Source organism: Lepisma saccharinum, chromosome 28 (genome assembly GCF_977018435.1).
Source record: "Lepisma saccharinum chromosome 28, izLepSacc3.1, whole genome shotgun sequence".
Taxonomy (NCBI): domain Eukaryota; kingdom Metazoa; phylum Arthropoda; class Insecta; order Zygentoma; family Lepismatidae; genus Lepisma; species Lepisma saccharinum.
The window spans coordinates 12661811-12733899 of NC_139256.1; positions in this window are offsets into that span (position 1 = coordinate 12661811).

Below are 72089 nucleotides of genomic sequence, written 5' to 3' on the forward strand. Positions count from 1 at the left end.
TGCGATATTTCACATATAATAGCTATGAAGTATACTTATGCCTCACATGTGATGTAGAAAGTACAACGTCTTAACACGAATCCCATAAGCTTATTTACAAAACATGATTATCAAGTGATCATTGTCAAAAGGGCCTGAAGTTGCACTCATCTGCTTACTGTATTTGTGTAATAATGTCTTTCTTTTTTCGGAATTTTTCAAGAAGCAATGAACCCATGAGGATAATTGTGCAAGTTATCCAGATCTTCCGTAGTTTTTGCACGAAACGGGTTTATGAAACAACCGTTTATCAACCTCATTTGCATTTTTTGCAGCATTTATCTTCTCTGTTTTGCCCGCTGTGGAGTATTCTAATCAGGGTTTCGGAGCGGAGTGCGGAGCGTACTAAAGGAGCGCTCCGGAGCGACTTCGAAGCGTCATTTCTACTCCGCTCCTCGCTCCGGAGCGGAGCGTGGTACGACAGCACTCCGATCCGGAGCGGAGTGGTTCGATTTCTTGAGAGACACGCTCCGCTCCGGAGCGGAGTGGTTCGACTTTTTGAGTCGCACGCTCCGATCCGGAGCGGAGCGTGATATAACAGCACTCCGCTCCGGAGCGGAGTGGTTCAGCTTTTTGAGACGTACGCTCCGATCCGGAGCGGAGCGTGATACAACAGCACTCCGCTCCGGAGCGGAGTGGTTCGGCTCTCTGGGACACACGCTCCGATCCGGAGGGGAGCGTGATACAGCAGTACTCCGCTCCGGAGCGGAGTGGTTCAGATTTTTTAGACGCACGCTCCGATCCGGAGCGGAGCGTGAGACAACAGCACTCCGCTCCGGAGCGTGGTGGTTTTGACAGCACGCTCCGATCCGGTTAGAAGTTGTTTTTTTTACACGAATGCTGTAATGCAACTATGAATAATGGAATGTGCGCATTAAAGCCGACTTCCGTGACGGAGTGGTTATAGTGGAACCACATGGAAAAGAGCCTGCAGTCCTGTTTCCACGTACTCTAGTTGTTGGTCTGCATGATCGCCCCCGCTTGGAGGGGAGGGACAGAGTGGATCATGCTTCCTTATGGCCCTAGTCGAACGGGTGAAGGGGGAGGTGCGCGGGGACTTTTGGCCGAAGCATTTTTGTTTGTGTTCGCTCTACAGCACAGCACCCTATGACGTCAGGGATCCGTGGGGTGGTTCAAAACCCGGCATGGGCTTTTACAGGGTCAACGAAGTTAGTAATAAGTTTGTTTTATACACTTGTATGTTGAATTGTATCTTCTACAAATATGCTGTATAAAGAAACAAACTGCCAGAGTACTAAGTGAGGCGAGTGTACAATCTTTGTGTGTATCGTTAATCAATTTAATCATAACATCAATCATCTCCATCTTCGCGATTAGCCAAAAGTGACAAAGAAGAGAAGTAAAATGAACTAAATCAATCAATCAATCATGCACATTAAACATTGGTAAAACAATACAAGAATGTTGTTTTGGATCAAGAGAGAGAGAGAGAGAGAGAGAGAGAGAGAGCTATAGTACGTAAATTGTTCATTTGATATAAGTTGAAATATGAATTACGTAAATAGTATTTCTGTATTGAGATGAACTATTTTGTATTGTGACTCTTAGATATAAGAGTTTGAATGTTATGTGTTGAATGGGTTACGAATAATTTCAAGCAATCAGTTTTTCTGCTTTGTCCGACCCACCTCCCCCATACAACAGACAGCTTCGTTTTGTACCGTATTCCGTGTTCCTTGCAGGTGACTCAGTGCAATCGGCTAGCGCTTTGGTCTTGTGCCCGTTTCAAGAGGGGAGGAGGTTTGGTTTGGTTTGAGTTGGTGTTTTAAGTCCACTTTATGCACAGTAAGGCTAATCGGGACTGGACCTACAGTTTAAAGTGGGATCCGAACCACTTGTGCCTCCACCGGGGATCGAACCCGGGACCCCTTGATTACAAGGCAATGACGCTACCACTGCGCCATGGGGGAGGCCCAAGAGGGGAGGAGGGTGTTTGTGTGTGCTTTCGGGGTTGAGAACTTCGTTCGCTGCGCTCTACGTTGCGTTCGACTTATCCTTACATGGTAGAGACATCGCCTTTGCCAGACAGCTCCAGTGTTGCCAGTTGTATTAGAATTATGCTACACCAATTCTGGCTAGATTGTTTTCTTTTAAAAGTATTACTTGCGCGTGTTGTTCTTCTCTTCACTTTCACAAAAAGAAGTGGATACATTATTAGGACTTTGCCAGATTTCAGAAAACACACACACATACGTAAAATATATGAATAAAAGGTTGTTCATTTGGAAATGAATTTCCAAGTTGTATTTTTATGCTCTTGTGAATAGATGTAAAGGAAAGTGAAGTCTCTTATTGTTAAACAGAATTACAAATGTATATTTGCTTAAGGATTCATTTATCACAATATACACTGCAATTATACATTCAACATACGTTGAAACAATGCCTTTGTTATGGACTTTTGGTGGATTTAAGACTCAACAATACGCTATCGAGAATAGACCTACAGTTTAAATCCTACCTAAAGTGGGATTCGAGCCACTATGTCCCTCCACCGGGTATCGATCCCAGTGCCCCTTCATTACAAGGCGACGTTCTTACAACTATGTTATCGGGGTACAGCGCGCTACTTTTTTTTTCAGTACACATTCATCAATTCTCTCATTATCATCGTCGCGATTAGCCAAAATTCAAAGCTAAGTAATAAATATCAAATCAAATGACATCAGTGAGGAAAGCACGTATTGCTCGCAGCCCTGTTTTTCAAAATGAAACCATAAAATTCAGGACATGCCCCTATCCAAGTAGATAATATTACATTTTGTGTTTATCACGGTTATTAAGGTTTATACATCTTGTTTCGACTTATCTGCTGACTACACATTGTTCATTACTGAAAACTTCCTTTCGGTTTGCTGTGTACAACGTACTTAATACAAAAAAATATTAATCTTATACGTATACGTTTTCTGGCTTTCTAGACTCAGAAAGTTAAATATAGCAACATTCCATTCGTCGTCTTTCCAAAAAATTTTCAATTTTCTTATAACCACCATGCCTATTTCCAGGTTACTGCTTAGAAACTTGAAATGTTAGATATGGCAACCAGACATTTTGTAATTTTTGCAGTAGTATACGTATGTAACCATTAAATACCTATTTCAACTTCCAGCCATTAAAATTGGGAAAAAGAATCGATATGACAACCCTGTATTTCATACTATTTAAATTCCCCGGTTCGGCTGTATAAAAACAGCATTCCGATTTTCGATTTTATACCTTCATAAAAGTAAACCAAATGTGGCAACTTACATTTTTGGTTAAGCCGGTTTTCAACTTTCTAGTGTCAGGATTTTTAAAAAGTTAGATATGAAAACTCTGTAGCTATTTCAAATTAAAACGTTTCCTTATTGGCTGACGGTAACATTAATAAGCATGATTCCGATTTTCAACTTCATACATTCAAAAATCGAAAAGTTAAAATTAGCAAACTGAATTTCCAATTACTTTAAACTTTTCCCTTTCCCTACATTCAAAGTATCATACATAACCAGCGTAAAAGAAAGTAAGATATGGCAATCATGCACCAGCGAGTGTTTTGCATGAACACCTGCAGTGTCCTGACTGTACGTATGCGGTTGAATGTGCCTTCCCTGGTGTATTGTGTAAGGATTATTCCTTGCTTATTGGCAACACTGTAGGTGAGTGACGTAATATTTTCTGGACTGTTTCCGTGGCGTTAGCTTTAGTAATAATCAGTTTTATAACAACAATAACGGGCGATTTTCAAATGCCGTACAAATTCCACAAACAAAATTACTAATGTACTCGGAACCTTTGATCGTTAGTTTTCTGTATACACTCGTATTATCCAACCTCGGAGCGCTCCGGAGTCGCTCCGGAGCGGAGTGGGCAAGTTCTTAGAATATCGCTCCTCGCTCCGGAGCGGAGCGTCACAAGGCATCGCTCCGCTCCGGAGCGGAGTGAACCGTTTCCTAAAATTTCGCTCCTCGCTCCGGAGCGGAGCGAGAAACTTTCCAACTTCCTCTGCTCCGATCCGGAGCGGAGCGTGTCAAGGTAGCGCTCCGCTCCGGAGCGGAGTGAACCACTTTCTAAATCTTCGCTCCTCGCTCCGGAGCGGAGCGAGAAATTTTCCGATTCCCGCTGCTCCGCTCCAGAGCGGAGCGGGCTAAGACATCGCTCCGCTCCGGAGCGGAGCGAACCATTTCTTAGAATCTCGCTCCTCGCTCCGGAGCGTGGGCAACAGTCGGAGCGTTGATCCGCTCCGCTCCGAAACCCTGATTCTAATGAGTATCAAGAAATTTCTTGTCTTATTGGTGATACATTCACTTCCTTCCTTCCTGCCCCCCGTTTAAGCATAGACCTGCTAAGCACATTCATCATGCTCTACTGTTCTAAATGCCTCCATCTCCATGGACGTCATTCTTTGTATCATGAGTCAAATGAAAGCCTTAAAAGTCCAATATAAATTGCAGGGCAGATTCTACAGCTCAAATTTACATGATTACTGTTATTTCAAAAACGACCTCAAGGCTGCAATACTAATAAAGTGAGCCTCAAAACGCAATGTCTGTCATTTTAAAAATGGCGCCTCCTCTACACACTTACACCAGTGAAGAGATGGTTTCTTGCCCTTGTCAGCCTAAAACTTACAACAAATTCTCGGCAAATGAGAATTCAATATCTCTGTGCATGCTTACCACACCAGCCAGTTTACTAATGGAGGAGAAAGTTCGATAATGGCCTCAGTTCGCAGGCAGATGGGTGGAAAAGCCTTCGCAGTGACTCATAAGTGACTGCACGTGGACCCCAAAGACTTATTCTTTTTGAGGTATACAGGCACTAACTCTAAGTTAAAAATATTTGTAGAGCAGCAATAGGTCTGTGCTAACTTGCAGCAAACTTGTGCAACCCTACTTACAGAAATTACTAGATAAGAAGCAAAAACAAATGAAGGTTTTTTCATTTCACTTTCCCTTGGTTCCCTGTTCTACTCAGTTGTCCTTTCACCTTATAATTTCATCATTCTTCGGTTGTTATGGGCCGCTTCTTATCTATATGCTGAGCAGAGGGATCTATGTTGTACTTGTCTCTGCTCATGCTGTCTGCTCATATACGAGGGTCACTATTTATATTTTGAGCCTTGGCAACACTGATTGAAGTTAGGCGCGATTTGACGTTTGCACGGAATCGTCTGGCATTATTGACCATAACGTACTTCAAATGTTTTGTCAATAGTTTCATTTGTGTTGTTTATGTTGCCTTGGAGATTGCGCGACAACAATAAAATGGAATTAACTCGTGAACATTTTCGTGCGATGATTTTTTACGATTTTCGACGTGCATTATCAAGACAAGAGTGCATCGATCAACTTACTTCCACATTTGGCGATGAATCCCCATCCTTTGCCACTGTGAAACGCTGGTATAACGAATTTAATCGTGGCCGCCATTCGCTCACCGACGAGATTCGCGAAGGTCGTCCAAAATCAGTTGTTGTTCAAGAAAACATTGATGCTGTGCAAAACCTAATACTGCAAGATCGTCATGTGACATACTGTGAGATTGAGGCAACCGTAGGCATTAGTTCCACCAGCATATATAAAATATTACATGATCATTTAGCTGTGAGAAAGGTATGTTCTAGTTGGATCCCACACAATTTGACAAAAACTCAAAAAGACGCTCGCGTCAATTGGTGCAAACAAATGCTCAATAAATACAATCGTGGTGCTTCAAAAGACGTATATAAGATTGTAACAGGTGACGAATCATGGATATATGCATATGAGCCGGAACGTAAACAGCAGTCGACTGTATGGGTGTTTCAAGATGAACCCAATCCAACAAAAGTTGTTCGCGCTCGAAGCACATCGAAACAAATGGTCGCCTGTTTTTTCGGGAAAACTGGTCATGTGGCAACTGTGCCTTTAGAGGAACGTAGAACGGTGAACTCTGAATGGTACACAACAATTTGTTTGCCAGAGGTCTTCGGTCAAATACGGAAAACAAACAAACGCCGTCGGATCATTCTTCATCAAGACAATGCCAGCTGTCACACATCTCGTCTAACAACCGACTTTATGAACAGTCAAAAAATCGAATTGATGGGTCATCCGCCGTACAGTCCTGATTTGGCACCCAATGACTTCTTCTTGTTCCCGAATGTCAAGAATAAATTGCGTGGACAACGATTTTCGTCGGCGGAAGACGCCGTTGATGCGTTCAAAAACCATATTATGGAGGTGTCTCAAGAAGATTGGAAAAACTGCTTTGACAAATGGTTCGAACGAATGCAAAAGTGTATTGACCATAAAGGAGAATACTTCGAAAAACAATAAAGCAGTTTTCAATACCAAATTCCTGTTTTTTCATTGTTAGGCTCAAAATATAAATAGTGACCCTCGTATTACCTCCCTCTTCCTGGCTATATCTTCCATCTGCCTCAATACCTGACAGAAACTTCCTATTCGTGTCATTCCTTGCAGACTGTATCTATTCCTTTGCATCTTCATTTCCTTCTATACTACATATTCATTTTATCTGATTGTTTACATAGCTTCAATTCATTTTCCATAATTATTCTAACCTAGCCAACTCTAACCATGTACTCCCAACATCCTTATGATGAACGAAGTCTACCAGACTGGATTCTTATGGGTGACTTCAGTGTCACCACATCGACTCCTAACTTTGGTTCCAGGCCCGTAGCCAGGCAGGGGTAAAAGGGGCTGAGCCCCGCCCTGAAACTACTGTCAGCCCCCCCTGGCACTGAGGTCAGTCCGTTGACATTAGGAAAAACTTTATTGTGTAATTTGTTTGCAGTGAAAAGTGAAAATGTAGACAGCAGATATTATTTTGCTCACAACTTTGGTGATGGATAAATTCAGGCAGCATTACATTCGTTCATCTTATTTATAAGAAGTGTAAGTAGCGGCAAGTATTTAGGAGATTCTCTTCTCTAGACTTTAGAATGCTTCTTCACAGGGGAGCTTCTTTATCTGTACCTTCGTTGCCCCTGTTGCGACCTCTCATTTATACAAAAATCTGTGACTTCGATGTGATTATGCAAATTCCCTCCGCATCTGCGTCAAAGGTTAACAGCTCCCAAGTTTTGGGAACGAAGGGGAGTTTTATTGTTTCTGCCGGGGAGCGGGATGTACGCTAGGCACTATGATTGAATATTAGCTCCGTCTAGTTGGCTACACTTTTTGACACTCGGTGCAGTGCAGGTGTATCCAGTAGTGTCAAGAGTGGTGCAAGGAAATTACGTTCAACCAACTAGACGGAAAGCGATGTTCAAGTTCAGAATATTCAACAAATGCATGTCTGCTGCTGGAGATCAATTCTGGCTACGGACCTGTGGTTCTCTTTTATTTCAAATTATTCTTAAACGTGAAAGAATTGTGTACTAATATACTACTTCTGCCACATTTTCTTCCCCGTGAAATTATTTATCTAACTGTAATTACCTTTCCAATCAAGAATTATGGCTGTATACATAGTTTTGTTTGTTTCTTTGATCCTTATTTGCATGCCTCTCTGAAGTTCTGTTTCTTTTTCAACATAGTAATGGCTTAGTGTACTTTACTTATTTCACATTCCTAAAATATTGTACTACACACATGAGCTTAATTTTTTTAACATATATTTTACATGTCGGATGAACTGTTTATCATTAGCAATTTGCATATTTCTTATTCTTCATCTCACTCATCACGGAATTCCAACTTTTTCTGCTTTCCTGACAACTGTCTCCTTGAGGGAATTGAATTATACCCGACCTTCGTGGCGGGGAGGTTAGCACGAAAATCCCGGATTCGAATCCCTGCCTGGGTATACTGTATGTGTTCTTTCATCAATTTCATCATATGATCATCCTCGAGATTAGTCAAATGTTGCAGGAAAAGCCAAGCAAAATAAACCGAATCAAAATTTGAAAATCTTCAATTATAGTCGCCGCACCTTTATCAGTTGAAGGTCTCCTCAACATGTCCTGGACTATTTAAGATTGCTTGGAAATTTACTTCACGTTTCAGTAGCCCTGCTTCCTACAAGATGTCCACCTCAAGGAGGGTCAATGAACACCTAACTCCATCCTGATTGACATCTCGTTCTTCGTACCATTCCTCGAACAAGTAGTTAAACAGTCGTGATTATTCCCGATATCCACCTCACTTGCGGACACTTCTCGATGCTCACTTATCGTTTCTTCATCTTCGGAACTGGCTTACCCCAATCTCTCTGCTCGCCCGCATACAGACCAGAATGCTTAGAGAGCTACACACCCTTTCCATTGTCTTCCCTTGTTGGTATTCATCTCGGAGCAATCCGTTTAGTATCGTCTGGCTTAGTTTTTTGACCAAGAGAATAACTCATTGAGACTCAAGCGTTGATGTCAAACATGAACTACAAAAGCAGCAGTCATGTCTCCACGTCTCTACTAGCAATTGCTCCTAACGTGAGCAAGAGACTCGGATAATCTCAAGTCGTGGTAAACGAAATTCTGGATTTTACCGTCATAAAAGGTTTATTCCTCCTATATTCACTTACAACATTGTTAGAAGCTTAAGGTTAAACTGTTCCCATCGATATGCGATATTTTTAGACTTCTGATACCTTGTTTATTTTTAAAGTTGACATCTAAATGTTTATTTATTTACTTATCATCTACAGATAAAGAAATACAAAACCATTAATACAAATAATATGAATACAAGTGAAATTAAATGGCATGCATACATATAAATAGCTATAACATAAATGTACAATGTAACGAACATGATTGTTACAGAATATAGTCTGAAATCATATATTTAATGCTTACATGTGTAGATTAGATTGGCCTAGGTTAAATATAACCATAATCGAATATAAACAGTAATAAAGAAATTTCACACACATATAAATGACCTCTTACCTATAAGCTCATCCATATACATACATTTACATTGTCGTTCTGATACTAGTTGTCTGTGACACACTAAACCATTGCAAAATAAAAAAAAATCAATGAACTGAAAATTTCAGAGACACGCATTGTACAAGTGTAATATAATGTCCAGTACATTACAGTGTGAAAGAAATCTTTGAAAAATCGAAGTCAAGGAGCTTTATAGTATAATAATATTTTTCAGTATTTCCCATTAACATATTACTGTTATTTCGTTTATACTTTTTAATTATTCCTATCTTGTTGACAAATATAATTGAACCTAAAATTTAACACATTTTCAATGGAACATTTGAATTTGTATAATTGTTTGTTACTCCAATATTTAAACGTCTTACTATTGATTAAAATGTCTTTGTTTTGAACATAATAACAACAACGTGATTATTAAATGCCTTTTTAATTCTTTGACTTTATTTTACTTCCCTTTCTGCCACTTCTAGCTAATCACGAAAAGGAACGGTGATGAAATGAAGTGGATGAAATGTTTTACCAATGTTAAGTGATATGAAAGAAGAGTTCCATACATCAACTGCTTACGACGCGCAAATCACTTGCTGTGATTTCTTGAGAGAGAGAACATTTAGTCTGTCTCCATTGTAGAAGAACATTGCTTTAGGTCCGCTTTAGACGAAAGCATTTACCTTAACATTTTTCCTAACATTTATGCCGTGTAAAGTGAGAAATCTTATGGCATTTCAGATGCCATGGCATATTTCATGGCATCTGTCAAGGATAGACTCGGTCCAATTTCCGTAGCATTTTTCGTAGCACAACCAATCAGAAGCGAGCTCTAGGTCACGAGTGAATATGTAATGGCGGCCGAGTGAGATGTAAACAATGTATCACTTCACATGTTTATGAGCCTGTAACTATTCAACCGAGAGGAATAACGTTTCCTGTACAAGGGTATTAGGTACAAATCAATGGCACTACTTAAAAACATACTTTATAACTTATACAGCACACGCAATAAAGAATAAATTAGTTGTTTCAATTGTAAACACCGTGCACTCACAATAGATGATGTAACTCGACGCGCCTTTCGTGCTGTATATATGATACATTGTAATCGCAAAAGCTAGCCGAAATGTTACACGAAATGCTTCGTGTGGAGTACTATTTGCTATAAGATTTTTGGAAGCATTTATACATATGCTAATAAAAATGTTAAAAAAAAATGGTTCCGTCTAAAGCGGGCCTTAGTATTGCAAACCAGACTTTTTTAAAAAATATTATTTAGTGCAATTTGCGATCTACAATGCAACCTCGGCAAACCGTCTAAGAGTCACCTGCTATATTTTAAAAAGAAAGTCTGAAATAAAGGATGTGCCCCCTCCCACTTTATTTTTTAGCACCCGAACCAGTTCTTGAAGAATAATGCACATTTGATTAACGGTTCCGAGGAAGACGATGCTCTGTGAGGATTATAATGAAGCTCGTCATCGATTATACTTCTTCCTCCTCGATTATAGTTATTACATTGCAGCTACTGCGAAAATTAAAACTTAATGAGGCCGCTGGTATCAAAGTCAGTGTAATTATAACGCAATATGTGCTTCAAAGAAAACATGCAAGAAACACTCCATATTAAAAAGTCATTGTTTGTCTTGTCCATACACTCATGTGTAATAACCTTCCTGTTGACGTAAATGATGACCATTTATTCTCAGATAGGCTAATCGGGACTGGACCTACAGTTTAAAGTGGGAATTAAAACACTGAACCCGGGACCGATGGGTACTTCCAGAACGCCCGTGTGTAAGATGTGCGTGGTATTCACTGAATCGATCTCCGTGGTAAGGTTAACACAGCGCGCTACGACGCGAGTAGTCCCGGGTTCGAATCCCGGTCTGGGCATGATTGTTCCTTGTGACTGCCTCATTCTCATCTTCAGGATTAGCCAAAAGTGGCAGAAAAACGAAGTAAAATAAGGAAATCTATCAATCAAACTTATTCACTGAGTTACTATTGGCAAAGATAGTGCACTAAACTCCATATAATAAATTTAGTACACTGAGCGTTTCTCTGACTATAATCAGGTTTTTTCTCGACAAAATTCAACAGATAAGTATTACTGATATAATATTTGCAATAGCTCCTTCAATGTTTACGAGATATATAGTTCTTGCCATGGTTAGACAACCCTGTCTGCTTTCCTACAAAGATACCCCTACCCACGTGAACAGTGGAAGGTGTCCATCCCATCACACACTCCTCCTGTCCTTTAGTGAAGGCAAAAAGGCTTGACAATTAAGAAACAGGCCTTCTTTGTCGGTGGTTCAGAAACACAAAGATGTATGCTTTCTGCTGAAATAGTGGAGGCCAAGTCCATCATACCCTCCCAGAGAGAATGATGTATACAGTTCCCCATAATTCCAAGTCATTCACCCATTTTTATTTCTAATTGTGATGCTACTCCCTTCGTTTCCTTTCACTACAGTCGTCAAAAATTAATTTCGCAGTTGAACAGACATTGAAGGACAACGCGGTTTTCATTGGGTGGCACATGGTCCGACTACCAAATCCCATCGCCGATGTTTTCTAGTTTTTTAGACGAGAGTCAGTTTCTCTGATTTCAAGAAGCTTCCAATTGTCAAGATGCTGGAATTGGGACTTCCACTGGGACATAGGCCCACCCAAAAATTTCTAAGGCGGGGTTCAGCTGCTCGAAAAGTATTGCGAAAGGCATTATGGGAACAAAAATGTAGCTCGGTGATTACATTGACCTACTTTCTTCAGCAGATGTAGGTCCATTCCAAAGCCAGGAGTGTTCTAATCACACATAATGCCTCCCTTTGGTACTCCCACGTCTGCAGTGCTTCATTTTTGCAGACCAGTAGGTCGTAGCCTTAGACCAAACCGAACCAATTCTATTAGCTACACAAATCAGCGTTTAACCTGTTCCTTGTCTGTTGCTTTGTTGCATCTTATCGTTGCGGTAACTCTCTGCCTATTGGGTTAATTACAACGATGGGATAATTGGATGGAAAGGATAGTGACACATGCCTTGTCCTAGGGATTTTAACGGGATGAGATTTGAAACCATCTTAGTCATTCTAATATCTGATTTAGATACCATATCTACCTTGATCGTGACTTGAGTCTAGAACCAGGGTTGTTTTAAATGTTCAGGAACCTATAACTTCTAATAAGTTCTATTGGGTTCCGAAACAGGACCGGAATTTTTTTTAGCACACTTTAAATTCGGTCCAAGTTCCGTATTGTTTAATTTCAACACGGAATACATCCGGAAAAGAAGTTCATTGATCGAAAGAAAGGTCCCTGGACCGTATTTAAATTGATCGGGAAAAAAGGTCCCTGGACCGTATTTAAATTGATCGGGAAAAAAGGTCCCTGGACCGTATTTAAATTGATCGGGGAAAAAGGTCCCTGGACCGTATTTAAATTGATCGGGAAAAAGGTCCCTGGACCGTATTTAAATTGATCGGGAAAAAAGGTCCCTGGACCGTATTTAAATTGATCGGGAAAAAAGGTCCCTGGACCGTACTTAAATTGATCGGGAAAAAAGGTCCCTGGACCGTATTTAAATTGATCGGGGAAAAAGGTCCCTGGACCGTATTTAAATTGATCGGGGAAAAAGGTCCCTGGACCGTATTTAAATTGATCGGGGAAAGGTCCCTGGACCGTATTTAAATTGATCGGGGAAAAAGGTCCCTGGACCGTATTAAATTGATCGGGAAAAGGTCCCTGGACCGTATTTAAATTGATCGGGAAAAAAGGTCCCTGGACCGTATTTAAATTGATCGGGAAAAAAGGTCCCTGGACCGTACTTAAATTGATCGGGAAAAAAGGTCCCTGGACCGTATTTAAATTGATCGGGGAAAAAGGTCCCTGGACCGTATTTAAATTGATCGGGAAAAAAGGTCCCTGGACCGTATTTAAATTGATCGGGGAAAAAGGTCCCTGGACCGTATTTAAATTGATCGAGGAAAAAGGTCCCTGGACCGTATTTAAATTGATCGGGAAAAAAGGTCCCTGGACCGTATTTAAATTGATCGGGGAAAAAGGTCCCTGGACCGTATTTAAATTGATCGGGAAAAAAGGTCCCTGGACCGTATTTAAATTGATCGGGAAAAAAGGTCCCTGGACCGTATTTAAATTGATCGGGGAAAAAGGTCCCTGGACCGTATTTAAATTGATCGGGAAAAAGGTCCCTGGACCGTATTTAAATTGATCGGGAAAAAAGGTCCCTGGACCGTATTTAAATTGATCGGGAAAAAAGGTCCCTGGACCGTACTTAAATTGATCGGGAAAAAAGGTCCCTGGACCGTATTTAAATTGATCTGGAAAAAAGGTCCCTGGACCGTATTTAAATTGATCGGGAAAAAAGGTCCCTGGACCGTATTTAAATTGATCGGGAAAAAGGTCCCTGGACCGTATTTAAATTGATCGGGAAAAAAGGTCCCTGGACCGTATTTAAATTGATCGAAAAAGGTCCCTGGACCGTATTTAAATTGATCCGGAAAAAGGTTCCTGGACAGAATTGAAATGCTTTACAGAAAAATAGATTCTTTACGGTCCAGAACCCATTTTCGCTTCCTGGTTTTCTCCCCTGGACCGGAATTCAATTAGTTTAAAATTCCTGGCTTTAATAACCCTACCTAGAACCTTCGCAAGAAAGATTGTTAGTCAATGAATCAACGCTCTCGGCCACGGGAGTTGGGCATTGTTTTCCAGCTCGTACTTTCAACCGGAGGAAAATGATTCCTTGGTCTCAACATGACGAGATGTTTCTTGAAATCAACATCTACAATGATATTTTTGTTGGCTTCCGAGAAATAAACTGCTGTTGCAACTTTCCTCGTGCGATGATGAGCCCCGCTGCACACATATTCTATCTGCCTGTAATTGTCAAGTCCAACACTTGCGGTGTTGACACAAGCCTGAAGCCTTCCCTCAACAGTGGACGCACACTTGTCCCAGCCACAGCAAACACTTGCCTATTGACGCCATCTCACAACAGGTGGAATTGCTGCTGGGCGCCAGACTCTCACAATGCTCTCCTGACGGAAGACCGAGTTATATGGAAACAGGCATGGAATAATGGCCACAAGTGTTGCTGCCTCTGTACCGCCACCTGTGTTCATGTGTGACGACTGTTCTCCACGTTGCAGCAGTTGACACCTCAGAGCAACGACACGTGCTGACCCCTTGCGGGTGGGTGTGGCGGGAGGGCATTGTTGTCGGGGAAAGATGGAGGTTTGGACTGTGAACTGGGATATTTACACCTTTCAATTACGCAGCATATCCTCTGGTTCCTTTGTGGTGCGGACAGAAGTGTCAAAAGTACATATCGCATCCTTTTCGATAGCGCAGTAGGTTACACGGTATCGTCTTGTGATCAGGAGGACCCAGGTTTGATTTTCATGAGAACAGGAGTCGGATTCCTCTTTACTTGTATTTTTATCGGAAGCTTTTCTGCCACAGTGACCATGATATTGTCATCAAGGCTATCACATCGCGCTGCGACTCCAAGGGTCCTAGGTTTGCGAGTGTCCATTCATCATATCATCACTCATCCCCATGTTCGCAAAGTAGCCAAAAGTGATACAAAAAGCGAAGTAAAATAAAGGAAATCAGTCAGTCAATCATATAGTCATGAAATGGGTTTGTTGAAGAAATTCACCGTACCCGAGATTCGAACCTGGAACCTCTCAAAGCGAGATCGTGACTCGATCACTCATCACGTTCAGCCACTGGTGGACATTATACTGTACGCCCAGTGCTGGTAAGCATATCTGGACACAAAGTGAACTAACCAATCTTCGACAAAATATACCAATGAAGGAATATAAGCTAAAATATTTGATAGTTGGTTGATTTGTTTTAACTTCGCATTTCTGCCTTTTGGCTAATCGAGAAGATCAGAACAAATTATGATAAGATGATATATATCATGCAAGGGACAATCAAAACCGCATATGGGGGTGAGGGGCGACCCTTTCCAAAGACACCCAAATGTCAACCTCCATAACACGTAGCGCACCTTGGGCTGCATTTTGCAGTCTAACGAGACTCTGGCGATTCGATTCGTATGCTCTGTTAGGCGCATATTGTGTCGTCCTTATATGTTTGTTACTGTGCCTTCATCCATTTAATCTTATCACTACTTATCTTAGTCTTCGCGATTAGTCAAAAGTAGGAGAAAGGAGAACTAAAATATATTAAATCAATCAATCAAACACACATGGACAGATCACAGCACATATGTTTATACTGGCTGTAGACCCAGACGCCAGAGCCTTGTCAATCTGCAGCCCAGGTGTACTACGTAGAAGAGAGCAGTGGCGTACACTGTGAAAGTCGTCGCCCCCCTATCCCTCGTTTCTATCCGGCCCTCTGGATTACTTCCTACTTTCATCCCTCAATCTCTCCTTTCACCTCACCCTGGGTGCAAAGCGAGCAGATTATATTTGCGCCGGAATTACAAAAGGGGGGTTTCACATAACAATTTATATTTTTATGTCCCTGGTTCGTTTACACATATACAGCAAGTGAATATACCTCTGGTTAAATGGACAGTACCGTAGTTCTTGAAATCATAACATTTTCGTAGGATATATTGGTTTATTATACGTAGTTATATATATACATATTTTACAGAGCGTTTCCATGAGTGTCTTGCATAGACCAAATTACCAAATCTCTAAATGAATATATTTTGCGTACCTATGGCATAACCATCGGCACTTCCCTTACCACCGAGTTAGCAAAACTATCTCGGTGGGCCTATCCTCAGCTTAAATGATATTCCGTTACAATTTGCGTTTCCTTACGCCTTCACTCTTTCTTTTGGGCATCAATTAATCAAATTCGGAAATATCCATATAATCAAAGCTTTTTCTAAAAGGGGACTTGGGACAGCAACAGGGGCTGGCATAACCAGATGCTACAGTATTTTATCCAGTCTAGCCACCAAAAGTGGACTAAACTTGAGGAGACGTTCCTCTTTCGTCGATCAATGGGGAAACACTGTTTTTTTGCTAAAGCCCACTGGCTCTTTTTATAGCCGGGGTAAACGTCCGTGGACGTGGACCCCGTAGCGTTGGAAAATTCCACTGCCAACGGTCCTTTGTAAGACAGCTTGCTCCCCCAACCGGGGAGGTAAAAACAGGGGAATCTAACATCCAGCAAAGCACAATCCAATAATATACACTTACAAGCAATAATAACATAAAAGTACACTCATGGAAGCATATTACTTAACCCTACACCTTGTAGCTGGCCAGCAATCAATTATTACAATATACCAAAACCAGTAATGGTCAATCCGACCGTTACAACACTGAGACCAAGATCTGGGCTATCGCACTATGTCACGTGGTCCTAGGCTATGAATAGAAATAAGTTTACCAACTCGTAAGAAATCAGGTTGCCATCGCATACGAAATCAGGTTGCTAACTCATAAGAAATCAGGTTGCCAACTCATAAGAAATCAGGTTACCAACTCATAAGAAATCAGTTTGACAACTCCTAAGAAATCAGGTTGCCAACTCATAGGAAATCAGGTTGCCATCTCATACGAAATCAGGTTGCCATCGCATACGAAATCAGGTTGCTAACTCATAAGAAATCAGGTTGCCAACTCATAAGAAATCAGGTTACCAACTCATAGGAAATCAGGTTGCCAACTCATAGGAAATCAGGTTGCCATCTCATACGAAATCAGGTTGCCATCGCATACGAAATCAGGTTGCTAACTCATAAGAAATCAAGTTGCCAACTCATAAGAAATCAGGTTACCAACTCATATGAAATCAGGTTACCAACTCATAGGAAATCAGGTTGCCATCTCATACGAAATCAGGTTGCCATCGCATACGAAATCAGGTTGCTAACTCATAAGAAATCAGGTTGCCAATTCATAAGAAATCAGGTTGCCAACTCATAGGAAATCAGGTTGCCATCTCATACGAAATCAGGTTGCCATCTCATATGAAATCAGGTTACCAACTCATAGGAAATCAAGTTGCCATCTCATACGAAATCAGGTTGCCAACTCATAGGAAATCAGGTTGCCAACTCATAGGAAATCAGGTTGCCATCGCATATGAAATCAGGTTACCAACTCATAGGAAATCAGGTTGCCAACTCATAGGAAATCAGTTTGCCATCTTATAGGAAATCAGGTTGCCAACTCACAAGAAATCAGGTTGCCAACTCCAGAATCTGCATCATAAATTCTCTGGGCTATCTCACTATGTCACGTGGTCCTAGGCTATGAATAGAAATAAGTTTACCAACTCGTAAGAAATCAGGTTGCCATCGCATACGAAATCAGGTTGCTAACTCATAAGAAATCAGGTTGCCAACTCATAAGAAATCAGGTTGCTAACTCATAAGAAATCAGGTTGCCAACTCATAAGAAATCAGGTTACCAACTCATAGGAAATCAGGTTGCCAACTCATAGGAAATCAGGTTGCCATCTCATACGAAATCAGGTTGCCATCGCATACGAAATCAGGTTGCTAACTCATAAGAAATCAAGTTGCCAACTCATAAGAAATCAGGTTACCAACTCATATGAAATCAGGTTACCAACTCATAGGAAATCAGGTTGCCATCTCATACGAAATCAGGTTGCCATCGCATACGAAATCAGGTTGCTAACTCATAAGAAATCAGGTTGCCAACTCATAGGAAATCAGGTTGCCAACTCATAGGAAATCAGGTTGCCATCTCATACGAAATCAGGTTGCCATCGCATATGAAATCAGGTTACCAACTCATAGGAAATCAGGTTGCCAACTCATAGGAAATCAGTTTGCCATCTTATAGGAAATCAGGTTGCCAACTCATAAGAAATCAGGTTGCCAACTCATAAGAAATCAGGTTACCAACTCATAAGAAATCAGTTTGACAACTCCTAAGAAATCAGGTTGCCAACTCATAGGAAATCAGGTTGCCATCTCATACGAAATCAGGTTGCCATCGCATACGAAATCAGGTTGCTAACTCATAAGAAATCAGGTTGCCAACTCATAAGAAATCAGGTTACCAACTCATAGGAAATCAGGTTGCCAACTCATAGGAAATCAGGTTGCCATCTCATACGAATTTTCATATGATTTCATATGAATAATCTTATTTACAATTTCTTATCGATTTTTCCTCCTGTATTTTATTCTCTAGACTTCAGGCTTCGCAGATAGCGTAGCTAGCCTAGAATATACGCTCCTGGAAGAGAGATTGACATTTGGGTGTCGTCTCTAAGGGTTGCCACGATAAGAGATCTGGAAATATGTAATCTGAGGAGAGCAGTGTTACCAGGTACCTGGAAATACCTGGAAAAGTCAGGGAATTTACTTGATGGTAGGCATATTGATTAATAACTGTGTACAAATTATATTTTGCAACCAGTGTTGTAACAGATTTCCTTCCTGACTGTACCTTGCAGATTTGCTCTTTCAGACCCAGGCAAGCTGTGTGTGTGTGTATGAAAGAGCACCCACCCACCCACCGCCATCCCGGCCCCATCAAAAACGGGAGCACTTGACAAGAGAAAGTCGAAGGATTGTGTGAAATCCATGTAGTACGACCCACCTCGTGGGACACTTACAAGGTAACCGAGGCCATCTCGCTCTCGAACCTTGTCGACTGCCGAATGGAGGGAAGGGTCAGAAGCCAAGGAGACTTCGTGTCGTGCTCTGGAATCACGGGAGAAGGCAACTTCTTCCTTTCCCTGGGCTGGATGACCCAACGGAGCCACCGGTTGCTCACGACGTCCCTCGAGACGGTAAGGTTCATCTGAATCGTGGAGGAGACCCGTTCGGTTGTTCCTGGGTATCTTTCCTGCACTAATGACCACCTTGGCATTTCTTTCGGTGCACGAACTGCATCTGGTTTCGGTTTCACGCCGGCGCCCGACAGTCAAATCTAACCTTCTTCCTCAACCAACCATATACATGGATAATGGATATCAAAAGTGAAATTTACTCATGTTGAATTCAATAGATCAGACAAATCGCTGACACAATCTCCAATTGCAAATTCGTATCTCATTCTCGCTCTTGTCTCGAGTTGAAAATTCTCGTCTCGTTCTGTCTCTCGTCTCTAGCTGCAAATTCTTGTCTAGTTCTATGTCTTGTGTCGAGTTGTAATTCTTGTCTCATTCCTTCCTCGTCTCTAGTTGCAAATTCTTGTCTCGTCTCGAGTTGCACATTCCTGTCTCGTTCTGTGTGCCGTGTCGAGTTGCAAATTCTTGTCTCGTTCCCTGTCTCGTCTCTAGTTGCAAATTCTTGTCTCGTTCCGTGTCTCGTGTCGAGTTGCAAATTCTTGTCTCGTTCCCTGTCTCGTCTCTAGTTGCAAATTCTAGTCTCGTTCTGTGTGTCGTATTGAGTTGCAAATTCTTGTCTCGTTCCGTGTCTCGTGTCGAGTTGCAAATTCTTGTCTCGTTCCCTGTCTCGTCTCTAGTTGCAAATTCTAGTCTCGTTCTGTGTGTCGTATTGAGTTGCAAATTCTTGTCTCGTCTCTAGTTGCAAATTCTTGTCTCGTTCCGTGTCTCGTCTCGAGTTGCAAATTCTTGTCTTGTTCTGTGTGTCGTATTGAGTTGTAAATTCATGTCTCGTCTCTAGCTGCAAATTCTTGTCTCGTTCCCTGTCTCGTCTCTAGTTGAAAATTCTTGTCTCGTTCTGTGTGTCGTATTGAGTTGCAAATTCTTGTCTTGTCTCTAGTTGCAAATTCTTGTCTCGTTCCGTGTCTCGTGTCGAGTTGCACATTCTTGTCTCGTTCTCTGTCGCATATCTAGTTGCAAATTCTTGCCTCGTTCCGTGTCTCGTGTCGAGTTGCAACTTCTTGTCTTGTTCCCTGTCTCGTCTCTAGTTGCAAATTCTTGTCTCGTTCCCTGTCTCGTCTCGAGTTGAAAATTCTTGTCTCGAGTTGAAAATTCTTGTCTCGTTCTGTGTGTCGTATTGAGTTGCAAATCCTTGTCTCGTCTCTAGTTGCAAATTCTTGTCTCGTTCCCTGTCTCGTCTCGACTTGCAAATTCTTGTCTCGTTCCGTGTCTCGTGTCGAGTTGCAAATTCTTGTCTCGTTCTGTGTGTCGTATTGAGTTGCAAATCCTTGTCTCGTTTCTAGTTGCAAATTCTTGTCTCGTTCCCTGTCTCGTCTCGACTTGCAAATTATTGCCTCGTTCCGTGTCTCGTGTCGAGTTGCAACTTCTTGTCTTGTTCCCTGTCTCGTCTCTAGTTGCAAATTCTTGTCTCGTTCCGTGTCTCGTCTCGAGTTGCAAATTCTTGTCTCGTTCTGTGTGTCGTATTGAGTTGCAAATCCTTGTCTCGTCTCTAGTTGCAAATTCTTGTCTCGTTCCCTGTCTCGTCTCGACTTGCAAATTCTTGTCTCGTTCCGTGTCTCGTGTCGAGTTGCAAATTCTTTTCTCGTTCCCTGTCTCGTCTCTATTTGCAAATTCTTCTCTCGTTCTGTGTCTCGTGTTGAGTTGCATATTCTTGTCCCGTTCTCGGTCTCGTTTTGAGTTACAAAACCTGCCTTATTCTCGGTCTTGACCCAATTTGCAAATGCTCTGTCTTGGTCTCTTTGTCCCCACTTGAAAGGAAGATGAGATGACATGATATGATGTAATTGCCAGAGAGACTTGCGAAATCCGAGATCAATACATCAGAATTGAATTTGCAACACTGCATTACGTTAGCGGGCAGAAACCCAGGCGTGTATGTAAGTTTTGCCGACAGGGGAATTCGGGATTTTGTTTTTTGACACGATCTCAGAGTCCAGCCGTGACTTATGGAAGTTGTTCGTGCACTTGGATTCTTTATTATGTATCTGATGCGTTTGCTTCCAGGTTTTACGTGAATTCCGTGCACTATCATCGACAATGATAATGCACACGATAAAAATGGAAAATGCGGCGAGAAGCTTGTAATGAACAGAAGGTAATAGTACTTTTTGTCATGCCCGCTGGAGGCTCCAGAATTCCATTTGCTGGACATTATTAGTGCGGGGCAGTTCATTGCCTCAGTTGCATTATGGGAAGTTTAGCTTCATACAGCACCAAGGAAGAGTTCCCCAACCTCCGATGCGAGTGGTACTGGGTTCGATCCCCGCTGAGGACTCCCAAACTGTCGGTGTTGAACGAGCATCATGAGTATAATTAGAGAGATGGTTGACAAGATGAAGTAGCAGAGTTTGGTCTCGAAATACAGGGAACAACGGTGACTGGAATCAATTTGTTGATCCTTGGGTCAGACCCAGAGTATATTGTTTTTGTGGGCTCAGACGAAATAATTTCTGGTAGGTTCTTCTTCGATGGTTGTGGCTACAAGGAATCTTGTTTCTTCTTAAACTCGATTCCTGTTTTTTCTTCTCTCACTATTTCTCTTCTCTTTTCTTGGTTTCTACCTTCCTCTTCATATTTATTTATATCTCTATCTCTCTCTCCTAAATTTTGATTATGTTACTTCCTTTTCTTTCCCCGCTTTCTTCTATGTTTCTTTCTTCCATTCTGTTTCCCTTTCTTCTCGCTTTCCCCTTTTCTGTCTTTGTTTTCCTTTATTTACACCCTCTGTTTCTCTTTCTTCCCTCTTACTGTATCGCTTTTCTTCATTTCTGTCTCTTTCTTTCATTCTATTTTTTTACCATTTCTCCCCTTTTTTTCTTTCTCTTCTCTCTTTTTCATCCCCTGTTTCTCTAAAAAATATATTTATTTATTTCTGTACCACTTTTTCTCTACTTCCAGCTCTTTCCCTCATTCTATCTTTTCTTTCCTATTTTTCCCTTTTTTTCTGTTTTCATCCTTCCCTGTTTGTCTATCTTTCTTCCCCTGTTACTTGATCACTTTTCTCCATTTCTGGCTGTTTCCCCCTTTATCTCCTTCCTTCTCTTTATAATCTTTCTTCCTCTGTATCTGTACATCTTTATTTTCATTTCCAGCTTGTTCTCTCATCGTTTCCTCTATTATCTCTTTTTCATCGTTTGATTCTTACTCTAGGTGTGCAGGAGGGTGCGCTTCATCATTTCCCGATGGGCCAGAGCCCACATTTCTCCACATGTAGCGAAGCCGCTGCGTTGCACAGAAAACAAGCTTGTGAAAAATCAGACTCCAGCATGTTACGTGACTAACTTCAAACAGTGTTGCCACATGAAGGGAAATTTTTCTTTTGCAGGGAAATTCGGACTGAAGTTTTAGCCAAAAAGGGGAAAAGGGAATTTCGATGAAAAAAAGCACAATTTCAGGGAAATTTTAAGACTTCTGACTCTATATTATTACAGTTTATGTCAAATTCTAGTTTCATATTCACATTTTAATTTTTTTCTGATCCTTCTTATTTCTGCTCCCTTGAATATAAACCTGTATATATTTATATTTATTTCTCTTAAGTTTATTGTACGTCGCTTTTCTGTATCTTCGGATAATTGTAACGATTGAAATTAACGATTTAATGGATTCCTGGGACACTGCTAATAATAATAATAATAATTATTATTATTATTATATTTGTTTAGGTGAAGGGAAATGGTGCCCTCAGATTGTGGCAACACTGACTTCAAAAGGATCCTTGACATTCGACACTGAACCATGCGCCCTCCAACTCCCAGTGACCAATTCTCAGGAGGCACCCTTCCTTCCTCTGACCACTGCCCGGCGTCCGAGCCCGCAAGGACTGACATTTCCAACCCCAAAATATCAACACATGGCATTTCGTAGTTTTGCGTCAGCCCGGCATGATTATTGCTTAAGCGGAAAGGGAGAAAGTTCAAAGAATTTGCTGGGAAGAGAGGGACTAGTATCCTTTCACTATGAATCGAAACGCAGGGCGGGCCTCTTCTGTACTTACTGCTGTATTTCTGTCTATGATGCAGTAACGTCGGCAAGACTAGAAGAAAATACCATGTCAGCTTATTGGTAAGATGCGTTAAAGATAGGCTATTTTATGTGATATTTTCCATACCAAATTTATGGGCATAGGCCTATATCTAGGAATATGTTTCAGGGTGCACCTCCCAGGCTAACCGCACAGACACACGCGCCCGCTCACGCGCTTGTGTGTGTGTGTGCTAGCACTATTCATTGCAACATACCATGAAGGCATAAGGGGGAGGGTGGATGTAAGGCTCCACACATTCACAATCTCGGCCATTTGTGGATGTGATGGGATCAGCATCAGGAGCGTATTTTCCAGGCTAGCTAGGCTATCTGCGAAGCCTGAAGTCTTGAAAGTAAAATACTGTAGAAATATAATATCTATTAGAAACTGTGAATTAACCTGATTTCAAAATGAAGATAATGGCGATTCTGAAGTTGGCAATCTGAATTCTTTGGAGTTGGTAACCTGAATTCTTAGGAGTTGGCAACGTGAATTCTTAGGAGTTGGCAATCTGAATTCTTTGGAGTTGACAACCTGAATTCTTTGCAGTTGGCAAACTGAATTCTTTGGATTTGGCAACGTGAATTCTTAGGAGTTGGCAACCTGAATTCTTAGGAGTTGGCAATCGGAATTCTTAGGAGTTGGCAAACTGAATTCTTTGGAGTTGGCAACCTGAATTCTTACGAGTTGGCAACCTGAATTTCTAAGAGTTGGCAACCTGAATTCTTAGGAGTTGGCAATCTGAATTCTTTGGAGTTGGCAACCTGAATTCTTAGGAGTTGGCAATCTGAATGCTTAGGAGTTGGCAACGTGAATTCTTAGGATTTGGTAATCTGAATTCTTTGGAGTGGCAACCTGAATTCTTTGGAGTTGGCAAACGTGAATTCTTAGGAGTTGGCAATCTGAATTCTTAGGAGTTGGCAATCTGAATTCTTTGGAGTTGGCAACGTGAATTGTTAGGAGTTGGCAACCTGAATTCTTAGGAGTTGGCAACGTGAATTTTTAGGATTTGACAATCTGAATTCTTAGGAGTTGGCAATCTGAATTCTTTGGAGTTGGCAACCTGGATTCTTAGGAGTTGGCAATCGGAATTCTTAGTATTTGGCACCCTGAATTTTTATAAGTTTTCAACCTGACTACCGTTGGGATGGCAACGTGACTTCCTTAAAGACGTCAAGAATGAGCCTAGTCTTCTCCTTTCCTCCAGAGCTAGTCCAGGTCTTAGACTCAGCATACGCCACTGATCAACATCACGGTCCGGCCACTTTTATCCCTCAAGAAACCATTTCTTAGGGGTTTGGTGAACCCCAGAGCCGTTCTATGAAGGGATATTAATGTGAAAATTTCAAATCACCAACACTGAGTATCGAACCCGGGTCTCCAGCAATGTAGTCACACACATAGTATCGATTGGACCACTGTAATCAGGCTCTCAGTTTCGATACCCGGCTGAGGCACATTGCACAATAGTTCGAATCCAACTTTAAGCTGTAGGTCTAGTCCCGATTAGGCTGTCTGTGCTTAAAGTTGACTTAACACAAAAACTCAAAACTCATCCCTTGTTTTTCTATATATGTTTCTACCCCTATTTCTGCGCGCGCGCGCGCACATACACACACACATGGAGGGAGAGAGAGCTCATATAGGCTAATAGGGACTGGACCTACAGTTTAAAGTGGGATTCGAACCATTGAGCAATCTGCCTCCACCGGGTATCGAACCCGAGACCACTTGCTTACAAAGCGACAACGATTTATAATAGGTTCTATGTGTAAACATAATAGAAACATGATACAGAAAAATGCAAGATTTTTTTATATAATAAGAAGAGGATTATATTTCATCTGGCGAATCACCACTCCCAATATAAAACTCATACATCCCAGCAATCGTACCTTCAGTGCGAGGAACTTCGTAAAGATTACAAGTATTTTGACCATGTTGCGTTTCCTCAATGTCCAGGGCAGTTTTTTTTAACGTATCCTACATCTGGACAGGCCCGTAGCTAGAATTGATCTCCAGGGGGGGCTCACGAGTTATCAGGGGGTGCTTTGTAAACCAAGTCCATTTTTAAAAAAATTAACAGTATTAAATCAAGGTAAATGATGTGTGTGGGCGGGGCTCATTAAGTTATATAAAATTTATACATATCATATAACTACACAAATACTACATCTTTCTACATCTTTTAAAACAGGGGTTCTCAACCTGGGGGCGCGCCCCCCCCCCTGGAGAGGCGTTGGAGACTTTCAGGGGAGGCGTGGTGAGCTATGAAAAATATATACATGAATTACCCCCCCCCTAAAAAAAGATGTGGCAAACCCAAACCCCTTTTGTAGGTCTCAGAAAAGAAACTTCTGCAAATAGTTATCTTTGTCACTCATTAATTGTGTTCCTAACAAATAAAACCAAATGATGTAGCTTGAAATTTTAACTGCAGTGAGGGCAGAATGCTTCGCAATGTAGGCCTATTAAGCACTTTTATTAATTAAAGAAAATGCTCTATCAACAAAACAAGTATTAGTATTTTTTAATATCTGTAATAATAAAAGCATTGTAAAATATTCTTTGAGTTAGATTTATTAACCCTAACAGCACAGTTTTGTACATCAATAATTAATTACGCCTGGAGGGAGGGGGCGTGGGCTAATTTGAGGACGCAAAGGGGGGCGTGGACTAATTTGAGGACGCAAAGGGGGGGGGGCGCAGGCCCAAAAAGGTTGAGAACCCCTGTTTTAAAACATCTTGAAGTGTTAATTGACTGATACTGAAATCATCCCTTACACACTCTATTCTACTTTAGAAGATAGATATTTATATCACACACAAAAAATGCACTCTATTCAATCACAGTGCCTACATCAAAGTCACAGATTTCTGTCTAAACGGGAGGTTGCAACAGGGGCAGCGAAGGTACAGATAAAGAAGCTCCCCTATGAAATAACTTTCTGAAGTCTAGAAAATATTCTAAATACTTACAGCTACTTCTGCTCATAAACAAAATGAGCGAATAATAGATGCTGTTCATATTCTGTGAATTTATCTTTAAAGTTGTGAGCTGTCTACATTTTCACTCTTCACTGCGAACAAATTATGCTAACGGCAGTTTCAGGTGAGGGGGCTTAGTCCCTCCTGGCCCCTGCCTGGCTACGGGCCTGCAACTGGATGGTGTCACATCTCAATTGCGTTCTCAATGCCTCGGTGCGGCACCAAAGTAAGATATGACCCGCAAGCACCCATTCCCTAGGTAGGAAGAAGCCTTTGTTGCAAGCCGCCCACGAGCACAGCACCAGAACAAAGGCGCTTGGCAGTTAGCGTTCCTCCTGAGCTAAAATTACAGAGGCCCGGCATCGGTCAAGACGCTCATGCTCCCTTTTTTATGTTCTTCGTGAGAGCAAGAGACCGAATTGAATCCAGGGATCATCTTGGGGCACAGATGAGGTGTAATTAGCAACCCAGATAGGCACGCCGAAGTCGTGGACCATTGCAACCATAACAATACCTTTCGTACGTTAGTTCTTGCACTTGACACTGTGCGCAGCTCCTGCCATACAAATGAGCACTACCACGCCCTCTAGGACATAAATCTCACCGTGGGTTTTGCCGATCTGGCGACCCTTGAAAGTTCTGCGCGCTTGACCCAGGAAAGAATTGATGGACGTCGGTCCCTGAAGGTCAGAGCCTAAGAAATGCCCTGGGCGGCCGTTGTACTCTTAACGTACCAACACCTGGTCATACAGAGCCTCGTACACTGTGAAATTCACACTTTGAACTGTAATTAACGCCCGTTTTATGCACGCCGACTTCCTTGTCCATAAAAGCCAATGTTTCTGCGAACCTCCAAACACCCATGTCCCGATTTCCCTATCCTTCCCTTGGGTTTCTCTGAGATTGATGCCTCGCGTTTATTGCTGGGGTTCCTTCACTTGTTGTTCTCTCCTGTGATTGGTAGATTACAGAGACACCTTTGCGTGACCTCAGCATTTCTCTATTGCCGTTACCTCCGCATCTCCTTTGACATTATTGGGCATTTACTTTGAAGTAATGGTGACAAGTAGTTACGCATTCGTGTGTTATTATGTTGTGCATCAAGACTTACTGCGAAACCAGTCAGTTTTGCCACTACCATGGAGGAACAAAGTTTCACTGACCTACAATCCTTATGCTGGGTTTGGTTCTTGGAGTAAGTAAGCTTTGGGGTCGTTAACATGGTCTATTGATTAAAGTTGTGCCCTAATAATCAAAGGATGACTGAATGGAAGCGTAGAGAATTTGAAAGACGGAGGCAAGTACAATCTGTCTTGGGAATCTAAGGAGCAATGCCACGCATAACGGTAGAGAAGGGAGAAAGCGAGTGGCCGGAACAAAGCAAAGCGCGCTTTTGCAAAATGCTGGTACCCGCAGCCACGTTTTCCCCTCCATGCACTCACTTCCCTCTCACGCGTTCAATGGTCGAGCAGACGACTTGTTTTCTATTCGATCACTGGATAGGAAAAAAAATATTCAAAAAGAAGTGTATGAAAATGAGCTGAAGACTATATGATCCTGCACGGAATGGTCACCAGATGCTGCTGCTGATGATGAAAAACTAATTGGTCCTCCAGTGCAGGATAACCTATTGAGATGGGACTCCTTTATCTCTGAAAATCCTGAGATCCATTACTATCATAGGCGCACTGAAGGGACTCATAAGCCAAGGAGCGTATATTCTAGGCTATCTGCGAAGCCTGAAGTCTTGAGAATAAAATACAGGAGGAAAAATCGATCAGAAACTGTAAATAATTATTCATATCAGTGAGATGATGATGCTGATTCTGGAGTTGGTAACCTGATTTCTTATGAGTTGGCAACCTGATTTCTTATGAGTTGGCAACCTGATTTGTTATGAGTTGGCAACCTGATTTCTTATGAGTTGGCAACCTGATTTCTTGTGAGTTGGCAACCTGATTTCCTATGAGTTGGCAACCTGATTTCTTATGAGTTGGTAAATTTATTTCTATTCATAGCCTAGAACCACGTGACATAGTGAAATAGCCCAGATCTTGGGCTCAGTATACGCCACTGGCATAAGGGTCAGAACCCCCTCTGTGGACTTGTCTTTAAAAATATAGGTTAATATAATTATTTACTCGAAAAATGTTAACTGGAGAAATTTCAGCTGTATGATACTGTAATTTATAATCATTATATATATTTATATTCGTGTTAAAATATTCAAATTTAAATTTAAAAGAAATTGTTGTGTACCGGTTTTGTATGTCAAGGACACTTCTAGGTATTTAACAATTAAAGAAAAAGTAAAGTTCTCCCCTGTGCTTTGCCATGTGATGAAGGTGTATAAGAGGTGTGGAGTTAGGACCCCACACTTTCTTGATCAAGGCAGAAAGTACCCGCCTTATACAACACTGGGTGGCGCTGGAGCCGCTTGAACAGGTGGAAAAAATCCCGGTTCTCCCCCGCGAACCCGGGTCTCTCGCATGGTAGTCAGACGCCCTAACAACTTGTTTTTAAACAACTGAGCTACTGCGGCTATTTTTAACGATTACATTAACTTAAAACCATAAGTGTCCGTGTCTGTTAAGTTTTAAAGATATAGTATTTTACAGTTTAAGGTAACTTGTAACTGCTCTATTTTCCTGCTTACCATCGTAACAAGCTATAAAATCATTGAAAATGTTAAGTACAATTAATTCCAAACTCCAGACATTTATCCATCAGGTTTTCAGACAGGAAATATCTAGAAACATCCAAGGAATGCTTTGTCAAACATTGCCGAGCTTCCTTGATCGCCATCGTTGTAAAGTGGCGTCACTTGCGGTTCGCATACGAGTGTTCACAATAATGTTTTTGTACTGAATGCAGATTTGCTCCTCTCCCTTGTAACTTCATATTCAATTGAAATAACAGTTCAATTTATTTTTAACAATTTCCCCCAAAATCAAGCTATATTTGTAGTAATACGAGAAGGACCTAGGGGAAATTGTCCCTCCCCCTAAAAATCCTCCAGGTTTAGAGAATTCTCGCTAAAGTTTGCAACTATGTAGCACAGACCTTCTCGAGTCCCCCTAGACATGCCTTGTATATGCTGCACTCTGGTGCCGAATGTAAGAAGTATTGTTGCTTGCATCAGTGTTCGCACAGCGAAGCGAACATCTTCGGGGTATAGTGGGCAACAGCCCCTTAGCTGTCAGCTCTATGCAACACGCACAGCAATTGAGTTCATCGCCCTCCGTAGAACAGCGTAGGAGTCAGTATTACCAACTATCTAAAAAGTTATCAGACTTGAAAGAAGTCGTGTCAGAGTAAATTTTGTGTATATACTCGTACATCAAACATGGTATTTTTTCGAATAAATATACGTATGTGTGTGTGTGTGCATCTAATATGTACGTAATTTAAGACATATACATGAATGTTCTCGTGCTCATGCGAACATTATCAGGCGACGCACCTGGTTGTAAACAGGTCTAAACAATTGCAATCAAGGAAGAGGATAAAGGTAACTGACTCTGCATTTGCTTAGTAAAATCGATCAGAATAAATATCTGGGAGGACAGATGTTTTGGTCAGTCATTAGAGCGAGCATTGAGAGTGGCAGTCAGTTACGAGGATTGCTGACAGAGGGAGACAGTACTACAGTTTTGGCAAGGACGTGTTGGTCCGAGTCGCAAGTCAGACTCTTTGAACAACCACGACGTGACGACTCTTCGCAGAACTTCAGCTTCTATACAGAGACAGGTATACCTTTACCATTAGCCATGCTGATCCAGTCTTTGGGGGGTTTAAAACTCAAGCGTTGTGTTTTGCCATTCATATGTGTGTAATTATCACCTCTCGCACCTTATCATCAAGCTTACCATGAACAGCGAGTTGCTCCATAATCAAGGATGAATAAGCTACACCCACTAGTTTCGATCCCACATATACCGAAGGGTATGTTACGCCATGACATTCAGAATGTTTTTTTCACCAGTCGAACCTTGTCCTTGGATGCGCTTATGAGTACTATATCTTCTGGAGACAGAGAGGGTCTGCTTGACTCGTAACATAGGATAGCTTTGTTGCACTTTGGCCTGGAAAGAAACAAGATTTTCAAAACGTCTTTATTTTTTCAAGGAACTACACTGATATTAAAACATCTGAAAAGTTTTTATAATTCCTCGTCTTTCATGTGAGCTTAATTCACTGTCTTCATATGTTGTAGGTTTTTCCACACTGATTTTGGAACATAGTTTTATTTCCCACGAGTGTTGGAGATTGCCAATTGATCACAAACACTCATGGCACAAAACAGGCAAACATATGCCACATATCCTCACGCTGGAAGCTTTTTTGTTCCCCCAGGACCCAATAGGGACTTAGCACTGTGGTATTTCCATCGCAGGTGCGGCCATATTTGTAGCCGTTTGAGGTCGGGTTGGGTCACCTAACCTTCTGCGTGGAAGGAGGGAAGAAAGTCTCATCCCACAAACACCTATGTTCCCTTTGTTTCTTCCAACGGTACATGCATGGCGGCAACGTCAATGGAACATCACCTTCGGGGGCCATTTCGGGGCCACATGTACACGCTGCTTCCATTATGCGGATAAAAATATCTGCCAGGCCATTAGCCACGGTTATTCCCCCCCTGTTACATGCCACTCACTCTCGTCGATTGTAATTGCATTGGAAACAATAACGCCAATGACCTACTGAGGTTGTTCTGGTCAAATCTTACGACGGTCTCGTCCCGACAAGAAGGAACCAACCAACCTTTGTGTCCCAGTAGGTGATGTGTCTTCTTCATGGAATTTAGTAGTCGTGAGTACGTTCCCTGTGCATATACAATAGGAAAATGTACTGAAATGTGTACATTACCTTAAAAAGCTATTCTTATAGGGCAAAAGGCTTAAGGCCTGTTTTAGAGGAAAGCATTTTCCTTAACATTTACGCTATGACCAAAATGCTAACAAAAAATGCAATTTTGAACATTCTGCACGTAACTACACCCCAATGATGAAATATGCACGAGTTTTATCCGCGAAGTAATGCGAAATGTGTGCTTTTCCACGAAATGAACGCTTTTTCGCGAAATAACCGTGAAATATAATCAAATTAAGTAGAAAACACCCAAAAACAGCCAATCGAGGTTGTGCGCGCAAACTGTCGATTTGTAACGAAACGTTTGCAGCTGAAGAACGATTTATCTTCGATCACATCAGGAAGACGCTGCAAATTGGGATTTCCCATGCACATAATCTCAGTTCGAAAACTTCGCTCCCTGTCAAGCTGCATTCGTTTCTTCCCCCGAATGTCTACTCAACTTCCAGTTTCATTGAACTTACTGGCTTTCTTTGCCCCTGCACTATGGGCTCTAAATACCAAAGTAAGTATATATATAGTTGAGAAAGTAGCGCAGTCTTCCCTCCCGAAGCTGAAAAAAGAGGGTCGTGGGCGGTCCCAACCCTGACGTCACTCACAGGACAGGGGTGACTGTCACTGACCTTTCCGCTTGTTATAGGATCTGCATTTGTGCGAGAGAGTGTGAAAGTGCCTTGTTTTTCCTTTTTCTGTAGCTTGTGTAATAGTGGAGAATTTTTTTTTTGCAACAACAATAACATTTAAGGAAGATGCCGTGCAATTGTGCTGTTGCTTTGTGCCCGAACAACGCAAGAAATACTGTAGGTGTAAGCTACTTTTCGTTCCCAAAGGATCCGATTACGTGCAAGATATGGGTTTCAAAGTGTAAGAGGTTAGATCCTGTTAACGCCAAAACAGCGACAGTGTGCTCATCGCATTTTCTGGATGCTGATTACGAACGGAACTTAAAAGCAGAACTGCTGAGCATTGCCTGTAGACCGCAACTTAATAAAAACGCTGTACCAAGTTTAAATTTGCCTGGTTGTGTGGTGAATTGTAGTAGTGTGCAACAGCCAAATGACATAATTGATCGAAGTGGACGTGCCAATAAACGTCAGATTAGAAAGCGAGCATTGGAAAAACTTGAAGAGTTGTCTCCTCCCAAAAGAATTTGCATGGCACATAATTCAGAGACTTTGAGTACTGGAAATATATCCAATCTGCAACAAGATAGTGAGTTCGAAACGCTGACAAAGAAATTAAAATGTGCTGAAGAACAAATAAAGAAACTGCAGACACTACATGATGAAAGTGCTAAGAAAGTAAACAAAGTAAAGAAACAATGCAATCGTTTATTACATAAAGTGAAGAATTTACAAATTAGCAATAAAAGTTTGAGGCAACAGTTAGTAAAACTTCACAAATCAAAGCAATCTGCTTTCAATGTGTCTAAGAAAGTAAGGGAAATTCTTCGACCAGTGTTTTCCTCCAACCAAATCGAATGTCTTCTTAGCCACAAAAGCAGACCGAAACTGTGGTCGAGAAGTGATATTGTAAGTGCATTAGCACTTAGGCATGTGTCAAGAAAAGCTTACACCTACATGAGGAAAAATATGAAAATCCCTCTTCCAAGCATTTCCACTTTGCGTCACTGGACAAAAAGTTTCAAGTGTAGACCAGGCCTTCTGAAAAGTGTTATTGATGTTATGAAGAGTTATGGAGAATGACTTCAACCACACCAAAAGTGCTGCGTATTATGCTTCGACGAAATGAATATATACTCCAAAGTTGCGGACGATGCTGAGAGTGACACTGTCATGGGACCGTTCAAGAATGCACAGGTAAATAATTTATTACTTTACTTACAAGTAAAATTAACAAGTTATTTATATAATGTTAGAACGTAACATAAGTCAAATTCTAGCATAACGAATGAGCAAGTAACCATTTTCATTCATTCATCATTGAGGGCCTCCCCCATGGCGCAGTGGTAGCGTCATTGCCTTGTAATCAAGGGGTTCCGGGTTCGATACCCGGTGGAGGCACAAGTGGTTCGGATCCCACTTTAAACTGTAGGTCCAGTCCCGATTAGCCTTACTGTGCATAAAGTGGACTTAAAACACCAACTCAAACCAAACTCATTCATCATTGAGAGCCTTTCCGATGGCGCAGTTCTGGAGTCGTCACCTTTCAATCAAGTGGTCCCTGGTTTGATTCCCGGTGGAGGCACATAGTGGTTAGGATCCCACTTTAAACTGTAGGTCCAGTCCCGATTAGCCTTACTGTGCATAAAGTGGACTTAAAACACCAAATCAATCCAAATCATTCATCATTGACTGCGGAGTTTTTCCGCTGCAACCTTCATCTTTTTCTATCTTGCGTTAGCGTGTGCGCGCGTGTGTATTCTTACTGTGTTGGAAATGTGAAAAGATATAAGGTAAAATATGAATAAAATTGCTAGGGTGTGTTCACCAAAACTCAGCGTTAATTTTTTGACTGAAGTTTTTCTAATAGAAGTAAACTAGTTTAAAGTCCTTAAAAAAGTGTTACATAGCATAATTAAGAATGAAAAATACATATTAAAATTTGGAAAGACACATCTCGATAGACTGTGTTATCAGGATGAAGTACTAAATTTATTAGTAGTTCATAATGAGATTATTATCAAGTATTAATACCGTAATTATTGCTCGAAACTCAACATTTTAATGACAAGATTTTAGAAAGTTTTTTTTTTTTTTTTACAGGTCATTCTGGTTCGCGGGTTGTACGCCCCATGGAAACAAACTGTATACTACAACTTCGACACACAAATGACTAAGGAGATCTTATATTTAGTAATATCAGCAGTGCAAAGTGCGGGCTATGAAGTTGTTGCGTGTGTTTCCGACTTGGGAGGTGGAAATATAAGGGTTTGGCGAGAATTAGGTGTCGCTTCGAGTCATCCTTCGTTTGTGAATCCGAATGATAAGGGACGGAACATTTGGGTATTTGCAGATACTCCACACATGCTTAAATTGCTAAGAAACCATTTTATTGATAAAGGTTTAGTCTTGCCATCGCAGAATGTCGTAACAAAAAAAGTCATACAGTCAGTGTTAGATAAAAATGAAAGTGAACTTCATTTGCCTTATCGATAACGGATGCACACATTTGCGTATCAGGTCGCGAGAGACAAAGAGTATTCTATGCCGCTCAGTTATTTTCTAGAAGGACAAGCAGTGCTATATGTTATTTATTCCCAAATGAAGTTGAAAGTGCAGAATTTTTCGCATTAATTAACAACTGGTTTGACATAATGAATTCATATGTTAAAGAGAATTTTGATGTTAAATTAAAAAGTGCTTTTGGAGTGCATCTTGGACATCAAACCAAGGTGTTAAATGCAATGAAGCAGGTCATCGAAAGTGTTCGCGTGAAAGGACATGGAAAATTGTTGCCTTTTCATCAAGGAATGATACAATCTATCAACGCATTATTTGGGCTCTATCAGGATATGAAACGGAAACACAATATGAATTTTTTACTGACTGCAAGGTTGAATCAGGATGTAATTGAAAATCTTTTCTCGCGTCTTCGTGGCATGGGAGGTTTCTACGATCACCCTCTCCCTACAGAATTTAAAAACCGACTTAGGCTGCTGTTGTTAGGAGTGAATATAGGACAACTTCCCCTAAAAATGCCAACCAGGGATCAGTGCGAGAATGATGAATTACACAGTAGGACATACAATAGTGTTTTTAGTACGATGGTGTCTGACCTTTTACTTGACAAAGAGGAAGGCGAATCAAAGACGAAGGATAACACCGATGGCAGCGAACTCCAGTTTCCAACAGAGTGCAGTGACAACGAAGCGTGTTCCAAGGAAGGTTTATATTATATCGCAGGTTTCATTGCGCAAAAGTGTCGGCATTTAGATAAAGATTTGGGTTCTCGTACGGACAGTCTTCCTCCCGTTCGTCAAAAAGAGAAAAAATGGGTTGACATAGTGTCGCGTGGTGGACTGTATAAACCTACTGAAGAATTTTTCCAAATCATTGAACAAATGGAAAATGCATTTTGTTTATACAATCCTCCTGGTGATTTAAGCAGGGAATGTGGAGTAATGAAAGCAATGAGGAAATTATTACTTTTCAGGTTTGCTATGATAAAGAAGGAAATTATAGATTTATTTGTCAAAACTCGGACATACATTCGTATCAGGCATTTAAATTCGAAAATTAAACACAATCGAAGTCTGCTCAAGAAAGGTAAAAAATGGTTGTTATCTAATTAATGCCAACCTGTAGTCAGGCATGACTAACTTTGGAGCGGGAACTTGTGATCTAATTTACATTAATGTATATTTGACTTTGAGAACAAATGAGAAACAAGTACTCAATATTTTGTGTGTGTTGACGCTTCACGGGATATAAAAAGCCATCTATCCAGACTCTGAAATGAAGCGTGAACAGAGTGTGAAGTGAAATAACAATAGTGTTTGGATTATTTATGTTTGCTACATGTGCGCAGTGCAGTATGTGTGCTTTTTGTGTATTTCCTGGCGTTTTGTTAATGCTTCTTTCCTGGACGTGGTAAGTCACATTTATCAATTAATTTTAACTTGTGCATGGTAGTATATTTTCTTTCATTTGTATTTACATTTTGGTATTTTGATATTGTAATGTCTCGGCCCCAGTGATTTATTCACTAACTTCGCCCTAACACTCCACACAGTTTTTAAAAAAGGACAACTTTGTGGTTATTTTGGCTCTAAGTATACCTTTTCACCCCCATAAACACGAACTTACACCCCTAAAAGAGAAAATTCTGAATAGACCTCTGCTCCACCCCCGAGCCGGGTTTCCCGCTTTTCATTAATGTTAATTATATTGATAGTTAACCTTCGGCGACACAGTTTACTAGATATAGTCTGCTCTATACATATACATTTACTTACACACACACGCTAGAACATTCAATCGATTTTTAAGACAAATTTATTTCCAAAAACACGGAAGAAGTATATATGTATTCCTATGCCGTTGCTTGAGCTCGTCTTTGACATGTCCTGTGTCTGACGTCATCCGTGGAGGTTTACGAATGGTTCCGAACTTTTCCGAACGCCAGACTGCACCTCCCTGCTAAATACTAAGCCTTGTCTAGCAAGAAAAGTAAACTATCCTCGCCCCAATCGACGCTACTGGCAATTACAGTTGAAATCTAAGTACTTGTGTATGTGTACAGTATATAAAAATGAAGTAGTTTATCAATTTATAGCTCTTTTGTATGTTGTTTCCTCTCATAATGAAAAAGTGTGTGCCAATTTTTTTTTTCCACCGCTGATCTAACATCTTATTTACCACTCTCCTCAGTTTTTATTTACCATAAATTTGTCTCCCTAGCTACCGTGTAATCTTATGGCATGTCAGATGCCATGGCATTTCTAAAGGATATGATCGATCCTATTTCCGAAACATTCTTCGTAGCATAACCAATCAGAAACGACCTCTAGGTCAGGAGTGCAGATGGAATGGCGGCCGCGTGAGATGTAAACAATGTATAACTTCACATTTTCAAAACACGATAACTATTCAACCAATCCTATTAAATGGTTTTAAGTACAAATCAATGGCGCTTCTTAAATACAAGAATATTTTAGTTGTTTCAATTGTAAACAAAGTGAACTCGCCATAGATCGTGTAACTCGAATATATGAAGCATTTTAATCGCAAAAGCTTACCGAAATGTTTTCCGTTTAAAGTACTATCTCCATAACATTTTTGGAAGCATTTACGTAGAATTATGCTAGCAAGAATATTAGAGGAAATGCTTTCGTCTAAAGCGAGCCTAACTGAACCCAGTGTTGCTATAATCTGAGAGCAAAATTTCCCTTTTCATGTACAAAATTTTCCCCTTTCCATACAATTTTCCCCGTCAAATTACAAGAATGGATTTTATGGACACAAAAGTTCAATATTATTACTAATATAATTAGCTAACCCATAGAAAGCATCAACCTACAAAAACACCAGGGTAGAATGATAGAAAATAACAGAAAATAAAGATTTTTGAAATAAAATTATACACTTTGCAAAAAAATATACAAAATATGGACATTTTTATTCAGAACAGTTATATCCTTTATATTAGTTGTTTTTTACAATATATTTTAAACCCAAATACTGGGAAGGTATTCATTTTACACGACGAATATATTCGAAGAAACTTAATGTAATATGTGAGCCAGACATCTTCAAATTTCCGTCCAGTTTTGAGACTTTTCATAACATTCCTATTTTCCCTTCTCACCTAAAATTTTATCTAAATGAGTAGAAAACTATGGTTTTGTATACATTTTATTTGAAAACAAAATGGAAGTATAACAATTTGTGTGTGTGTGTGTGTGTGTGTGTAGATATGAGTGTATATGGAATTAACTGTTCGTGAGATGAAGATGAAATTTTAATATGTGTGCGTGTGCGTGTGTGTGTGAGAGAGAATGGCAGCTTATGCACTTTCATGTGTCACAGGAGTTAAAAATATATACAGGGTGAGGCAGTAAAACGGGAAGATTTAAAAATTCACAAATAATAGAGAGATCAAATATTATGTATTTTTTGAACATGAATGTACTGTACATGAGTGGAAATTACTAGTGTACCTGAAAAATGTTCATTTTTTGAATATTGTGTCAGTAAGATGGCGTCCTTGGTTTTGCACACATTGTCGGAGTCTCAGAGTAAATCCGCCCATGACGTTGCGTAGCATCCACAACGGAATGTTGTGGATTCCATTCAGAAAAAGTAACAGTGAGGTGTGCATTATCATCTCGTGGAATCATCGGCCACTACTTTTTCGAAATAAACACGGTAACACGGTAACGGTAAACCCTAGACGTTATGCTGACATGTTGATAACCTTTTTCCTGCCTGCCTGCCCTTGATGACTATGACCCAGATGAAGAAACACTCTTCCAGCCATACTGCCAGAGTGTCTATGGATGTGCTTAGACTCGCATTTCCTGGTGGTCCCATCAGCAGATTCGGCGATATTCCGTGGCCTGCCAGTTCACCCGATTTGCTGGCTCCTGACTTTTTTCCTTGGGGTTACCTCAAACCCAAAGTATTCAAGGACAACCCTCCAAGAACCAGAGATGATTTGAAGAAGCAAATTCGGCAATATCCACAACATTCCGTTGGAGATGGTACGAAGCGTCATGGGCAGATTTATTCTGAGACTCCGACAATGTGTGCAAAACCAAGGACGCCATCTTACTGACACCATATTAAAAAATGAACATTTTTCAGGTACACTAGTAATTTCCACTCATGTACAGTACATTCATTTAAAAAAATACATAATATTTACTCTCTCTATTTTTCATGAATTTTTTAAATCTTCCCGTTTGACTGCATCACCCTGTACATATTTATGCCAATTGTCACATTTTGGATTCTCTACGTACAGGTAGAAAGTCAGAATGTGCCACGACGGGAACAGAACCCGCTATCCCTTGATTACAAGCCGGCAGCTATTGAGAACACCCATGTGCTTTTCAAGAACACCCAACACAAAACTATATCATAATTCTGCATCACCAGTCCTCATCAGAAAGCAAGACCAGTTTCCTGATAATTTATTCCATGTGGTCTTTTTCTGCTTTGTCACACAAGACAAATTAACAAGTCTTACAACTCTGCAAAAAAACTCGAACGGGTGAATTAATAAAGGAAATAAGGACAAAAAAGTTGATCTACGTAGTCAATTATGTTGGAGCAACAGACATTACTCACACCAGCAAAAATGTAATTGTAGGTGACGTGTCAGAGCGGATATTTATGCATTGGTAAGGCTTCAATTAGTTGTTTATAAGAAGCCTTTTGTTGTATTGTTAAATATTTACTAAAGAGAAGATAAATAGTATGGTTATAAATGTGCAAGAAATGTATTCTCCTATAGTGCGGACATGTTCTTGATAACATGATGTGGCCAGGCAGGGGGACTCAAGCCCTTCACGACATTTTGAAAATTGCTCTACAAAAGCACACAGATGACCCAAAATGTTTCAATAGACACAAATATGTCAACTCCATACAGAAAATTAAATGCATCAAATATATTTGATGCAGTAATGTGCAGTTTTTGGCCTTTGCCAAGAATAAAGTTTAGAATTTGATCATTTTGATTCATTTTTGTATATCGTATGTAACGTTTGGCAACGCCAAAAGGTGAGTATATCTTCTATGTCGAACTGAACTTTAACGGATCAATTGATGCATATTTAATGCATCATTACATGTTTCTGGTGCATCAAATACATTACATGCATTTAGTTTTCTGTATGTACGACTAATATTTGTTAAACACATCAAAAAATTGCTGAAGTAAATAATAATGTTACCATTGAAGCTTCTTTCTTAAATTTCAGTGGCCAAAATACTCCATACAAAACAGAACAACACTGCTTGAGAATCCCGCACATCTGGATGTTCAGAATAAGTTATATTGGAACCGAAACTCTACAGGTTAGTCAATAACCACTTTGTGAAGAAACGAAATTGCGTCATTTACTACTATTGCCGTTCTAATGTTAGTATTTTAAATGTCCATCTTTTTTATGCTTAGGCGTAACTACACATCACTAAAAGGCGGAAGGAGTGATTGCTTTCCCGATATATCTAAAACTAACAAATCGTTAATGAAGGAATGAGGAACCAGCGATTGCTCCCTGATGTCTAAAATGAAGCGATCACTCGCGAATGCGTGTAAAACTAACAATAAACCTTAAATGAATGCTAATAAATATAGGTGCATCCACCCTCACGACCTAAGGTTGATAATCTGCCACGCCATTAAATTGTAAATGGATCAACTCTTAATTGAACGTGTATTGAGACCACGATTGGTACCAGCAAAGGAGTGGAGGAACGCTGTTTGCGTCCTATCTGTTCACATGGCCGCAATCTCTCGACAGGTCATTGCAGACGCGGGAGGGGCGAGGAAAAGAGAGTCTTAAGTTGTTTCTCGCAGTTGCGCCCGCACGTGCACTGCGAATTACAATTCGTCATGGCGCTCCTTCGCTTGTTGTGGCTAGGAGCTTTCCACTACAGCTCCGCATTGTTTGCCTCGGTTTTTCCTTCAACAACAACAGTATGCAGTGCGGACGGAATTGGTATGGTGAGTTCCCACCGCTTTTCTCCAAGTCCCGTGGTTTGTATGTGAATGCTGCGCTGGTACATTTTATGAAGGTCACACACATTGGTTGGCGGTCAAGGGTTCGATCCAAGTTTCCAAGGGTGGGCCCTTTCCTCCTTTGGGCCCTGCCTCATTATTATTGTTATTATCAATAACTGTTTATTTACCATTGTACTTCACTTCCACTAATTGCATGCTCTGTATTTATAACACTTGTAAACTTTAAAATTTAGACAAATCTGATTAAAACTTATTCAGTAAATTTTGTTTTGGTTTATAAGCGCCACTGCACTATGCACTTCGTCACAATACACTCATACCGCACACGCACCAAAGGAATAGAAACGAACACTACATTACGGTTGCCACACTGGCCGCGAACCGAGAAACAGGGATGTTGATTTCAACCGTCAACATCCCTCCACTTGACTGTCAATTGTTGGCATTCAAAAATGTTTACATTCCTTTCTTCGAGGAACAATCGTTTATATTCGACCACCGTTGCACTAACTTCTGAAAATAGGGTTATGAGAGTAGAGACGGCCCACTATCTCTATGTTTTTTCGCATAGAAACACCCGATGCATACCGGGACTCAATCCAGATACCAAGAGTGGCGAGATCATGAGTTGTCCACTCAACTCTCATTCCACTACTTAGACGACACTGACCACTTGTCACCAATATGAAAGCAGTTATGCCAACAAGTTCCTGCACTGGAACAAAATTGCATTGAAGGTCCTAAAACTAAATTTTTTACATTATTTTATAGCGAAGGTAAAGGATGGAAATCACAATACTTAGTGGATATTATACACCCTTCCTCCTCTCAGTCTACTTCCACATTCACACTGCTTGGGAGTTCACAAACACCGTCTTGCATTTCCATTTTTTAACTACACTTGCACTGTTACCTGAGTAATTCCTAAATTTTCTCAGATTTATTTATTTATTTATTTATTTTGTAGCCCCCCCTTTCATACATTTCGCTATCCCCACTGAGCTTCTTTGCTCTCTTTACCCAGGCGTAGTGTAGGAAAGTTCCCAGATTCCTTATTTGCGCCCCCCCCCCTCTCGGTCCCTCCCTGCTAATAACGCTTGTCATTATATTCTCAATGTTAGCTTCATTTATTTCCCTGCTATTTTTGTCTTGCCTCCCCTGTTTCTTTGCACTGGAGGAGAACGTGAAATTTCGTCTCGTCTTCACCGCATAGAGGGAATTCTACGCTCCCGACCTCCCGTTTGAGTTTAACTTGTGTCAATCCCCTAGTCTGAACCAGGCCAATCCTGACCTTTCTTTTGCCCCACACAAATCCATGTAGTTCCTCCTTCCCCATTCTCGACCCTTAACTGGTCTCCCCGATGGCTCAATGGTAGCGTCGTTGTCTTGTAATCATGGGGTCCCGGGTTCGATACCCGGTGGAGGCACGTAGTTGTTCTGATCCCACTTTAAACTGTAGGTCCAGTCCCGATTAGCCTTACTATGCATAAAATTGACTTAAAACCAATCCAATCAATCAAATCAATCAATCGATCCTTAACTCTAGAGCTGTTGTGGTCTAGTCGGTAAGGTGTTTGACTGCCACGCGGGAGACCCGGGTTAGATTCTCGCGGTGGGTTATCTAAGATCGGAAAGCAGCTCTGGGGCTCACCCAGCCCGACCGTGGTGATGATCACATCACCTCCAAAATGACCGTGTTCGAGAATGTGTGTGGCCTTACCTTCACCTCCCCTAAAAGTTCCTTCATGGCACGGTGCTGGGGAACTTTGCCTTTTTACCCTTAACATGTAATCTAAAAAGCCTTATTTAGTGGGGGCCGGGGGGAGTGCCCCATCCAAGTCTATGATCGTGATCATGAGAATAATTGGCGATTAGATGAAATTAGGACACACAGAACAGCTCATGGCGGGACTCAAACCAGGAACCGACAACCGAGGTGGTGCAGGATATACCGCTGCTGTTGAAAGTAGGGAACGGTAGTAAACGTTTCACCATATTTTATTGATACATGAAGCTGTGACTGTGCATAACCGGGAGCGGGAGGTGAAGGTGGTGGCAAGTAGGTTCAACCTTGGCACCTGGATCTGTATGATAATGAACCAAGAGTCCTGGAAAAAAACCGTTAGCCAACACCTTGAACTGCTGGAACCAATTTCACGGTTCGATCTGAAGATTCTCCATGCAGAAGTGGAGGAAGGTGGTTTCCACACCGCCTACGGAGATGACCTCGATGCGTCCCGTGTACATCCAGGAGCAACAGCCAGTGTCCACCGGCACAGGCAGGTACCCGTATGCATTGGCAGATAACGCTGGTTTGTTTGTTACCCTTTCGTCAACATGTTTTTTCCTCCCTTTTAAAAGATATGACCGCTTCTACTGAACTTAATATTGTAAAAGTGAACTTACGCTTGACACATTTATGAGAGCTCAACTATTCATCTTCTATAGCTTTCAAAAAGATGATCCGCTGTGGGTGACGTCACGCTAGAGCCGTGGGTTCGATTCCCAGGTTGGGTGATTTCAGCTGAGTGGCTCTGGTATTCACCCAGCCTCTCTAACAAATGCATACTTGAGGTAACCCTCTACAAGTGGCCAATGTTGTGAACATGTGGAACTAAATATAGGGTGTTCCATATAGGACGCCGAATTAGAAAATTAAATAAAAATATTGAAAATACAGTAGAGCGTCGATTATCCGAACGTCGGTCAACCGAACGACCGCTTAACCGAACTGTGTACTCGCTCACTTTCAGATATCTGTAATGAAAAAAGTACGTGACTTAGCTGCTCGTAAGCGTGTAGGCTTGCTTAGCAGACCAAAATAAAGGATTTTTTTAAACGTTAATTTTGTGTACTGTGTGTATTGTTCATGCAAAATGCGTATGTAATATGTACATATTTTTGTTTAATAAACTGTACCACATACTATATATTCCTACTAAAGTTGCCTTTGTACGTTACTTTGTAATACATACTTAAAGAGATGCCTGTTTTTATGAATAAATTTACTGTACAGTACTTCTTTTTGGCAAATAAACATGTACAGTTCGATTATCCGAACAAACCAGTTTTCCGAACATCCATGTCCCCCAATTACTTCGGATAATCGACGCTCTACTGTATCATGAAAATAGTTACATTTCACATTAAGCAGTAACATGTTCCATTTACGTATGAAAGACAATGTCAGGCATATGTCCACCCTTACTGAGTCTGCATGCATTTATACGTCCATAAAATTATTGATAACCCTCTCGCAGATGTCTGTCCCGATGCCTCCAATCACCCGTATGATTTCCGCCTTCAGTTCCATAAGTCACCGTGCAAAGAGATCACTCGTTGCGGGAATTTTTCATGGAGTTCCATATCGTAACCACAACAAACGAGTCAAAACAATTGAGGCTACATTAATCGGCATGACAACAAATACCAACATTGGTAACAACAGGTCTGCCAACCTCGAAACAAAACAATAGCACTCGATTCAAATTCGGCGTCCTATACGGAACACCCTTTATCATGAGTATAAATTAGAATGAGGTATATTCATACAGGCAAAACGATTGTTCCGTTCTTCGCCGGATTGACATCACTTCTACGCTCTATCCCGGTTATCTCTGGAGCAAGACCGCTCATAGCTGCAGAGAAGGGGGAAAGAGTAAAGAGAGCGAATACTGATAACAGCAGTCGCTTTCCCCCTCCACGCAATCCCGTTCCCTCTCACGTGTTCATTGGTGAAGCCGTCTCGCGTCACTACTTGCGCAGAGACTTCTTTTCAATCACCTGCTCCAGAGATAACCACGACAGAGAATAAGGCGATATCCTCTTGGTCGCATAAACCACTAGTTCACAATATCTTATAGGAGTATCAGCAGTAGCTCAACATTCAACACGAATCTATACACTGGCTCAATACCTTACCATAAGCTCAACATCTTGCCGAAATATCACCACAAGCTCAACATCGTGCCGAAATCTTACCATAAGCTCAACATGTTACAGAAATCTTACCAGTTGGCCACGGGACGAGACGGGACAGGCTTTTAAAACTTCGAGACGAGACGAGATTGACCATGTGTCATAAGACAAACTAATATTTTCGAGACGAGACAGCATTTCCACGAGACTCCACGAGACGAGACAGGCCAAAGTCTCGTCTCGTGCGCAACACTACTTACCACAAGCTCAACATCTTGCCGAAATCTTACCACAAGCTCAACATCTTACAGAAATCTTACCACAAGCTCAACATCGTGCCCGAAATCTTACCACAAGCTCAACATCGTGCCGAAATATTACCATAAGCTCAAACATCGTGCCGAAATCTTACCATAAGCTCAACATCTTACAGAAATCTTACCACAAGCTTAACATCTTGCCGAAATCTTACCACAAGCTCAACATCGTGCCGAAATATTACCACAAGCTCAACATCGTGCCGAAATCTTACCATAAGCTCAACATCTTACAGAAATCTTACCACAAGCTCAACATCGTGCCCGAAAACTTACCACAAGCTCAACATCGTGCCGAAATATTACCATAAGCTCAAACATCGTGCCGAAATCTTACCATAAGCTCAACATCTTACAGAAATCTTACCACAAGCTCAACATCTTGCCGAAATCTTACCACAAGCTCAACATCTTGGCGTAATCTTACCACAAGCTCAATCTTGCTGTAGTCTTACCACCAGCACTATTGGCAGTAATCTTACCTTCAGCTATATTCTATGGAATCTAACCACTTTCTTAGCATTTTATACTAATTCTAACCACTAGCTCAGCATCTTTTGAAGAATTTAGTCAATTGCTTTGCTCGTCACATTGCAGGAATCGAATCTTTGGCTTGTCATCAACCAATGGTTCAGTCTCTTATATGGAATCTAACCACTATCTCAATATTTCACTGAAATGAGAAAACAGTACGTAACCATACAACACGGAGTATATAATTCAAACCTTTTACAAGCTACAATCTTCAAAGGTGTACAAGCTGCTCTCATAGCGTAATAACTGACTGCTGATTTTTAATAGCGAATCTAGGGCAGTGTTGCCAATGAGGGAAATTTCCTTTTATGAAGGGAAATTCGAAACAAATTTTAAACGAAATGGGATGAAAAATTCAAAAATTCCATGGGAATTTTAAGACACCAAACTCAAAAATAGTACAGATTAGTACAGATTATGTACTATTTATTACTATTATTTTAAAAGGTTTTTAGTGAAGGGAAAACTGAGTGCAAAGAGGGGAACTTTGCCCCTTGGGAAGGGAAATTATGCCCTCAGACTGTGGCAACACTGTTGGTTATTTACGTACTATATGAACAACTGTTCAGGGACAGTTTGTGACAATGTGGAGTTCGCCAGTATGCAGCTGTGTGACACTATAATGCAATGATGCAGTTCAAAGAAACGGAACTTTTGCTCATTTATTTGTTTCTAAGTTCCAACGCATGGTCTTCGGGCATGCAGGCGTTGTATATAATTTCAGAGTAAAGCAATCAAAGCGACAATATAAATCAGAAACGATATTAATGTCTAAACGAGCTGTTTACGACAACATGTTGTTTACTGTAGAAGTTGCTCCGTACTCGTATTTCTTCTTCGTTTGTGCTTGTAGTTTTTCTAGAAAAGCCTGAAGGAAGGAAACGCCTAATTGAAATACAAAGATGCTTTCTTCTTTAAGCGATACAATAGCAACAGTATTAATTTTGCGGTTGTCTGTTTTATTTGCAGAAATCTTGTTTTCCAGCTCTGGTCTGTTGATGTGTTCATTAATTTGGGTGTTGTGCACTGCACTCCTGCCACGTGTCGTAATGTTTTTTTTCCTTGCCTTGGGTTGTTTTCCAAGCACTTAAGGAAACCGGCGACAGCATCTATTCATTTCATTGCTTTAGGTGAGTTTAGTGATGGGAGCCCCCACCCCCCCCACGCTTGCTAGAGCTCCAGAAATAGGACGACGGTGTCCACTGCTTCTGGCGTGTGACATAACACGCCAAGAGTCCAAGGCTCGTTTCCCAGCAAGACCATGGCTTTGTGCGTGTTCCTCTATCAATTTCATCATATCATCACTCACACTCACCGTCGCGGTTATCCAAGAGAGGCAGAAATGCGACTGTAAAGAACAAAAAAATAAATCAAATCCAAAGAAAAATGTTCCCGTGCGACAAAACTGAGATTTCTGTGAGAGCTCAAACCTGATTAAAATTTTCCCTGAACGTCCAAAGATATTTCTTTAACGGTTACTGGACCTACAGTTTAAACAGGGATCCGATGTGCCCTCACCGGGTATTGAACCCGAAACCCCTTGATTACAAGGCAACGACATTATCACTATGCCATCGGAAAAGTCCCCTAGAATAATTATATATTTAATTATAAAAACACTTGTGCCTGATATTCACTCATCCGGTGTATAGAGTAGGTGATTTTCCAAGGATATTCCACCATTACTACAACAATGCAATTAGTATCTTGTTATTACACTTATACTAATTGTTATATTATTTTATTATTATAATTTTTACTGTTCAGTTCTTATATTAACGAATTGACCTATTTATTTTTTTCAATGCCCAGCACTGAATGCACGTAAAGAGCCTTTTCTAAGTTTCTTCAAAGCCAGAATAGAATAAATTTAAGACGAGTTCAAATTAATTACCGCAGTCTCTGAATCCCGATGCATTTCTCCGCCGCTCCGCTGTTAAGCCTCACGAGAAGCAACAAGTGGTCTTTCACCCTGTGAGCAAATGAAGTCATGATTCCCCTTCCAATAAAAATACCGCTGCAATTTTTAAAGCAGACGTCTCCATGAAAAGGCATATTCCTCCAGTTAGCGTTGTGCACTAGCCCATAGGGGTAATATATGGTTCAGTACGATGCAATTTCATTGCGGTAAGTTTTATCTTTGTGGTTATATAAGTTTCTGAGATATTTGTACGAAACTGGAGACTTTTCTGACAGTACGTCTGCGTAATAGAAAAACTGATAAAGGGTAGGCAAACGTGTAATTTTAAGTGTATATAAGATGACCAGGAAAGTGTGTGGCTTGAGTGCTTGCAGAGAATCAGGAGATTCTATGTACGGTAACACATACGAGGAGAAGCAGTGATTTAAGGATGTGTTACTGTTATATCCATAAATTCTCTTCTATATGGAAAGAGATGTGATGTAAGATACATGCAGAGATAAAGGTTCCGCCAGATAAAATAAATTCTCTATATTGGAAAGGGCTGTAGATCCGTAAAGACTCACACCCACAAGAAAGTAATAGGCTCTGTTCTATCTTAGAAAGGGCTATAGTACATACAGATTCGTTTCAGAATATCTGTTCTAGAAAGGGCTTTAGATCCGTAAAGACTCATACCAGAAGAAAATAACATATATGTTATATCTTAGAAAGGGCTGTAGATGTGTAAAGACTTGTGCCAGAAGAAAACAATATATCTGTTCTAACTTAGAAAGGGCTGTAAATGTGTAAAGACTTGTGCCAGAAGAAAACAATATATCTGTTCTAACGTAGAAAGGGCTGTAGATCCGTAAAAACTCGTACCATAAGAAAACAATATATCTGTTCTAACTTAGAAAGGGCTGTAGATGTGTAAAGACTTGTGCCAGAAGAAAACAATATATCTGTTCTAACGTAGAAAGGGCTGTAGATGTGTAAAGACTTGTGCCAGAAGAAAACAATATATCTGTTCTAACTTAGAAAGGGCTGTAAATGTGTAAAGACTTGTGCCAGAAGAAAACAATATATCTGTTCTAACTTAGAAAGGGCTGTAGATGTGTAAAGACTTGTGCCAGAAGAAAACAATATATCTGTTCTAACGTAGAAAGGGCTGTAGATCCGTAAAAACTCGTACCATAAGAAAACAATATATCTGTTCTAACTTAGAAAGGGCTGTAGATGTGTAAAGACTTGTGCCAGAAGGAAAATAATATATCTGTTGTATCTTAAATATAAACCGTAAAATCTCGTGCTGGCAAAAAATAAAATTTATTCTTTATTTGGAAGAGGGGCTGTCTCATCTTGTTCCGGTACATTTCTAGGCTTGGAGCTGTAGCATCAAACTTTGGGCGTTTCGAAGAACGATTTAGCCATGATTCTGAAAAGGAAAAAAAAAATCTTTCCTCTTTTGTGCTGCGACCACCTCGTCTGGAAGCCAACCATTCAGGGTCCAAAAGTGGTCAAGGTATGAATTTAATTGGCTCCCCAGTATGCGACCGTCCCGACATCCAAAAGAGGAAGGCCAAAAGCAGTTGGCACGCAATCAAGGGATGCGTCGTGGCACACAGGAAGTATTTGTGCGTGCAGATAAAACATCTGCCCCCGCTTTTTTTATATACCTTCCTCCCCCTCCCCTCCGCATCACGTCGTGTATTTCGACCACTGAAAGCTGTTGTTCACGACAATCATCTTCCCCTCCCCCTGCGTCTCCTCCGCAGGGGCTGTGTGGGCCATTACCTGATTATTTTTTGTGGTCCATGGAAGCTATTAATAATGACAAAAAAGCTGTGCCGTAAAAGCCGAAAACGGCACGTGCCTTTGGGGGATATTGCTTAAGGCTTCCTCTTGTCTAGATAACCACTCCTTATCCTGCTATCCAAGTCCCCCCTTGTAGTTCCTGGCTGCCTTTTTTCACAAAATAATAATAACTTCTTGCACAAGGAAGTTACTGTGCTGATGAGAAAAAGCTTTTTAAATAAGCCTACGAACCACGGGTCCTGTGTTCGAATCCAGGTCCGTTCTTTGTAAGTGTCCCCTCATCACTTTCATGGTATCACCACCCACCCTTAAAAGTGGGGGAGACCCGGGTTTGATTTCCGGGGTGGACAATCTCCGGTGAAAATATTTTCCGTTAGGTAGCTTAGCTGTGGGCATTGGCGTCGCGAGAATGTTTTACAGGGAGCAGGGGGAACTGACCATTGATAAAAGTTGAATAGTGGAATTTGAATGTTTTGGTGCGTCAACACTTGAAGGCTATTTTCCATCCGTCACGTTATACGGGGTCCAGCCCCTTACCGTAACTAAATTAACTGAAACGTCGTTAACTAAAATATTTAAACATTCTGACTTCGGTTAAAAGCTGAGGCTGTAAAGAGGCACTCAACACTCATGACTCGTTAATCTGCAAATTGCAGTCCAGGGTGTACTACGTGGAAGTGAGGTTGACAATTGGGTGGCCTATGTGGAAGTGAGGTTGACAATTGGGTGGCTTGCGTGGAAGTGAGGTTGGCAAATGAGTGTACTACGTGGAAGTGAAGTTGACAATTGACAATTAGGTGTACTACGTGGATGTGAGGTTGACAAATGGGTGGCCTACGTGGAAGTGAGGTTGACAATTGGGTGGCCTATGTGGAAGTGAGGTTGACAATTGGGTGGCCTACGTGGAAGTGAGGTTGACAATTGGGTGGCCTATGTGGAAGTGAGGTTGACAAATGGGTGGCCTACGTGGGAGTGAGGTTGACAATTGGGTGGCCTACGTGGAAGTGAGGTTGACAATTGGGTGGCTTGCGTGGAAGTGAGGTTGGCAAATGAGTGTACTACGTGGAAGTGAAGTTGACAATTGACAATTAGGTGTACTACGTGGATGTGAGGTTGACAAATGGGTGGCCTACGTGGAAGTGAGGTTGACAATTGGGTGGCCTATGTGGAAGTGAGGTTGACAATTGGGTGGCTTGCGTGGAAGTGAGGTTGGCAAATGAGTGTACTACGTGGAAGTGAAGTTGACAATTGACAATTAGGTGTACTACGTGGATGTGAGGTTGACAAATGGGTGGCCTACGTGGAAGTGAGGTTGACAATTGGGTGGCCTATGTGGAAGTGAGGTTGACAATTGGGTGGCTTGCGTGGAAGTGAGGTTGGCAAATGAGTGTACTACGTGGAAGTGAAGTTGACAATTGACAATTAGGTGTACTACGTGGATGTGAGGTTGACAAATGGGTGGCCTACGTGGAAGTGAGGTTGACAATTGGGTGGCCTATGTGGAAGTGAGGTTGACAATTGGGTGGCTTGCGTGGAAGTGAGGTTGGCAAATGAGTGTACTACGTGGAAGTGAAGTTGACAATTGACAATTAGGTGTACTACGTGGATGTGAGGTTGACAAATGGGTGGCCTACGTGGAAGTGAAGTTTACAATTGGGTGTACTACGTGGAAGTGAGGTTGGTAATTGGATGTACTACGTGGAAATGAGGTTGACAATTGGGAGTACTACGTGTAAGTGTACTGAAATGCCTATTCCGTCTTGTTACTAACGTTTACACACAAAAGTCAAGAGAAAATTTTAGTCATAAATTTTGTTGTGTGACCTACCGCTAATTTTTGTAATTTTGGATACTATGGACTTATTATTTCTCTGGATTAAGTGATACATAAATGACAAAAAAGTTGCTTGAAATAACCAAACAATAGATTCTCGTAACCAAATATTTGTTTACGTAGGCAACAAGGAACCAAATTATTGTAATAGTGAACATTTGCTTGAGTTTCCAAAAACTTTAGTAAGTTTAGTAAAGGCTACCAAATTTTTCGTTTGTAGTTACCAAAAAGCTTAAACAAACGTGTTTTGTTAATTCTTAACAAATCTGTTTTTCTTCTGTGTATTTTTGACTAGAGATGTAGAGTTGGTCTCCTACTAGTTTTGCCACACAAGACATAAAGAGACTTTGGTCTGTCTCTCGTGTCTCGTGTGGAAAATATTCGTTTGTCCTGTCTCGTGCCTCGTCTCGAAAACAAGACTAGGCACAAAACAAGACAGGAAATATCTCGTGAGCAACGAGAGAAAACGAGATGAGACTTTGGCCTGTCTTGTCTCGTGTGTCGTGTGGAAAAAAAAATTCGTTCTGCCCGTCTTGCGTCTCATTTCGAAAACAAGGCGAGGCACAAGAGAAGACAGGAAATGTCTCGTGAGCAACGAAATTTTACGAGATGAGACTTTGGTCTGTCACGTCTCGAAAATATTCGTTCGTCTCTAACAGGAAATGTCTCGTGAGCATCGAGATAAAACGAGACGATACTTTGGTCTGTCTCGTTTGGAAAATATTCCTTTATCCCGTCTCGTGTCTTGTCTCGTGTGACGAGACGGGAAATGTCGCGTAACATAAGCAGGACTAGCTCCTACGTGGGGAGCACTGGACCTTACAGACATGAACAACATCGAAATTGTTAAAGTTGTTGTATATGGCACGTGCTATCAATCTTGACGTTCCTTATGGTTGATGGCATTATCGACAAGTCGCTATCAACATTTGCAGGAACATCAAGCTGCAAGATTGCAATGCGGGCAACAAGGGCCACCTGCATTCTCATTATAAGCCTCCCATCCACTTATCTCCCTTATTTTTTGTGGCGTGGAGTGTGGGAGGGTGGCAGAATGGCTATGTATACCTAGGTCAGACGTGGGGCAGGTGTTTTTGAACCCAGGAAGAAGCAGTCTGCTGTGGCCACCAGCTATACGCCACGCAGGCCTACTTTCTGGAAGTCGTGAAAGGGGATTGGGGTTATTGCATTGTAAATCCTTTATTCCCTTTGTTACTATTTAACATATACAAGCTTCTGGGTAGAATGTGTGTGTGTGTTTCCATAACGAGCATATTTATAGGGTAGCTTTCTTAGCAAGTGTTGCCAACGGTAGACTTTATTAGAAGTTATGATTTTCGAGGAAAGGTCTTTAATTTATTTTTGGTCGATATTTTTCTGCAAGTTCTATTATTCTATTGCTTCTATCTCTCTCTCTCTCTCCCTATCTCCCCCCCTATTCTCTCTCTCACTCAATTAGGATAAGAATGCTGATTTTTCCTTCTAGGTCTTGGTTTGGTTATTTTACTTCGCTTTTCTTCCACTTTTGGCTAATCGCGACGATGAGGATGTGTGATGATATGATCGAATTGATGGAAACTGCAAAGAACACCCATTCCAGGTCTTAATTCGAACGCTGTGCTAACCACTCCTCCACAGAAGTCAGTGTGTGTCTGTGAGCAGAAATAGGCAGACACTTGGATTGGATTCTCGATGTGGTTGATCTCAGGTGGGGCTTTGGAGTTCACGCAGCCTCTAACCAAATGATATCCCGGAGTAAAGACGGGTGAAGCGTTGTGCTGATCTCGTCACCATTGTGTCCGAGATCAAGAATGTGTGGGACCCTACCGCAGCACCCAATATGTGCCTTCACGACACGTTGCAATGCTTGGATTTTGTGTGTGTGTGTGTTATATATAAAGTTACAGTTAAAACCCGAATTTCGTAGAAACTACTTTTGAATGGTTTTATGTGAAACTTACAATTTAAGAATTCCTGGGTTTGGTTCAGCAGCAATATCTTATAAACCGATCTTGTGAGTCTGTAACATTTCAAGAAAACCTGTCTCATACTTACGCTACTCACATAGAGAGTCTCCCGCTGGTAATGCTACCTCTTGTAACACAATCCTTCCACTGAATGCGCAAACGTCAACAAAACCATCAGTGGTCGAATTTCAAATGCTCTGAGGACAATCACGGCTGCTACAGGTCCAAGAGTTCTTTTTTTAAATTGTCATGAAACTTCACTGTGCCTTCTGGTATAATATTTCGTGCAAGGTCGCCCTGACAGCAGGCGACTTGAAGCTCCAACAATGGGTATCAGCTCTCTCGGTAATCCGATGAGCGTTCAGGTACCATTGTTGGATGAGATCTAGTGTAACAGAGAGTATAGACTGACCAGCAAGTGGTGGGAGATAAGTTTACGGCCTTTCACGCTTGGCGGACGGTTTCTACGTCCCTTGGTCATCCGGTAGACTGGAAGCCATTGTGTCTGCACCACCGCCGACCGGGAAATGGTGGTCTTCCACCTGAAGGCAAAAGATGCGGAGGAAGGGGGGAGAGAAGGTGAGGATAGGAAGAGGGACAGACTGAAAAAAAAGCTGACGCGGCACAGGTGCATAGCGGAAGGTCATGGTTGAACTGAATGGAGGAAATTTTCTTGGGATTCGGACGGGGATTTCATGCTGGAACCTTTTCTTATTTGACGACCGGGTGACCAAGAGTTCCTTGCTCGAAACACACGTGCAGTTTTCTTTGGTTTCATATTCGTCCTGAGGGTAAAGAAAGATTTCTGGTGTTCAGCTTTCTTGGGAAACGTAACCAATGCGCTTTCATCAATATTTTCTACTTTGTGTAATCTGACTTCCTGTCGGTAGCTATAACAATAACTAGAAATCGCTTCCTGAAATCTAATATTTGTCACTGTAAGCGTAGACGATATACACCCCAGCAGGCAGGAATGGTTTTATTGTTTTCTGCAGAAAACAATTTACGTTGAAAGATGGTGCTGTAAAAAAAATGACCGAGAAAAATGAAGGTGTGAAACTTGGTCCCTTACATTGAAAGAGGAACATAAATTGAGAGTATTTGAAAATAAGATCCTTAGGAAAATATTTGGTCCTAAAAGAGATGAGGAGACAGGTGAGTGGAGAAGGTTACATCATGTGGAACTGCACAATTTGCATTCCTGTCCAGACATTATTAGAATAATAAAATCAAGAAGACTTAGGTGGGCAGGCCATGTGGCGCGAATGGGAGAGGAAAGAAGAGTTTACAGGTTTCTTGTTGGGAAACCTGATGGTAAGAGACCAGTAGGAAGGCCAAGACAAAGATGGAGGGATAATGTTGAGATGGACCTAAAGGAAATCGTTAGGGATGGAAAAGAGTATATAGATCTTGCTCAGGATAGGGACAGATGGAAGGCCTGTGTTGCTGCAGCCATGAGCCTTCGGGTTTATGAAGGCTAGAGAGTTAGTTGGATAGTTAGTTAGTTAGTTAGGGAAAAATGAAGGTCCTTGGTACCATCCAAGTACCATAAAATTAGTGCATCAAGTTAGATTCATGCATTTTGGTTCATCAATTGACATAGTTATAGGCGTATATTTGGTTTCTTTGAAATGATTACGTCTGATCATCTCAACTGAGGTGTAAATGTATAACTCATGATAACATGCGTGTCAACAACCTCAGTTGCGAAGTAAAAGCTGTAGGGGTAACATCGCTTTCCCGAAGCAAAGTTGCCAGTAGTTTTAGTAGCTTGTTTGTACAGTGTCTAATTTTCCGTGCTTTGTGTACTATTGTACAACTTTTATCCAGTAAGGTCACCGATCAAATCTATCTCCCTCGTTTTGCAGTACGTTTGGCAACATGCTGTGTATCCGACGCTTGTTTGTGTCATCCCGCTAAGAGCGTTCGGTGCCTTGTGACCAGTGATGTGCGTCTACGTGTAAACAACGATAGTCTACATTCTACACGTAGACTATTTTATACACGTAGATAACGTAATCTATGTAAACAACATGGTCAAAACTTAACTAAGGGCGCTGTAGAAGTAAAACAAAATTATACTACGTACCAGTTGCTAATGTGTGAGAGAAACCTTTCATACTCTTTCTTTCAATTTCGAACAATTTCTCACCTAGGAAAGAAGCCTAATATAGGAAACATATTTGTGTTTTATGGGAAAAGGACTACTTTTGCCTCAGACTGCCATCTGTTGTCTTTTTTTGCATACGATTTAGTTTCTTTCGAAGTTGGTGGAAGAGAAGAGAGAAATTTTGTTGTAAGTAAGATTCTTGTTAGTTCGTTAGGAACAAATATAGTTGAAAATGTCACTTTCCTTTCATGAAAGCTTTCAAAATTATTTCTATTGTACTTTAGATTGTCTATGTAAACTACAACCAAATGTAATCTACGCTTAGATTACGTGTATGCAACGCATGTAGACGTAAACTTATATGGCACATCACTGCTTGTGACTCGAAAATGCCCGATGTCAGTCGTAGATAATTGAACTGATCGCTGATTCGTTGTTTCCCACCCAGCCGTCAACTGGAAATGCGACCAGTATAGTGTCTTGCAAGGAAACATTTCCTTGCCTAAACCCGTAACGGCCAGCAAGACGACCGGAATTTCTATTCGGCGGAAACGACCAAAAGTTTTGCTCCGCTCAGGAGCGCTCAGGAGCGCTCAGTCAGAAACACTTCTTCATCATCGGGCGATGGGAGTCCTAAGCATTAACCGTAAAACTCCGCTCTTTGCAACGTGCTACAGCGCTGCTGAAGACTTAATAGGAATCCGAGATCCCCCCCCTCCTCCAAGATGTCACGGCCGAGGAGCATCAGAAACGGAAGAACGTTACGTCACGCTTGCTTCCCTTTTTTCTTGGACTCGCCCCCCCCCACCTTCCCCCGTCCTCGGACTTGCAGGGGTCATCCTAGGAGTGACACGGAGGGAGAATCTCTTCTGGCTCCTCATTATCTTTGCTACCTTTGCCGGCAATTAAACACACAATTAACCGATGGCTCCATGCGTGGATGCTGGAACAGCATCTCTAGTTCATCTCGCGTGGCCACTTCCCGCCCATTTGCGAGGATTGTTAGGGTGTTTCTTCGTCTCCACTTGCGAACATGTACCGCTAAGTTTTTCCCTCGGCTAGAATATTCACGCGAGATAATAACTCTTAGCTCCATTTGTAGCTTCTCCATTGGCATCCACGTTGACGTCATCGCCTTGTAATCAAGGGGTCCAAGGTTCTATAACTGGTGGACACACATAGTGGTTAGGATCCCACTTTAAACTGTAGTTCCAGTTCCGGTTAGCCTTACTGTGCATAAAGTGGGCAAAAACTCAAATTCTAACTTATCCAAGTCTTCTTTATCCTAAAAGCACTTCTTCTTCTCTGGGGAGACAGAAAGAAGAGAAAAGGAAATATCCCTTGGGGTGGGGGTGGGAAGGGGGTGAGAGAGAGAGAGATAGAAGGAGAAGAGAGAAAAATAAAACTCTCTCTCTCTTTCTTCTTTTTCTTCTTCTTCTATCTTCTTCTTCTTCTTAAGAGAGAGAGAGATTATCTTTATCTCTCTTCTTTCTCCTCAGAGAGAGAGAGAGAGAGAGAGAGAGAGAGAAGGAAGAAAGAGAAAGAAAAAAGCTCTCTCTTTCTTTTTTCTTCTTCTTGTTCTTCTGAGAGAGAAAGAAATTCTCTCTCTCTCTTCTCTCTCTCTCTAGAGAGAGAGGGGAAACCCCCTCCCATCTCTTTCTCTCTCTTTCTGAGAGAGAGAGAGATAGAGAGAGAGAGAAGGAAGAAAAAGAGAAAATAATGCTCTCTCTCTCTTTCTTCTTTTTCGTTTTCTTTTTCTTCTGAGAGAGAGATAAATTCTTTCTATCTTTCTATCTCTCTTCTCTCTCTAGAGAGAGAGAGAGGGGGGAACCCCGACCATCTCTTTCTCTCTCTTTCTCCTGAGAGAGAGAGAGAGAGAGAGAGAGAGAGAGAGAGAGAGAAGGAAGAAAAAGAGAAAAAGAATGCTCTCTCTCTCTTTCTTCTTTTTCTTCTTCTGAGCGAGAGAGAAATTCTCTCTATCTCTCTCTCAGAGAGAGAGGGGAACCCCCTCCCACCTCTTTCTCTCTCTTTCTCCTGAGAGAGAGAGAGAGAGAGAGAGATAGACACATAGAAGGAAGAAAAAGAGAAAAGAAAGCTCTCTCTTTCTTCTTCTTCTTCTTCTTCTTCTTCTGAGAGAAATTCTCTCTATCTTTCTCTCTCTCTCTTCTCTCTCTAGAGAGATATCTTCTTCGTTTCTCCTTCTCTCTTTTTCCCTCTCTCTTTCATGAAGACGAGAGAGAGAGAGAGAGAGAGCTTCTTCAAGTTCCCTTTGCATCCTGTACCGCCAAGCTCCGTGGAGGAGTGGTGGCACAGCGCGCTACGAAGCAATGGGTCGCGGGTTCGTATCCCGGCTTGAGCATGATTGTTCATTATGAGTTTCCCTTCATCACTTTCATCATATCATCACTCATCATCATCTCCTGGCCGGGCTGGTGGTGGGGGGAATTTACGTACACTTTCTTTAGTAGCCAGTCCTTATTTTACCATATTTTTCTGGGCTGGAATAGACGGTTATTGTTGTAAGCCGTTGTCATAATTCCTCCCACTGTCACGGTAAACTGAACAATCAGAAGTAAGATGTATATATATATATACATATATATATATATATATTCTTTCCAAGGATCTCAGGTTCGATCACCCTTTGAAGCACATTGCATTGTGGTAGACTGTAGGCTCAGTTCCGTTTAGCCTATCTGAGCATAAAGTGGACATTAAATTTAAGAAGAAAAACATTCGAGCCTGTTAAACTTGGGTGATAACACACAGAACCCAAAACGTGTCAATTTACACATATTTCTTGACTCTAATAACACAACGTGCATAAACTGCAAATGATACACTTCTTTGGTGTCTCAAAATACACACAGAAATGCATAAAAGAGCACTGGTGTTGCGTGTGATGCATTAAAAATGCATCGATTGGGAAGATAATTTCAAAGATAACAAAATTTTACTATTAATGCATCAATTGACACAGCTAAATGTGAAATGATTTTCCCAATCGATGCATTTTTAATGCATCACACGGAACACCAGTGCTCTTTTATGCATCTCTGTGTGTATTTTGAGACACCAAGTGCATCATTTGCATAGCACGTTGTTAGAGTCAAGAAATATGTGTAAATTGACACGTATTGGGTTTTGTTTGAAAAGACAGAACATTAGAGTCTTAAAAATATTAGTAATAATAACGCATCCAAAAACCAGGCAGTTGAGAGGGGCGATCGCTTGTGATGCGAATTCACGTGCAGAAACCATCTTTTTACCCCTCCAGTCAGTAGCCTGACACTTTTTAAGATACTTTCTGAAGCATGACACCCAGCAGTTTCCGCCTGCAAGTCTTGTCGCCCTGACGGACGCGTGCCCCTCCCACGCACCAGGTGACACGACGAGAGGAGGGGGGGGGGACGTTTGCATGAGCATCTCCAGAACACGGCTAATTTCCATTGAAAGCCGGTGGACCACGCAAGACCTTGAATGCCGGTTCCTTGCTGGCGGTGACTGTATCTTTGCGAGTGAGAGACAGTCGCCTAAAGTTTAATGGATTCTTTGGGAGGTCAGTGTTCGGACATTTCCTGTAAGTTACGGTCTCGGCTCCCACCGAAATAATTCCCCACCTTTTTCTTTCATATCCCTTGCTGCATTTTTTCCCAGCACCGAGAGAACTATGCTCTCGTTTTAGCACGCGATGGCGCCTCCGGTCTCTCATGAGGTGTATGTCACCTGGGGCTGGGTGGCGTGGGTGTTAGCGAGCAGTGTTTCCAACTGAAACAATTAACGCATTCCTTTTCTCGCAGTCTCTCAGAGTAGAACCCCAGTTGCCCAGAGAGTCTCTCCAACCATCCACTTATGTTCCTGCCTGGGTTTCGCTTTCTGTCTACTCTCAATATTCCTGTTGGTATTGTTGTCCGTCTCCTGTCAATATTCCTGGTGCTATTGTTCTCCGTCTTCTGTCAATATTCCTGGTGGTATTGTTCTCAGTCTCCTGTCAATATTTCTGGTGGTATTGTTCTCAGTCTCCTGTCAATATTCCTGGTGGTATTGTTCTCCGTTTCCTGTCAATATTCCTGGTGGTATTGTTCGCAGTCTCCTGTCAATATTCCTGGTGGAATTGTCCTCAGTCTCCTGTCAATATTCCTGGTGGTATTGTTCTCAGTTTCCTGTCAATATTCCTGGTGGTATTGTTCTCAGCCTCCTGTCAATTTTCCTGGTGGTATTGTTCTCAGTTTCCTGTCAATATTCCTGGTGGTATTGTTCTCAGTCTCCTGTCAATATTCCTGGTGGTATTGTTCTCAGTCTCCTGTCAATATTCCTGGTGGTATTGTTCTCCGTTTCCTGTCAATATTCCTGGTAGGGTATCCTCGTCTCCTGTCAATATTCCTTGTGGGATATCGTTGTCAGTTTGCTGTAAATATCAAAGGTCAAAGGTGTTTGCTTTTCCTGTCAAATGTGGGAGATTATTTCGATGGGAACCGAGACTGTGTCACGTCACCAGTAATGACGAACCATTAACCCATTCGATGGTGTATTTAGTTTGAAGACTTCAAAATAAAATTAGACCTAAACGTCACCAGGTTTACTAACATTAAATGGACAACGAGACCCTACCTGGAATATTGACAGGATAACGAGATCGCGTTAGGAATATTGACAGACATGGAGAATGATACTCCACCCGGAATATTGACAAATGATCGAGAACGAGAGCCCCCACCAGGAACACAGACAGGAGACGAAGACCGACACCCCTACCCCTGGCAGGAATATTGACGGAAAACGATCCTCCACCCTAAATATTGACAGAAGATGCTGAGCGATACGTCATCCGGAATATTGACAGAAGACGAAAACGATATCCCACCAGCAATATTGACAGGAGACTGAGAACTATATATCACCAGGAATACTGACAGAAGACGAGAGTCATACCCCCACCAGGAATATTGACAGCGAGCTGAGAACGATACCAAACAGGGAATTGACAGAAAATGGAGAACGATGCCTCACCAGGAATATTGACAGGAGACGACACCCCCACCAGGTATATTTACAGCAAACTCAGAATGATGTACCCCTACTAGGAATTTTGATAGGAAACAGAGAGCGATACCTCCCCGGAATATTGACAGGAGACGGAAAGCGAGGTTAAGTCAAGAATACTGCCACCGACAACACACATACTGCTATGTCCCTGGCCTAGTTGATAATAGGTAAAAAATGGACTGAGAGTTCCGTTATTATACAAATGCTTCTCGAAGGTTAAAAGTAAAGACAGGGTACATACGCTTAAATCGTCCTTTTACATCTATCTGTTAAGATGTGTTCATTTCTGATGCGTAAGGAGTACCTGTGTGATAGACTTTCTGCCAATTTGTGACAAAAATTACACTATTTAGATTCGAGTTTTGGGCATTTCCAGAAAACCTTCTGGTTCAATTGGTCTCAACACATCTTGTGTCCATTAATAGAAAATTCAACTCCCAGTTTGCCACAGTGGCGCGCGGTGAAGAATAGAGGATTTCTCCAAGAGCATGTTGCGAAAACACGATCGCCTTAAACGTCACACAGTAGACCAGCAACAATAGAGGTTATTCCATCGTGTGTAAATGACACGCTGCCGAAAGAACGGACGAAGAAGCCGAGGGACTCTCAATGTCTTGCTGCTGCAATGGTCATCCCAACAGACGGGTGCACTGTTCAAGATCTCGGTCTGTGACAACCTGACAATGGAAAGCTGGAGTTTCGAGTTTCTCCCTGACTGACAGCCTGACATTTCTGTCGACGTCTCACCTGGCATTTGCCATTCTGCACCGAACAACATAACGTTATGGTTGGCTTCCGTGGACCGCAAATTGTCCATACATAGAGTCGGCGGCAGCTTTTGGTATGTTGCTCGGTGTCGTGACGACCGGAATGCTGGGAAGCAAGAGTGCGAAAGCGAGATCGCTCTCTACGAGGCAGTCCTTTCTTGGTTTGGTTTATTTTAATTCGCTTTTTGCTAATCGCGACGATGAAGATGAGTTGCGATATGATGAATTTGATGGAGGGACAGTCACAAATACACATGAACAGAACACAACACGAGCCCCACGGAAGATTGATTGATTGAGTTGGTTTTTTGACTGATATTGATTGATTTGGCGTTTTAAGTCCACTTTATGCACAGTGGGGCTAATCGGGACTCGACCTACAGTGTGAGTTCAGACGCTAGAGCCTCATTAGCCTGCAAAATGCATTCCAGGGTGAAGTTCTTGGAATAAAGGTTAACACTTAGATTCGTACGGGTATCGGGGATCGAACATGGAACCCCTTGATTACAAGGCGACGAGGCCAAATCCTGCTGTTTCATGTAGCACTTCATCATTCTCCTCATCTGCAGAGAAATATATCGGAGTAAAATATGAGATTGATTGATTTGAATTTGAAAATGTTTGGTGCGTCAGCACTTTAGCACCTGCCACATTATGTGGGGTCCTGCCCCTTTCCTACAGCAGCCCTCAGCAGGCCCGTACCCAGGGGAGGGACCATAGGGGCCATGCCCCCTCTCGAACTATGAAATATTTAAATGTTAATCTATAAAAAGTTACGAAAATAACATCGGCGATTTTTCAACTTTGTAAAAAATTCAATTTTATCGTTGCATGAACGTGTTTGTTGTGTAGAGAGATGGGCTCCAGAAGTATGTCTGCATTATTGGAGAGTTTTAGTTTCATTAGCACTGATGCGAAGCTACCAGACTTACCGATTTAGTCCCGACTTTTTTCGAACTGCAGTCGTGGAGGAGTGGTAAGCACAGCACGCTATGACGGCAGGGGTTCCGGGTTCGAACCCCAGCCTGCCATAGTTGTTCTTTGTGAGTGTGTTCTTTCATCAATTTCATCATACGGTACAATCCCTCACAGTGGCGTGCCAAGATTTTCGAAAGGAAGGGGTTATGCATACTTCTTCTTGGTAGTCAGCCCTCATTTTGTCATATTTTCCTACCTTTGACTTTATTTTTTTAGTAAGACTGGGCCAAAGGGGGGTTATAACCCCAACCAACCCCCCCCCCTTGTGCACGCCACTGATCCCTTATCCTCATCGTCGCGATTAGACAAACTTGGCAGAAAAGCAGCGCAAAATAGCATAATTCAATCAACTTCACAGTACTTCTGATCTTCTCTTTGTTCCACATATTCAGATCTACACAGTAAAAGCTGACTGAAGAAATGACGGTCTAACACCGTCAATTTTCGCTGCCATCCAATTACCGTTAAAAAATATGATCGTGACCGTTTTTAATGTAGTAACGGCCATTATGCAGTTTCCCTAATTAATCTAATTTGAATGATTCAGTTTTAAACAATATATTTATGGTGTAAGCAGGAGAAATATATAATCATTATTTATCTTCGCGCATAATAAAGTATTGAAATTGACATAAATAACGGTGCACACCATTTTTATAGATTAATAGGCAGGCTGTTAATTTTTTAACGGTAGAATATTGTAAATTTTTCGGTAACATCTAACAGTGTACACCCCATTAAAAATTCCTGGGTACGGGCGTTATATCATTATAACATACAAACTAAAGATAGAACACGAATGCAAGACTAAGTGTGTGTGTGGGGGGGGGGGATTGTATACAAACATATATACACACACAAACACACGCACATTTTCGGATATGGCCAAATCCCTCAAAAAAATCCTCAGTTTGGCTCTGGCGTTCAGTGAAGTTGACTCTTGGGTGTCTTCTGAAAAGGTCACCTCTGTAATGTTGCCGCCAATGCAGCTCCAACATGAGATTTTTTATTGCCCTTGTCGCTTCGGTCGAGCGTTCTTGACGTCACAGTTATGTTGAGAGAACTTCCCCGATGGGTGAAAATAAAATTTTCGTCGCGGGACTTAGCCTTACACAAAGTAATTGTCATTTTCTGGAGCATATTAAAATAGCGCGCGGGGAAAGTCGGAGCGACGAAGAACCCGAGAGAAAAAGTGGAATGGGGGAGCGAAAGGGGGGAGGGGGAGCCTGGCTTAGGCGCTATTTCATTAAAGCATAATGAACACGTTTTACAAGCTCGTGGATGCCAACTTTTGCGCCGTTGGAAAAGATGAAAACTAAATCATTTCGGAATGAAGTGCTTACCTGGGCTCGCCGTGGATCTTGAAGAAACTACCACTTAGAGACCATTCGACGTCGAAATAACAGGAGGGGCTGCAAGGGGAGGGGGTTACGCTCAAATGCTCTTTTTGGGGAGGGGTTGGACGACCCATAAAGCCTGAGCCTGTCCACATAATGAAGAGGACGGTAATGAAGGGTAATATGAAAATTGGAGCATGCTATAACTGCTTGGAAACGGGGTGAGTTGTTTTACCCGACCGTTCCGTATTACCCTTCCTTGCTTTGTTGAACGTTTTGCGCTTAGTAAATTCTTTAGAATGGTAGGTGGGAAAGAGATGGAAGACACAGAATTGGAAATGAAAGATGCAAACGTTTTAAATCAGAATCGTCGTCTTTACGGAGAGAAGTCATGTCTCCCTTGGGCGCTTAGGAAGAAACAGGTGTGGCTGGAAGAGGAGGAACGTTGTTTGGCCTGTCTACCCTGCACTAAAGCATCTTTGCTGTGATATAGCACTTACTGATGCTATATCAAAATAACTTGTATGACTTTGGATAGACAATGTGTGGTATGATTCTCCTGGGGAAAATGCTGGTATGTTGTGAAAAGCACGATGAAGTCTTTACAATGGCTTATCGGTAACGTCGTTGCATTGTAATCAAGGGGTCCCGAGTTCGATACCGGAGCTACATAGTGGTTTGGCAGAGGCGTATGCTGAGTCAAAGGCCTGGACTCTCGTATCACTATAACACATGGCCCTAGGGTATGAAGGAAGGGACAAGACTAGGCTGGGGTAAACGTCCGGTATAAGTGGTTAGACACACAGATTTTGAGAAACCACGTTGCCATCCCAACCAGCAGATTTCCAACTTCTATGAATTCAGGTTGCCAACTCCTAAGAGTTCAGGTTGCCAACTTCAGAGTGGCCATTGTCTTCTTATTGAAATGAGTTTTATTCGCGGCTTCTAATACATTTTTCTTCTGTTTTTTACTCTGAAGGCTTCAGGCTTCGTAGATAGGCTAGCGAGCCTAGAATATACGCTCCCCAGTCAACACACTAACGTTGCCACAACGTTGTATGAATGTTGTATGTAGGGCAACAACGTTGCATCATCGTTACAAAAAACATTCCACTGAATACGCTTTAGTTTGGATGATCACCACCATCAGCGCCACAAGCGTCAGATCGGAGTGTTTTGTTTAATCTGAATTTGTGTGTGCACTGACCACCAAACCTTATATTTCCTACAGCGTACACTAGATGACAGTGCGACTCAAATGCAAAACAAACATAACTTTTAGTAACTCAAATAAGGATACTTTCGATTGTAATTAGTGCAAAATGTGTTTTATTATCCTTAGAAAGATGTATGATGTATGAATATTGAAGTTGTAAGGAAGATCAGAAAATGAAATGTGTTGAATACAAGTGAAACTCCCATGATAAATATTTTTATTCCAGACTATATAATCAGGAGCTAAGTAGTGCAAAAAGAAACTGATTACCAGGTGTAGTTAGGGATTGGTTAATTCATCAAAATCTCCAGACTAACAATTGTCTATTTTGGTGGAGCAGGAAAAGTTTTTATAATATGTAAAGAGAAACTGTGACGCATATGTATTATATATAAAAATGGCTTGGCAAGATTGCTAATAGCTTACCATGCGAAATAACCATATTTTAAATATGCATTGTTATATTCGTAAATTACACAGGCAGCAAGGTAATGTTGCAAAAAAGTTGTTGCAAGGTTAACCCCTGACATACCTAACGTTGCTACATAATGTTCAGTATATGTTGTGACAACGTTGTCAACCAACGTTGCAGCAACGTTGAAAAAAATGACCCTTAAACGTTGACACAACGTTGTATCAACATACATTCAACGTTGTAACAACGTTAGGTATGTTAGGGGCTAACGTTTCCACAACGTTGTGGTAACATTACCTTGTTGACTGGGTCCTGTGGTTCGGATTCAACTTGAAACTATGTTTCCAGTCCATATTAGCCTTTCTGTGCATAAAGTTGGCTTAGAACAAAAAATAAGACAAAGAATTAATGAATTTTACAATTTGAATGCTTGGAAAATTCCCTTCTCAGTTGCTATGCATTTGAGGTTCCCTCATCTTGACATACATCCAAGACTTGCAAAAGAAATAAACACGCATTTGATTCATTTTCAAGAATTTCGTAATCACATAGCCCGTAAATAGTCTATGAAAAAGACTATAGACAAAGGAGAAGTTCAAGTTTTGAATTCACACCTGTTGTGCCATGAAATAGAGGTTGTTGCTAGGCAACGCAGTTTGCTTAAGATTGATTACGATTCACGCGAAGGACACAGTATGTTAATATTAAAGCTAAAGCCGGTGATGGAGTGGTTAGCACACTGCGCTACGGCAGCCGGGTTCGAATCCCGACCTGGACAAGCCTGTATGGCTTTCATCACATCATCCTCATCGTCTCGATTAGCCAAAAGTGGTAGAAGAGCGAAGCTAAATAATAAAAATGAATCAAACGCTACAGCTAAACTTCAAGGTGCTAGAGCCGTTTGAATGTCAAGTGACTTCTTTTTAATTGGGTGACCATATCGAGTCCCATGGCCGCTGTTTTGTGACTTTCGAGACCGGAGCCCGCTACATCATCTTTACAAGTAGCTTCCCACTTGTCCTCACGGTGTCGGAGCAACACTGACATTTTGAGGGCTCCCATCTGGAATCGCTCCCATTAAAGGCAAGAGAGTGACATGCCCGAATCATGAGAAATAATGAAATAAATAGTGAGATTGAATGAGATGAGGATGATGATGCACCTCCAAGAGACGAAATAAAGAAAAAAACACCACCTTATTAATTAAAAATTATATCGGGAACGAGTCCCCAGAGCGGCTCAATTGACTCATCCGAAAACGAGTCGCTGAACAGGTCCTGAGTACGAGTCCAATGCCACCGACTCAGATTAATCACCTTCTGGGACCATCACAAGAAAGAAGCGACATACATCCAGTTGTCGGATTACTTTTCGTTGTCTTCGCCTCAAGGTTTGATGGCTCACCAGATGATTGCCTTCGCAGAATCATGTTTTCTGCGGAAATGGATAAAAGGAAGGAAAGAATGCGGCAGAGAAGATAATAAAACAGACCTTCCGACGTCATTAGGTCCCATAATTGGCAGAACCGATTGAATCGGATTGATGGCCCCATTTCGCACAAAGACACAGAACAATGTGTTGAAATTGGGATTTCGTCTCGTAACAGACCTTTCAACCTCTCCCAACAATGGTAAGGCAAGGGTTGTTAATTACTAGTTGTTTTCTGGTTTTGTTTCCACTTTTTTGATCTCTGTGGGCGCACCATACTGAAATATGAACACCAGTGGCGTATACTGGGTCCAAAATCTGGGCTATCACTATGTCACGTGGTCCTAGGCTATGAATAGAAATAATTTTACGAACTCCTAAGAAATCAGGTTGCCAACTCATAAGAAATAAGGTTGCTAACTCACAAGGAATCAGGATGCCAACTCATAAGAAATCGGGTTGCCAACTCATAAGGAATCAGGTTGCCAACTCATAAGAAATCGGGTTGCCAACTCATAAGAAATCAGGTTGCCAACTCATAAGAAATCGGGTTGCCAACTCATAAGAAATCAGGTTGCCAACTCATAAGAAATCGGGTTGCCAACTCATAAGAAATGAGGTTGCCAACTCCAAAATCAGCATCATCATGAATAATATTATTTACAATCACTGATCAATTTTTCTCCTATATTTTAATCTCTAGACTTCAGGTTTCGCAGATAGCTTAACTAGCCTAGAATATATGCTCCTGATGAACTCCATGTGATGTTGCTATTTTATTACCTAAAGGAGTCTAGCAATTGATTTACGCTATCACACAATTACTAGTACAATGCAATTCTGGAAATTCCTTATTGTTTTGAATTCGGGTGTTGTTTCCGTTTTTTCCCCCCAGTGTTTCCTGTCCCTATGTGGTTTCTTCAGGGACGTAGCTATGTTGATAAGACACATTTAACTTATGTGCCATGTAAAGTTTATTTGAATTAAATTTGAAGTTTTTGTAAGCGTCGCATTTCTACCACGTTTTGCTAATGAAGATGAGTGGTGATCAGATTAAATTGACGAAGATGCATTCCCAAAGATCGTCTATATCCAAGCCGGGACTCGAATCCGTGAAGTTCATTGTAGAGATGCAAGGCCAACCATGTAACGTGCTTGGACACGGAACTAGCTTGAAATCATCGATGTATAGTAGTAGTATAGTGGTAATTTTTTTTAACATATTACGGTATATGAATGTTTATATTTTACCTTAGACCTATAGTTCGATAACTTTACATGTAGATCGCAATTGATTTGATCTTTTTAATGTCTTAGCTATTGTACGTGTTAAGATGTAAAATTGAATACACACACACACACGCATATGTATATATATATATATATATATATATATATATATACACACACACATACATACATGTCTGTACGTAGAATATAATAGAATAGAATAGAATATAAGTTTATTTCAGTAGGAGCCTTTGCGGCTGTACACACATTTCCATACATCGATTTAGTTGACTTTTCCCCCCTTCTTATTTCTTTTTCCACCCATAACCCCTCTCTTTATGCCCTCACATGTTCAACTTTACCTTTCATACTAATTCTAGGTTCTTCTCTCACTACAATCTATCAACCAATTTCATTTTTCTCATAACTTTACACTTATAGCACTAGTTATTGTATTTTCAAAAATAAGCTTTCTGCATGTATGTATACTACATAAACATGATCCTTACACCCCATGAATGAAAATAATGTTAATTTATCTCATCTTCTCAAGAGAAGTGGTGTTTACTTGCAAGAATATTTATTTCCTTCTTACACTTACTAAAATAAAAAGTAGATTTAGCACCGTTCTTCCCTTTACCCTGCCTCGCCGATGGCGTGTTGGTAGTGTCGACGCCTTGAAATCAAGGGGTCCTGGGTTCGATACCAGGTACTTACTTCGGATTCCACTTTAAACTGTAGGATTTAAAACCAACCAATCTTTCCCTCCCAATTGCAAGGAGTTTTGTTCACATACTGACTGTGCTACTAAGAACAACGATTCTATTATTGACGAATCTTTTCACGCACAGAAAACAAGGATTATTTTCTGAGGAATCATAGGGAGTTGGGAGGGGGGGGGGGTAGGGTATTAGTATATCACCAGGGTACAAAGTTGTTCTACAGGCTCTCCACTTAGAAAAACTCTTGGTATGCAAGCAATGGCCATTCCCAAGTAAACAAGCGAGCTTTCCGGTCATCTCACCTTTCTCCAGCATCCTTCCCGGCGGAGACCGGATGCTGCGTTCTCCTCCTCGGCGTCCGGGGTCAGCGACGACGCCCTGGAGGAGACACTTGACGTGTCTCTTCGTGCTGTCCTCCCGCGCTGCAGTTCAGGAAGAGACGCGGTTTGGACAGATAACATCTCCCCGTTCCGCATCCTTCATCTCGTTTCTGCATCTTCCTTCTTTGCAATGTCCGCTTTCGATTGCTCCCGTGAAAGTGTGGACCCCTGCATCCTCTCTTTGTTTGGATGCGCCGCCCAGGAGACAATGTCCTAAGGTTGCTACTTGAAAGAGATTCTGACTTTAAGAGTTCGTGATTTTGGAATATCATAGTTTTTTTTTAGTTTTTTTATTATTATGCCGTGGCCAAACCGTTATGATATTCCAAAATACGAAAAATTACATCTGCTTAGCATTCTTTCTAGAGCAGTCATTTGTTTAATAAGCTTTTGCTGTTCTCTAGATATTCTCAACAATGTCTTGGCTATGTATAACCGCGGTAGCTCAGTTGTTAGGACGTCTGACTACCATGTGAGCAGTGGCGTATACTGACTCAAAGGTCTGGGTTATCTCACTATGTCACAAGGTCCTAGGCTATGAATAGAAATAAGTTTACCAACTCCTAAGAAATCAGGTTGCCAACTCATAAGAAATCAGGTTGCCAACTCATAGGAAACCAGGTTGCCAACTCATAAGAAATCAGGTTGCCAACTCATAGGAAATCAGGTTGCCAACTCACAAGAAATCAGGTTGCCAACTCGCAAGAAATCAGGTTGCCAACTCACAAGAAATCAGGTTGCCAACTCATAGGAAATCAGGTTGCCAACTCATAGGAAATCAGGTTGCCAACACATAGGAAATCAGGTTGCCAACTCATAGGAAATCAGGTTGCCAACTCATAAGAAATCAGGTTGCCAACTCGCAAGAAATCAGGTTGCCAACTCAGAGGAAATCAGGTTGCCAACTCATAAGAAATCAGGTTGCCAACTCACAAGAAATCAGGTTGTCAACTCCAGAATCACCATCAACATATCACTGATATGAATTATATTATTTACAATTTGTGATCGATTTTTCTCCTGTATTTTATTCTCTAGACGTCAGGCTTCGCAGATAGCCTAGCTAGCCTAGAATATACGCTCCTGCATGCGCTCCTGCTGCTCCCGCTCCCCGGCGGGGGAGAACCGAGAATTTTTCCAACTTTTCAAGCTGCTCCGGCGCCCACTGAGCGTCGTATAAAGTGGGTACCTGGAGGAAACTCTTCCAGGCGGCCAGGGACATGGTGCTGATCACATCACCACCTTCAAGAATGTATGGGGCCCTAACCCTACACCCCCTAGCACAGGGGAGCACTTTACCTTTACTTTTTTTGACCTGTGTAAGTTACGAAACTATTGATAATATCTAGGAAAATTTCATTATATTATGACCAATAGTTTGATTTTTGGGAGCGAAAATCAGGAGCCGAGAGCGAGTGAAGCACTCTGTATGCCGTCGGCATCTTCAAAGGTCCAGCAAAACCCAGAGACATATCTTAACTGAGGTGAAACTCGGAGTTTCCACTACATATGGGCGTACGATGGCAATAAGATGTTTAGATTCGGCAGGTTCCGGAGAGGAGAAGACCATTTGGTTCTGTGAAGCTCAACCTTGTGGCACGGACGTAATTATTTTGCAGACTTTAAATTACAAACTCTCGAGTTTCTCTCACGGGTCACGGTCCCTGAGTCGGGTGTAAAAGTTCTCCTCTTCCCAAAAAGAGTGTTTATCGGCTTCCCCATCTCACCCAGAGCTACACGATGATGACAAGACTCGTTAAACTACCAGATCAAAGACACGGAACGATATAATAGAGGCACCAAAGTGACATGGTCGCCAGGAAGTGGAGGTGGGTGTGCAAAATGATGAGATGGGTATGTGTAACTGAAGACATCTTCCAAAGCAGTGTTTATCCAGAGTTGGCTTTCATTTTCTTTCATACATACCGTATAATGCTTGTTCCTGAACCCACTGGAAAAATTACGAAATCGAGCTGGCACCAAGACCATTTGGTGTTGATGTTTGGTATGTTGTTACACATTTGGCTTTCCCATGGCGGGGTGGTTAGCACAGCGCGCTACGACGCCAGGAGTCCAGGGTTCGAATCCCGGCCTGGGCATGGACGTTTGTGAGTGTCCATTCATCAGTTTCATCATATTATCACTCATCCTCATCTTCGCAGTTAGACAAGTGAAGTAAAATGAACCAAATGAATCAATCAAACCACACCAAGCACTGAGGCCTTTAACACTCTGTAAGGTGTTGTGCTACACCAATTATGGCGTTACATCACTTCTGGTGGCAACTTAGCTGCATGGCGTTCCTTGTCAAGAAGAGATCATTTTAACTCGTCTTCGAATAGGACACAGCCGTCTCACCCATGGTCATTTGCTGCAAGCGCTGGACCTGTATCGTGTCTGTAATGTTATTTTAAGTTCTCGGCATATTCTTATCGAATATGCTTATTTCACTTTACTCAAAGAGTTTTAATCTTGTCAACTGTATATCATCCATGATTATAGTGTTAATAGCACATGTTTATAGTTTTTTGAGTTTTTTCTTACGTTATTACTGAGGATTTTTTTTAGTATATCCTTACCTTTTTCATGCGTTGTGTATAACCTTTTTTAAACTTATCTCAAGGGACTCTGTACACCTCTTTTTAAACTTGAAAGTAATGGTTTTAGATAAGGTTTTTTCCTCGTACACTTTGAAGGGTGCAAAATGGCCAGACACCCCAAAATATTAAATTTCCATTCATTCATTTAACAGTGCAGGTATACAATTAATTGTTTTTGTGTTTCAAAAAAATGTAAATTCAGTTATACTGAGGTCATTTGAAAGAGTGATGAAGTCCTGTACATTCAAATACTCAAGGGTCATGCTCATAACATACCTTAGTCTTCGGCTATTAAGGCATTTCATGGTGATGGGGCAAAGCTAGGGTCAGCATTGTGAGATGAGGTTAGACATGTGTGTGAGGTTAAGAACCAATTTAAGAACCATGGGTGCGTGAGGTTAACGATAAGTTAACATTCTAGTATCTAGTATCTCTTCAGTGAGCGCAGTAGGTAAACAGAATGCTAGAACCTCTAGACTTTCAGAAAGCTTTCGATACGAGAAGGTACATAGTAAAAAAAAAAGTTGACATATTGTTATGTCCAGGGAAAGATCTCTCTCTCTCTCTCTTGGCATTGAATACAAATTAATATACTTAGACGCTGCTTCATGGCAGGTGCCTGTTCACCCTTTGAATACCTTTTATGGTTATCATCTTCACGCCTATTGGAGCAAGGTTCCCTTCTTTATCACGTACTGCCTCATGTCTGAATATTTTTTCCTGGATTTGAAAGATACGGGATCGTTTCCCTTATGAGCAAGGAGGAAAGTTACTCTCGTGCTATACTGACCTCCTAGCATCTGGAATGCTATTATCTCACATCATACACATACTTTCTCCAATGCTTAGGAGAGCATTTCGATCTGGAATCGAACAGATGAATAACGAAGATTGTGTGATGATACTGTTCAGAAAAGAAACAACTCATTTACCGTTAGATTTATTCTACTATGAGTAGTACATACACAAGGACTTCAGGGTTTGCATTAGTTTGTCTGTACATAAAGTGGACTTCAGTAAGGACTAGTCACTTTAGAAATGTTAGATATTTCGCTTTCACCAGAAGGCATAATCGGATAATTTTAAGAAGAACAGGGGTTTTGGGTTTGAATCCTATCCTAGGAATGGTGTTGTTTGTGAATGTTCTTTCATCAATTTTTTCATACCACCACTCATCTTCATCTTCGCCATTAGCCAAAATTGGCAGACCGAGCGACTCTAACTAACAAAATTACGAATTTTAGGACAACACTATGAAGATACAATTTCAGTATAAAATGGCCAACTGTTCTGTATCTGGAATTTTCTCAATAAATCAATAAATAAAAGGTACAAAAACACTAAACGTGAAGATGAGAAAGTGTGATCACATGATAAAATTGATGAAGGGACGCTCACAAAGAACACCCATGGCCAGGCAGGGATTCGAACACGGGACCCTAGCGCCGTTGCGCGCTGTGCGAACCACTCCGCCACGAAAATCGACCTCAAGATATGATGCAAGTGTATATAGTCTGTAAATAGGAACAAGTATTAAACGAACAAGTATATGTCTTTGGATGATAGAAGATTCATCAATGTGAAACGGAAAATATTAAGATTGGTAAAGAAGAAGCGAAAAGTGTTGAAGTGCAAGATACTAGTAGAGAATATTGGAGATAGACATCAAAGTTCTTTTTGAATGGAGGGAAGAATTCGTACAGGATGGTGTTGAGGAGGATGTTGATAATGGAATG